Source organism: Muntiacus reevesi, chromosome 1 (genome assembly GCF_963930625.1).
Source record: "Muntiacus reevesi chromosome 1, mMunRee1.1, whole genome shotgun sequence".
NCBI classification, from domain to species: domain Eukaryota; kingdom Metazoa; phylum Chordata; class Mammalia; order Artiodactyla; family Cervidae; genus Muntiacus; species Muntiacus reevesi.
Window position 1 is genome coordinate 5438980 of NC_089249.1, and position 72089 is coordinate 5511068.

The window sequence follows — 72089 nt, forward strand, 5'->3', positions numbered from 1 at the left end:
CTAAAAATATTAATATTTTAAAAATAACATTTTTATCTCCCCTTTGAGCCTTCCGAAGATGTGGTTATATGGGTTCATATAAAGATAGTTTTCTTTTAATTCCAATATAGATATGCTTTTTTTCACAATAAGTTTAATTGTGGGTGCTAACATATAAAATTTTTGCATCAGGATACTTATACTCTTTTCACAATAAACAGTCCTGTGGATGTTTGCTGCTGCTTTTCAGTTTTTATATTATTTTCTTGGAGTAAACCTGTTGCTTAAAAAAAAAAAAAAAAAAAAAAGCTCCAGTATATGCACTAGTAATTTCTTGAGCTGTGGGTTGTAAATGTATCTTTTCTTTCATCTTATATACTAGAGAGATGGAGAGAGAGAGAGAACAAACAAGAGGGAGAGCAAATAATATATGAATCAAATAAGAAAACAAATAGTGAGAGGGCAGATTTAAACATGATTTTACAGTACTTATAGAAAATTCAAACATATTAAATATTGCCACATTAAATGAAAATCAAACCCAATCATACACTTTTAAAAAGATACTCATAATAACTATTTTCTGTTTATGAAACTCTTTATATAAGTACATGCATTGGTGAAGAAAAAAAAAAAAAAGGAAGGGCAAATAGATTCAAGGGATTAGATTTGGTAGATAGCATGCCTGAAGAACTATGGATGATGGTTCATCACATTGTTCAGCAGGTGTTGACCAAAACCATTCCCAAGAAAAAGAAATGTAAGATGGCAAAGTGGTTGTCTAGGAGGACTCACAAATAGTTGAGAAAAGAAGAGAAGTGAAAGGCAAAGGAGAAAGGGAGAGATATACCCAACTGAATACAGAGTGCCAAAGAAAAGCAGGGAGAGATAAGAAAGCCTTCTTAAGTGAGCTGTGCAAACAAATAGAGGAAAACAATAGAATGGGAAAGACTAGAGATCTCTTCGAGAAAATTGAAGATAGAAAGGAAGATTTCTTGCAAAGATGGGCATAATAAAGGACAGAAATGGTGTGGACCTAACAGAAGCAGAAGATATTAAGAAGAGGTGGCAAGCATACACAGAACTGTACAAAAAATATCTTAATGACCCAGATAATCACAATGATGTGATCACCCAACTAGAGCCAGACATACTGGAGTGGGAAGTCAAGTGGGTCTTAGGAAGAATTACATTGAACAAAGTTTGTGGAGATGATGGAATTTCAATTGAGCTATTTCAATCCTAAAAGATGATGTTGGGAAAGTATGGAATTCAGTATGCCAGAAAATTTAGAAAACTCAGCAGTGGACATAGAACTGGAAAAGGTCAGTTTTCCTTCCTATACCAAAGAAGGGCAATGCGAAAGAATGTTCAAACTACCGCACAATTGCACACATTTAAGATGCTAGCAAGGTAATGCTCAAATCCTTCAAGCTAGGCTTCAATAGTACATGAACTGTGAACTTCCACATGTTCAAGCTGGATTAGAGAAGGCAGAGGAACCAGAGATCAAATTGCCAATATCAGTTGGATCACAGAGAAAGCAAGGGAATTAAAAATATATATGCACTTCTTCTTCATTGACTATGCTGAAGCCTTTGACTGTGTGGATAACAACAAACTGTACAAACTTCTTTAAGAGATGAGAATACCAGACCACCTTACCTGTCTCCTGAGAAACCTGTGTTCAGGTCAAGAAGCAACGTTTAGAACGGATGTGTAACAAAAGACTGGTTCCAAATTGGGAAAGGAGTGCATCAATGATATACATTGTCACCTTGCTTACTTAACTTATACGCAGAGTGCCTGCATCCAAGTCACTTCAGTCATACCTGACTCTTTGTAACCCATTGAACTGTAGCCCACCAGGCGCCTCTGTCCATGGAATTCTCCAGGCAAGAATACTGGAGTGGGTTGTTATGCCTTTCCTCCAGGGAATCTTCCTGACCCAGGGACTGAACCCATGTCTCCTGCAGCTCCTGCATTGGAGGTGGATTCTTTATCACTGAGCCACCAGGGAAGCCTACACATGCAAGGCACATGATGTGACATACCAGGCTAGATGAAGCTCAAACTGGAGTCACTATTGCTGGGAGGAATAACCTAAGATATGTAGATGATACCACCCTAATGGCAGAACGTGAAGAAGAACTTAAGAGCTTTTTGATGAAGGTGAAAGAGGAGAGTGAAAAATTTGGCTAAAAACTCAATAATCAAAAAATTAAGATCATGACATCTGGTACCACCACTTTAAGGCAAATAGATGGGGAAAAATGGAAACAGTGACAGATTTTATTTTCTTGGGCTCCAAAATCACTGCAGATGGTGATTGCAACCATGAAATTAAAAGATACATGCTCCTTGGAAGAAAAGCTATGAGAAACCTAGACAGTGTATTAAAAAGAAGAGGCATCAATTGCTGACAAAGGTCCACATATGATTTTTCCCATAGTCATGTATGGATGTGAGAGTTTGACCATAAAGAAGGCCGAGCAGTGAAGAATTTATGCTTTCAAACTGTGTTGCTGGAGAAGACTCTTGAGATTCCCCTGGACATCAAGGAGATCAAACCAGTCAATCTTAAAGGAAATCAATCCTGAGTATTCATTGGAAGGACTGATGCTGAAGCTGAAGCTCCAATAATTTGGCCACCTGATGTCAAGAGCCAACTCATTGGAAAAGACCCTGATGCTGGCAAGACCGAAGGCAGGAGGAGAAGGGGGCAACAGAGGATGAGATGGTTGGATGGCATCACTGACTCAGCAGACATGAGTTTGAGGAAACTTCAGGAGATGGTGAAAGACAGGGAAGCCAGCTTGCTGCAATCTATGGGGTGGCAGTGAGTCTGACATGACTGAAAGACTGAACAATGACAACAAGCAGAATGAAGGATATAAACAACATGACCATGTCATTAGATGCAGAAAATGCTTTTGATAAATTGAAACCATTTCATGATTAAAATTACTCAACAAACTGGCTACAGAAGAAAGGTATGCTTATGTTAGCTAGATTGATGGAGAATGACAGAAATGGCACCTGCCAGTGATGGGTTAGCTGTGTGGTTAGGAGTAAAGCAGTGACGTCTGCCAGCACTTCCATACAGGAGAAATTTCCTGCAGATCCCTGTCCATCTGGTACATGCCCTAAAATTAGTCAGTAAATATTCTTGTCCTGTCACCCAAGTTCTTGTTAAGCTGTCTCTGCACTAGGACTTAGAGTGAGTTTGTGCAAGACGTTTCAAGAGTGGAGTCTCAGTTTTCCACAGCCCTCTGGCTCTCTCTAACATAAGCCCTGTTAGTTTTCAAAGTCAGAAGTTTCGAAGTTCCTTCAAAAGTGCAGGGAGCTTCAGACTCCTTGCTCTTTAGTGAGTACCGCAGTAGTTGTGGTATCCATCCTGCTTGTGGGTCCCCATGTAATGGGTATGTGATCTGATTGGACTGCATTTCTGTCTCTCTCACCAATGTTGATGTGGCCTTTCGAAAATTTTCTTTGTTGTACAAAATCTTTTCTCCTAGTCTTAGAATCATTCTCAGTGGCAACTGTTCTATATACAGCTGCACTGTTGATATGTCCAAGAGATGAAGGAAACTCAGGATCTTCCTGGTCTGTCACCTTAATCCGTAACCCCACCCATCTGATTCTTTTATAAGTATCTTTTTTATGTAAGAGATTGGCATTTTTCCTTAATAAATAATTCTTTTTTTCAGGGGTTGTGAGATTTTTTTCTTTTAGTATATTTGAAGGTAATGTTTTCAGTATAATTTGTTTGCTGCTTTATATACATGAATTATGTATACAATTTTTTGCCATTATGGCAGATTTTAAACATGCAATATAAAAAAAATTAGTGACATTGCTGCTATTGAAGAGAAAGCTTAGTTCAAAACAGCAGGTTGACTAGATAATTTCTTCAGACCTGGTTTGTATGTTTGTGTGATTTTGGTTGGAGTGGAGGAGAAGAAATGGTCTTTAGGTGGAAATGAAATGTAGATTGAAACCTAAATGAAAACTAGAAGTGAAATGGAAGGATGAGGGAAAGAACATTTATTTTTTATAGAAGCAACAGCAAATGCAAAATTGTGGAGATGACAAGAGAAAGTCCAAAGGATGGTCATGAATTCTTCTTCTCAGAAGAGCTGCAGAAAACTTAGTATGAAAGATTACTTAGTAGTTTTAAGAATTCTTTCAGAAAAATTGACATTTTGCCATGTTCCAATCTATAAACCATTGATTTCATGAAAAAATTAACTTATTTTTAAAATTTTCATTCAGATTTCCTTTTTCAATTATCTTAGACTTCCATGATTATTGCTGGTTTGGTTTCCTCGATTTTTCTTAAAAATTTTTGTTTCAATGATATACAAGAATTTATTACTTAATTTGTGTACATTTAGAGGTTTGAATATATTTCATTTTGGCAACTGAGCACTTTGATAATAGTAATATATTCTTCAATTCCTCAACTGCAATTGATATTGCAGACATGCAGATGGCTAACAAACACATGAAAAGATGCTCAACATCACTCATTATCAGAGAAATGCAAATCAAAACCACAATGAGGTACCATTACACGCCAGTCAGGATGGCTGCTATTCAAAAGTCTACAAGCAATAAATGCTGGAGAGGGTGTGGAGAAAAGGGAACCCTCTTACACTGTTGGTGGGAATGCAAACTAGTACAGCCACTATGGAGAACAGTGTGGAGATTTCTTTAAAAACTGGAATTAGAACTGCCATATGACCCAGCAATCCCACTTCTGGGCATGCACACCGAGGAAACCAGATCTGAAAGAGACACATGCACCCCAATGTTCATCGCAGCACTGTTTATAATAGCCAGGACATGGAAACAACCAAGATGCCCATCAGCAGATGAATGGATAAGGAAGCTGTGGTACATATACACCATGGAATATTACTAAGCCATTAAAAATAATTCATTTGAATCAGTTCTAATGAGATGGATGAAACTGGAGTCCATTATACAGAGTGAAGTATGCCAGAAAGATAAAGACCATTACAATATACTAACACATATATATGGAATTTAGAAAGATGGTAACGATAACCCTATATGCAAAACAGAAAAAGAGACACAAATATACAAGAACAGACTTTTGAACTCTGTGGGAGAAGGTGAGGGTGGGATGTTTCAAGAGAACAGCATTGAAACATGTATATTATCTAGGGTGAAACAGATCATCATCCCAGGTTGGATGCATGAGACAAGTGCTTGGGCCTGGTGCACTGGGAAGACCCTGAGGGAGCGGGTGGAGAGGAAGGTGAGGGGGGGGATCGGGATGGGGAACACATGTAATTTCATGGCTAATTCCAGTCAATGTATGACAAAAACCGCTACAATATTGTAAAGTAATTAGCCTCCAACTAGTAAAAATAAATGAAAATTAAAAAAATAAAATAAAGAGCTGTTTCTTTAGAAAAGACCCTGACGCTAGGAAAGAATGAAGGCAGGAAGAGATGGGGACCACAGAGGATGAGATGGTTGGATGGCATTACCAACTCAGTGGACATGAGTTTGAATAAGCTCTGGGAGATGGTGAAGGACAGGGAGGCCTAGTATGCTGCAGTCCATGGTGTTGCAAGGAGTCAGACAGGACTGATCTACTGAACCACAACAACAATTAATGAAATTAAAAGATGAAATCTGAAAAAGATTCACTTATGAAACAATTGATTATGACAGGGCTGGCACTGAATGCAAATCTTTTCCATAAATAATGCTGATTAACTTAGTTACTCACACACAAAAATATTGTTTCTTATCTCAAACCACAGACATAAGTTAACATCAGATGGGCAATTAGCCTTAATTTGGGAGAGAGTTGAGAGAAGTTATAGATTAGAACACTGTTACCTACTTTCATGTATTAGGTTATGCAAAAATTTCTGAAATAAAAAAAAGAAAACCAAGAGCCCTATCAATCAAAAACAGAAATAAAATCATGAACTGGTGTTCATAAAAATTAAGAACTTTTGTTTTTTAACTCACATAAAAAACAGCATAAAGATCAAGACATAATAGAGGATAAAAAAACTATAATGCATACTTTTGACAACGGACTGTTAGAAGATTCATAAAGCTTTCAAAAATAAATTTAAAAAAAAGAAATCTAATAAAAAGGCAAATTATTCTGGTAAGCACTTTACACAAAGGATGTCCAATATTCGAAAAGTATATGGTAAGGTGTTCAGTATCTCTAGTTATGACTAAAATAAGTAGGTTTGACAAAGTTACACACTGGCAAAAATGTGGAGCAATGATAACCTTTATCCATTGCTGATAGGAGAGTAAATTGGCACAATAAGTTCAATAAATAATCATTTGACAGTTGAACACACAGCTATCATCTAGCCTGTCAATTCCATTTCTAATTCTATATGCTAAACATATGAATGCATACTTCTGCCAAAAAGCAATATAAGAAAATTCTTAGCAGCTTTGTTTATAAGTCATATATGAGAAAAACCTAAATTTCTATTGAGAAAATGATTAATGATTAATGAATTGTGCCATTTCTATTATTGACTACAACTTATAAATTAAAAGAATAAATCATTGCTGACATGGCAGCTTGGACAACTGTACAGACATAATGTTGAGCAAACGAAGCCAGACTCAAAACAGTTTGTTCTGTGCATTTCTATTCATATGACAATCATGAATATACAAAACTAATTATGTTCAGCCTTGTAAGGCAGTATAGCAGATTCATTTGGGAGTATATTGATCTGGAGAGGCATGAAAGAGATTTCTATGATTTTGAAAATATGCTGTCTTTGCATCTGTGTAATGTTTAGATCAAACCAGTTAATCCTAAAGGAAATCAATCCTGAATATTCATCAGAAGGACTGATGATGCAGCTGAAGCTCCAATACTTTGACCACCTGATGTGAAGAGCCAACTTATTGGAAATGACCCTGATTCTGGGAAAGATTGAAGGCAGGAGAAGAAGGGGACAACAGAGGATGAGATAGTTGGAGGTCATCACTGACCCAATGAGTTAGAGCAAGCTCCGGGAGATGGTGAAGGACAGGGAGGCCTGGTGCGCTGCAGTCCATGGGGTTGCAAAGAGTTGGACGTGACTGAGTGACTGAACAACAACAAATGTTTATGTGGGTATCTATACTTACAAGAATTCATCAAACTGCACACAGTGAATTTTTTTCTTTACATTACACCTGAATGTTTAAAAAAATATTTTGGTTTTAGAGAGACATACTGAAATATTATAGATGAAGTAATATTCATATCTGTTTCAGATAATCAAGTAGGGGTTGAGAGGAATGGACCACTTTGTAGATGGGACAATATCAGTTATAAATTGATGCTTGAAACAGTGATGCATATGGTAGTGAGCATTATGAAATGTGTATTTATAAAAGCTTAAAATTAAGAGAAATAAAGTACATAGCACATGGCTTGGCACAGAATAAGCACCTCAAAATATATGTTTATTAAAGTTTTTTTTTTTTTTTTTTTTTTTTTAACACTTTTGGACATTTCAAAGAACTTAGGAGACTAGTTCTGACTGGGGCTGATGCCTTCAATCTTTCCCAACATCAAGTTCTTTTACAATGAGTCAGATCTTCACATCAGATGGCCAAAGTACTGGAGCTTCAGCATCAGTCCTTCTGGTGAATATTCAGCATTGATTTCCTTTAGGATTGGTTGATTGGTTCTCCTTGCTGTCCAAGGAACTCTCAAGAGTCTTCTCCAGCACTGCAGTTCAATACTATGAGTCATATTCTCCTTGTCCTGAATCCCTGATCTGACAAACATTAGTTGTTTCCAAGCAGTGATCAATGAACTTAGCAATAAAGAGTTGACTCATTGGAAAAGACTCTGATCTTGAGAAAGATAGAGGGCAGGAGGAGAACTGGGCAGCAGAAGATGAGATGGTTGGATGGTATCACCGACTCAATGGACATGAGTTTGAGCAAAGTCTGGGAGATAGTGAAAGACAGGAAAGCCTGGCGTGCTGCAGTTAATGGGGTCACAAAGAGTTGGACATGATTTAGTAACTGAACGATAACAACATTGTCAACCTGAGGGTGAGGGCATGGATGAGTCCAATAAAGGAAGTGTGAGAAAATTGGGCAAAAGTGCAAAAATGCTGTGGAAAAACATGAGTCACCAGAAAATCAGAGTTTTTGTAGCAGAATGAACTGGAGTAAATGCTGTAGAAAATTGAAACAATGAGTTGCCAAAAAGCTTTGCCTGTGTTAAAAAGAGCTTCCCAAGTTTCCTGACCTCATTTCAACCTGCTGCTCTTACTAACCCCTCAAATAGGAGTGTTGCTCTAAGAAGCCACATGGTTTAAATATGCAGATTGTCATTATCTATGTTAATTTATCTATATTTAACAGCTCAACTCTTTTTAAAAAGGAAAATTAGAGTTATGCTAGTAGGCCCAACATTTATATTTTCATTCAATAGCTCTTTTAACTTTTATTTCACAGATTGATTTTATTTATTCATCATCAGTCTTCTATTAAAAAGATTTATTATATTTTGTAGTTCAAGCTTGCTATGAGCATTTTTATTACGTATTACTTTTACTGATTTTAATACATGTAGGTTTTTCTTGAGGTGTTACTTGAAAATAACTTATTGAAAAGTGTTTCTCTGGTAAGGCTTCCCTAAATTAAAAACAAAATTTTTGGTCAAACACATAGAATTCGAATTCTGGATCTGCTACTAACCAGTTTGGTTAATCTGGTCTTTTAATATAAATATAACATGAGACACATGTGCAATTTAGAATTTTCTAGTAGCCATGTTATAAAATAAAAGTGAAATTTTTAATAAATCCAGGATGTACTCAGTTGTGTCTGACTCTTTGTGATTCTACAAACTATAAGCCACCAGGTTCCTGTGTCCGTGGGATTTTCTAAGCAAGAATACTGGAGTGGATTGCCATTTCCTCCTCCAGGGGATCTTCCCAACCCAGGGATCAAATGTGCATCTCCTGCATCTACTCATTTGCAAATGGATTCATTACCACTGAGCCACTTGGTAATCTTAAATCCAGTGCATCAAAATATTATTTCAACTTGATGGCAGTATAAAATTATTTTTGAGATATGTCACAGTCAAGTTCCTTGAAATGTGATTGATGTCTTATTTGACCTGCTTGTTTCTCAAGGTGTAAATTGTAGAAGTTAATAAATGCAATTTCAACTAACATAGGGTCAAGAGGCCTGAATGGGGTCTCTTAGGCCCTAGGACAGCAGCAGAGCCTAAAGGAAAAAGGAATTCCTCTTTTTCCTTGGTGAGAGTTCAGCCTTTGTGAGATTGTCACAACTCAGCCAATGCAAAGTCATATACTCTTTGTTTACTACGGCCCTCCCAACTTCCTTTCCCCACTTTAAAGGAGTCCTCATTCTTGTGTGAGGACTTCTATATGGCTCACCATAGAAACAGACTACAAATAACAATTCTTTTTGATCTTGAATAAACACTTCTTTCCCCCCCTGCGGGAGAAGTAACTGGCAATCTTTCTAAGTAAGCAAAACGAAGAGATTCAGCATAGGAGGCAGTGAGCCCAATCATATCTTTTTTAATAGTCACTGATTCTTTTACTGATGGCTTAACAAATCTGAAAGTACACGTAAGTCCCTCTTCTAATCATTTTCTTACCAGCCAATGCATACTGTTAAAGATTAATGTATAGAGACAAATACTTATGTGTTGGATTGGCCCAAAAGTTCATTCAGAGTTTTCTGTGAGATGTTATGGAAAAACTTGAAAGAACTTTTTTGGCCAATCTAATATATAAATAATCTTTTTCCTCAAAAATTCACACGGAAAAATTGTTAGCACTTTAATTTCACAAGTTTCCTGTTTAAATTCATCTGTTAGTCTGGAATTTTTAGAGTATTCAATATTGTAGGAGACTATTTTTATTACACAGTTTCTACCTTAAGATATTATAATTTGTAATAATTTCTTTTGTTAACTTATAAATAATATTTCTTTTGTTACTCCTTGTGATGGTTATGTTTTTTTAAATGCCCTGGTCATGTATCCCTTCTAAACTATAAAAATGTAAAGGCAATACATTTTTAGCTTTTCTATTCTAATACTTGCAATGGTATCAAAAAACTATCTTGAAATCTAGAAAAAGGGAAAAACAATCATACAACCACCCTGTTCAAAATGCATGATGAACTTGCTGGTTTTCCTTCTTTCATTTCATTGTTAGGCCTTTGGTAGTCTTGTCAGTGTGTAACGTCATTCTTCTGTTTCCCAGAAATGTATAATACTATCTTTTTAAGAGAGCTGCCTGAAACAGTTTCCATACCAGGAAAGAAATGACTCAAAAGCTTAAAGATACATACTTAGGGACAAATGATCTTTTTATGAAAAATTTATTTCTTTACATTAGCAAATTCCATTAGATCTTTGAGAATAATGCAATTCTTTTGATTGCATCACCAAAGGCTTGTTTAACTTGCTTGTTTCTCAAGGTGTAAATGAAGAGGTTCAGCATAGGAGCAATTGAAGTAGTGAGCATTGTAACACTCTTATTAATACCTGAGTCCTTATTAATAGCTGAGTCCTTTGCTGAAGGCTTAACATAGATGAAAATACTGCTTCCATAGGTGACGGAGACCACAATCAAGTGGGAAGAACATGTGAAAAACGCCTTTTTCCTTTGCTGGTCAGAAGAGAATCGTAAAATGGTCTTGATGATGTGTATATATGATAGAACAACACACAGGAGGGTCATGATAAAGGTCAACACTGCACAGACTATGATCATTTGCTTTTTAAGCCACGTTTCTGAGCATGAGATTTTTAGAAGGGGGACTGCATCACAGAAAAAATGGTCAATAACTTTGGAGTCACAGAATTCCAGATGCAGGCCCAGGCTAAGTGGAGGGATTATGATCAACAAGCCAGCCATCCAGCAACAAAGGATGAGTCTTCTACAGACCATGTTGTTCATGATAGTCACATAATGCAGGGGATTGCAGATGGCCATGTGTCAATTATAGGACATGGTAGCCAGGAGAAAAAATTCAGTTACACCAAAAAGATCAGCAAAAAATATTTGACCGATACAGTTATTATATGCTATTGTCTTGTCACCTGGAATTATCTGGGAATACAAGCAGATATAAATGAGATTTCTAAGAAGGAGAAATTTTGCAGGAAAAAGTACATGGCAGTTTTCAGATGAGAGTCTATGAAGATGAGGGAGATGATTGTCAGGTTCCCAGTTACACTCAACATGTAGGTGAGAAATAAAAAGATGAAAATCACAATGCTCAGCTGTGGATCATCAGTAGTCCCAGCAGGATAAAAGTTGTGTGGTTTCTCATCACTGAATCCTGACTTCTACTCAATCTGCATTTACAATTCAGAAATATTTGATATGCATAGAGTGGTTATTAATGAAGGCAAAACTATGCAAACAAACTCACAGGCATTAAAAATTCTTGTTCGCAAATATTTTCAGTACGCTGGTATCCTAGGTTCCACAATTGTGTATTATTGATCATTTCAGGGGATATTAAAAAATCAGAATTGCTTTATCTATATCATACTATGAAATATTATTGGTGCTTCTTCCTCATTACATTTTATGTTTCGTTTCCGCTCTATATTTTGTCTATGTCTTGGATTTGATTTTCCCTTTATATTTGGATTTAGCTGCTAAAGTTTTGTGAGAGTAAGAGTTTTTTCTTGTTCACAGACTGACTCATAAAGCTGAATTTTAAACTTTCATTTTTACCTTCATGTGTTTTCTTAAAATTTTGTTATTGAAACAGTTGATCACAACTAGTTTGTCTTACTAAATGCATTCCACATCCAGTACTAAATATGTTGAGCTCTAGAATTGCAATTTTAAAAGTCTATGTTTCGTTTAAACAATTTCTTTCTTACTCACCTGTGCCCCTGACTCTACCTCGTAATTTTCTCATAGTTTATCTCCTAGCTTATCTCATAATTATCTCATAGTTTAAAATTATACTGATTTCCTACTGTGGTACAGAAGACAAGGAATATTTTGATGACAAATACGTGATGTAGAATAACTATGTGTTGGGTATAAACATATAGGGATGAAAAAAGTATTACAATTTTTTTGGTTTTCAATCTGTTAAGGTTAAGACACATTCCAAAGTGCTATTATTAATATTACTAACTACAAAAAATTCAGGTTAAATTCTTAAGCATATTCTTTAAGCATGGCTTGCTTTCACTGTGACTCAGTTATGTCATTTACAAAGTGGAAATAATATTATTATCCTTTACATATATATATATATATGTAATGCTGAAAAATAAAATGTTAACATTTAGAGTACTTATAAAAGGTGCCTGGCAGAAAATGAGTAATAAACAAATTTTAACTATTTCAGTGACCTTGTCAACAAGGGTTTACCTTTTAGAGGCCATACATTCAATCATCAATACATTGTAATCATATATTCTCACAATAAATCTAATGAAGCAATTTACGCCAAAGTTCATCTTCTTTTGGCTGCTAGAGTTCAGGAAACTTCACAAGAATTGTCTAGTTTTAACCACACAGTAGTTATAGAATTCTCTCATAACTCACATTAATCCCAACATGTTTTCCTGTCATCTTTTGACTTTCTAATATCTAGACACTTTTTTTTCCCCCTGAACTCTATGGTAATAGTTCTTAGCATTTCTTTACTATTTTCCTGATTTTTTTTTAATTGAATACATTTGACATGTAATATTGTGTAAGTTTAAAGTGTATAGGGTGTTACTCTGATGCATTTATAATTGCAACATGATTGCTTATGTAGTGGATACTTATCACCTTATGTAATTATAATATAATATTGCTATCAATATGTGCATTAGATCTCTTTGATTTACTTACTACTCATTGCAAGTGAGTAGTAAAAAGCTTTACTTCTTAACATATATACTCATTTTGAGTGTTTTCTTGAACTTATCTCCAAAATGATTGATCTTCAGTATATACCCAAATGCACTGCAAATATAAAACTTCCAAAATGAAACTCTTGACTTTTCACACTCTCCTCTTATTTTTTAATAACCAAATTGGTACTTTATACTTCTTGGACCTTTGTTATATACTTGATGCTGAAATAGATACATCACATAGACTATTGGTCTGGAATAGTCTTCCCTCCAGGCTCATTGTTTCCCAACGCCATCTCTGTTCCCAGTTTTGAATTTTGCTGGATAAGCACATACTCAGCCACTTGTTTCATTTTTTAGTTTCCAGGTGTGTTAATTTGTCATGGTATACAAATTAAGTTATTTTTAAATGATCTATTATTTATTTGTAGCTCAAAATAATCTTATCAACAAATATATACCATCCACGATTAAAGTGCTCTGAAAATGATGTTTAACTGATACCCACATTAGAATTTCCACTGATAAATTTTGTACAATCAGGAAAGACTAATTTACTTGAGACAAATATTACCCAAGCCTCAAAAAATGTAAATGAAATGCATAATTTATAATACTTACATTCTGACAGTTAATCACAGCCTCTCTTTACTAGTTACTTAATTACAACTATTCTTATAGCTACAACTTGGAAAGTGAATATAAAGCAAATAGTATTAGAAGTATGAGAAGTTCTGGTTACTATTGACTGAATGGAAACAGAGGATGAGATGTTTGAATGGTTTCCCCAATTCAATGGACTTAAACTTTGGCAAACTCTGGGAGATGGTGAGGAACAAGGTAGGCTGGCATGCTGCAGTCCGTGGGGTCAATAAGAGTCAGACATGACTTGGTGACTGAACACCAACAACAGCACTGATTGAATCTGGTCACTTCTACAGTAACAGCAACTTGGGAAGGCATAATTTCCTTAATTTTTTTTTGTCTTCAAATACATCAACTTCCTCACAATAGATGTAGTGCTAAGACAAATCTAGGAAACAGCTTTAAAAAAAAGAAAATAAAAACTTTCAATAAGTGAGAAGAAAAGCAGGCTCAAAGGAACTCCTAGTAGTTTTGGACAAGCTGATGTTCTGAACTATTATGCTCAGAGAAAGGATTTTCCAGTTTCACCCATAATATTTATTTCATTTGCTGAATCTGCCACAAAAATTAATAAATAAGAGAGTCCTTGGTGACTCAGGATCGAAAACTACTAATGAAGCATCTGTGTAATCATCTTGTATCATGTGACTTTGGGTAAATGAAACAAGCAAACTAGTATAGCAACAGAGGGAAAACAACCTTTAGAGAGAGGAAAAACAACAGAATCACTTTACAGACTGGGAGGACAACTGACTTTAATTAAAAACAAAACAGAGTCCAGTTTCTTTTAACTAATCCTTGTGGAAGGTAAAGAAGATAGATCTCTCTCTCTACTTTTCTATTTGTTATAAAATGAATATATTATATATTGACATTTGATGAGACATATGACAATGAAAAATTAAAGTGAAAAAGAATAAAGGAAGAGGTAATAGAGGAAATGAAAGGTAACAATTTGGAGCATGTCCTTCCATACTTTTCTATACTCCTACAGATATATCCATGTGTATCACATCTAATAATTACAAATGCATGAACATTATTAAAAATGCTTCCACACTGTGGTACTCAGATTGTCACAGTTATTTTACACTTGGGCTTCCCAGGTGGCTCAGTGGTAAAGAATGAACCTGCAATGCCATAGTCGTAGGTTCAGTCCCTGGGTTGGAAAAATCCCCTGGAGAAGGAAATGACAGCCTACTCCAGTACTATTGCCTGGGAAATCCCATGAACTGAGGAACCTGCTGAGCTACAACCCATGGGGTTGCAAAGAGTTGGTGATGACAGAATGACTAAACAACAACAACACTACACTTAGATGTTTGTGAGCCTATTTATGTCTCAATAATTATTTGCATGCATCATTTTAAACCTATTTAATTTCAGTCCACTGTATTACTGTAACAATAGCATTTAAATTCAAATCTATCATTGTTGTAAATAAATGTTGCTTCCAGTTTTACCATTGTAAAATATCACTCTATAGATAATTATGATGTTTCTAATTACCTTTAATCATTTTAGCTTCTTTTATATTTTCTACAATTATAAAAATATTACAAGAAGTTTTTTTAAAAATTTCTGTATATTGTCTGGAAAACTGAATCAAAGTAAAATTTCTCTGAGATACTGAGATACATACTTAGAACTATAATTTACTAATAACTAATAATTAGTATGTTCCTTCAAGTCATGTGTATAAGAGTATATTTATGCATACACTCAAGATTGCTTTTCCTTTAAATAACTATTATCTTTATTCATTTGTGGACTAATGTAGGTCAAGGCTGGGTTGCAGATTGAAATAAAATTTACATACAATAGGTGGAACCTTTAAAATATTTTAACTAATGAATTTTCAAAATATGTACTTCCCTAATCATTAATTTTACTGTAAAGACAATAAACATTTCCATATCCCCACAAATTTCCATCATATCCTTTGCTAGTAAACTTTTTCTTTCTAGGCAGTCAGTGATCTTTCTGTCATTTTAAATCAGATTTGATTTGCCTTTTTCTTGTGTTTCACTTGAATGGAATAATCATGGCATTCTTCCCTTGTAAGTTTTTAATATTCAATTTTACTATTGCATATATAAGTAGTTCACTTACATTACTGAGAAATATCCATGATTTAGACATATTGCCACTTTGTTAATAGCTTTTTTTTACCTGTTTTGTAATTCCTTTTTTCCTTTCTTTTTTATTTGCCCTCTTCTTCTGTCATTTGATGACTTTCTGTAGTGGAATGTTTCTTTTTTCCTTCTTTTTGTTTTGTTTTCACTGTGTACAGTATATTTACTTTAATGTTGAAAATGTATATTCTTATAAATGTACCCAAAATAAACAAGATCTGACACCAAAACAAGATAGAACTTACAATAGTGGAAAATCACAGGTTACTCTTTCTCATGAGTATAGATGTAGAAATGAAACAAAATATTGAATCCAGAACTATATAAAAAGAATAATACATCATGACCAAGCAGAGTTTGGGCCAGAAGTGCAAGTTTAGCTTAATATTAGTCAGTCAATGTAACAAACCACATTAACAAAATAAAGGAGAGAAAAATCATCTCAATACATGCAGAAAAAGTATGTATCAAGATTCAGCACACATACATGGTATCCTCAGAAACTATAATTAAAAGGGAAATTTTCCAATCTGATGAGAAGCATGCAAGAAAAACCTACAATTAACATCATATTTTAACAGTGAAAAAAATGGATGCTCTCCTCTATTGTTAGGAACAGGACAGGATATTCACTCACATAACTTCAGTTCAGTACTAGTTGAAGTTTCCAGCTATTTCAATAAAGCAAGAAGAAGAAGAAATACATAAAAATATTTGAAGTAAGGAGACAGAAATGCTTTTTTTCATACATGATTATGTACACAGGAAATTCTAGGGCATTTATAAAAAAATAAAAAGGACTACCGAATTAATATGTGAATTTAATAAGATTTCAGATGCAAAATCAATGTACAAAAATAAACTGTATGACAAAACCAATACAATGTTGTAAAGTAAAATAAGTAAATAAATTAATTAATTAAAAAAAATAATAATAAAAAAGGAAAATGTATGAGAAAAAAATTGCATTTCTATACACTCAAGTCAAACTTGAAAATGAAATTTTAAATACCATTTATAATAGCATAAAAATCAGAAAATATTTAGAAATATATTTGAGGAAATATGTGTAAAGCTTCTTCACTAAAAAATTGCTGAGGTACATTTTATTTATTTATTTATTTTGAGATACATTTTAAAAGACTCAAACAAGTATAGGAATATGTCACATCTATGGGTTGGCAGATTCAGTGTTGTTTATCAGTTCTTCCCAAATTGATTTCTAAATTCAAATGCAATTTCAATCACTATCCCAGCTGGACTTTTTTTTTAAGAAAAACTGACAAGCTATATGTAAAATTTTTATGGGAAAGAGGAGCAGCTGATATCAAGTCTCAAACCAATCTTGAAAATGCTGCAGAATTTACAGTACATAGATTCAAGACACTTTAAAGCCACAGTGACAACAGTGAGGTACTGGTGAAAAGATCAACATACAGATAAATAACATAAAATGGATCAGCCAAATTCACAGATACATGGCCTACTGATTTTGACAAAGGCACTGGAGTAATTCAACATGTAGGCAAAGATTTCTTGGGACACACAATCCAGCACAAACCATAAAAGGGAAAATTGATAAACTGGATTTCATCAAAATTAAAACTGCTCTTCAAAAGACATCGTTAAGAAAACAAAAATGCAAATCAGAGACCGGAAGAAAACAGTCACAAAACACATATTTGAAAAAGGATTTCTATGAGAAAGCACTGAGGTAGAAACTGTTAGGCAGTCAGTGTAGAAGTCAGAGTCTTTGCTCTTTTTCTAATTTCAATTTTAATTCTCACACACAAGTGTTTTGGCTCCACTAGCCTAAATCTGTATTTGTCCCAGTTTCCAGGCATTCAGAAGAATGCCTTCCTGGTCTGGAGGATCCTAAAACATTCAGATCTAGGACAAGACAATCGTTGACACCTGTCCAGTTTATCAAGGAGAAACATTCTGGGCAGACAATTCGCTCCTAAACATCCATCTGCTATGCTGTATTTAGTCGCTCAGTAGGGTCCGATCTGCGGCTTCAAGGACTGCAGGCCCCCAGGTTCCTCTGTCCGTGGGGATTCTCCAGGCAAGAACACTGGAGTGGGTTGCCATCTAGCCCCTAAATAATGGTCTGGGGGTCTTGAGAAAGGGTCAAGGGATGGCGTCGATATGTCTAGAAAAACTGAGAAACTGGGAGATCCAAGAAAGCCATAAAAATGACAAACTTGACATTGCAACATTTAAACTGATTGATGAAAAATTACACATATCTGGGCCCGAGTCAACCAATAACAAACAGATCAAGTCTAATAATGATATAAAAGCTGCTATGTTATTCCCATCTTTGGGGGCTCTTTACCCCTTCTCAGTGTCTATGCTGAGGGCTTTGGGTCTCTATCCTTTTAAACATAAACTTTGCCTGCGTGAGTGTTTGCGAGTTTGTGAAATTCATTCTCTGCCTCCTGAACAGAATCCCGTTTCCCGTTTCAGCCCCACCAGATGTTCACCAGCCCAGAAGCTCTCTGAAACCCATCTTTTTGGGGTTTTATGGGGACTTTATTATGTAGTGATTATTGTTTAAATCATTGGTCTCTGTACATTCAACTAAATCTCCAGCGAGTACCCTCTCTCTTCACTGAGGTGAGGGATTTCAGTTCAGTTCAGTTCAGTCGCTCAGTCATGTCCGACTCTTTGCGACCCCATGGACTGCAGCACACCAGCCCTCCCTGTCCATCACCAACTCCCGGAGCCTGCTCAAACTCATGTCCATCGAGTTGATAATGCCATCCAACCATCTCATCCTTTGTCGTCCCCTTCTCCTCCTGCCTTCAGTGTTTCCCAGCATCAGGTTCTTTTCCAATTTGGGGACTGTAAATTCCAATCCTCTAATCAATTGATTGATTTCCCTGGCAACCAGGCTTCATCCTAAGGTGATTTAAGGGCTTCCCTTATCTTCTCATTAACATAAGGTAAGATACCTTTATTGCTCTCATCCCTTAAGAAATTCCAAGTATTGTAGGAGCATCCTGTCAGGAACTAGATGATGACATATAGGATTTTGGGGGGTTTTTTTGTTTTTTTTTTAATAAGTCACAAAATCACACAGCCCAATGATCTTCAATGTTCATGATAAGGTAATAGTACCAGTGTTATTATTACTGTGTTGATTTCTGAGCCCATTTTGTTTTTTGGAAAATATACAATGGATATTCTGAAGATTCTTTCATAAAATTTCAAGGGCGAAGCATAGACACGTTGTAAAAATGTAAAATCTGAAAGGAATAGCCCTTTCAATAACAGTAGGTATGGATGAATGATGGGTTGATTATCATGCACAGGAATATTAACTAGCATCAAGGTTTAGATCTAGGTATTCACTGAAATCATATTGATAAAAGCTTGTCTCTTATCTGAAAAATGTATATGTGTGTATATTTTCTGAAAAGATTTTATTGTGGTAAGAACATTTTGTGAGATCTACCCTTTTAACAAATTTTTAGTGTAGAATACATTATTGTTGATTATAGGTACAATGTTGTAAAGCAGGTCTCTAGAGTTTATGGATTTTACTTAACTAAAATTTTATGCCTTTTCATTAATAATTCTCCATTCCCCTGACCCTTTCAGCCCTGTTCCCTGGTAATCACTATTCCAGTTTTTAATTTTATTGACTATTTTAGAAATTTCATGTAAATGAAGTCATGAAGTTTTTGTCTTTCTGTATTTGGTTTATTTCACTTAGGATACTCTCTTCGAGGTCCATCCATATTTTCACATGTTGCTGAATTTTCTTCTTTTTGAAGGCCAAGTAGTATTCCATTGTGTGTATATACCACATTTAACTTATCCATTAATCAGTAGGAAGACATTTAGGTTGTTTCTACATATTAGTTGTTGTGAATATTGCTACAATGAACATGAGTGTGCGCACATCTCTTTGAGATCCTTTTCAGTACTTTTGGATATATGCCAGGAAGTGGGTGGGTTGAATCACAGGGTAGTGCTATGTTTTATTTTTTAAGGAAACTGAGTGACTATTAAATAAACAAACAAGAAAAAAACTGAAGGAAAAAAAGAGTGATCCAATAAATAATGAGAATATATATAAAATATAGGGAGATAAAAGTTGTGAAAGACTAAATGTGAACACAGAGAGGCCTGTAGGTTCAAGAGCACAGAGCATAAATTGTAGTGAAGAGGAAGTGGTTTCAGATGATGACCTGTGTAAGCTTCTTTTTCTAGGAAATGTAGTAAATAGTTTCTGTTCTTCCAATGTATAACCATTCACATCATTAAAAAATGCAATACCTTTATGTACAGCTTTTCATATTTCTTTTGAAAACATTTGTAAGTTTCCAAGATTTCATACATCAGGCTCTTTTTATACTCTTTATTTCTTTTACTTAATTTTTATGTGTGCTTGCCTATTTCAGAGACATTGTGTGTTGGCATTTCAATATATGTGTCTGCATCTGACAAGCTTTTGCAATACCAAAATACTTAATTTCCTCAAAATAGTTGTTATCCGTTCTACAATTTTCCCTTTCATTTCTTTCTTTCTTTCTTTTTTTTTTTTTAGAAAAGCTTATAACATTTAAGAGGCTTCCCAGGAGGTGCAGTGGTAAAGACTCTGCCTGTCAATGCGGAAGACGCAAGAGACACCAGTTCGATCCCTGGATTGGGAAGATACCCTGGAGTAGGAAATGGCAACCCACTACAGTATTCTTGCCTGGAAAATCCTGTGGACAGAGGAGCCTGATGGGCTAGAGTCCATGGGGTCACAAAGAGTTAGACATGACTGAGCATGTATGTATTACTATTGTTTAAAAGTTTTGCTATTAAAAATTCAACATGCATTTTTTTGTAATTTTTGTTTTAATGTTTAGTATTTAGTTTTGCTATAGATTAATTGATAATAGGTGCCTGAGTTTCTTTCTGGGCTCTCTACTCTCCCCTTGATCAATGTGTCAGTTTTTGTGCCTGTACGAAACTGTTCTGTTTAGCTTTTAGTATTTAGTATTAGTATTTAGCAAAATGCTATTTATTATTTTCATAATTGTAAAGGTTTATTATCCTCCTTCATAAAAGTGCTTATTTTCTGCAAGTGAATTTTTGCTTTACTTAACATAGTGTTGCTTGTGTTCACTCCCAAAGGTACATGGGAATAAAATTTTGCTAGTTGTTCTCTATTGTACCTAGCCTAAAGAAATTACATAATACATATTTGTTATGTGAATCAATAAATAAATCATTTAAAAGTTTTTCATTTGAAAGTAATTTGAAAAACTAATGGCAACCATTACTTATCCTTTCTCTGGAAAATGTAAAATTTATCAACTTACTGTTCTCTCTTGGTAGGTCTAATTTGGTGATATGCTTCTGTTTTACCTGTTGTGTTTCATTTTTGATACTTTTAATTTGGAGATGAAGCTAGGATTTAAATTTTAAAAAATTGTTAACCCGCTCATAAATGATGTTTCTGCAGAAGTTGTCACTAGACCAGGATGAATGAGAGTGTTTTGAGTAAATTACCCTGATGGCAAAACTTTGTATGTTCAGTATGTGTTTATTTGGCTTTACATTCTCTTATTTTTTTTCTTTAATATAGCAAGTCTTTTGATTGAGTTATTGAAGGCTTGTTTGACTTGCTTGTTCCTCAGTGTGTAAATGAAAGGGTTCAGCACTGGAGCGATGGAAGTAGTGAGCATGGCCACACCCTTGTTAATGGCCACTGAGTCCTTCGCTGAAGGTTTGATGTAGATGAAGATGCAGCTACCATAGGTGATTGAAACCACAATCATGTGGGAAGAGCAAGTAGAAAAGGCCTTTTTCTTCTGTTGGGCAGAAGGGAATCCTAAAATTGTCTTGATGATATAAGTATAGGACAGAGCCACACACATCAGTGTCATAAGGAAGGTCAGCACAGCACAGATGATAACAGTCTCTTCCATGTACCAAGTATTTGAACACGAGATTTTCAGGAGGGGAGATGCATCACAGACAAAATGGTCAATGGTATTAGAATCACAAAATTCCAATTCTAGGCCTAGGCTAAGTGGGGGGATTATAATGAATAGACCTGCTACCCAACAACAAAAGACAAGTCTTCTGCAGACCATGCTACTCATGATGGTCACATAATGCAGGGGTTTGCAGATGGCCACATAGCGGTCATAGGACATAGCAGCCAGGAGAAAAAATTCAGTTACACCAAAGAGGTCAGTGAAAAATACTTGGCTGACACAGGCATTGTAGGTAATGACCTTGTCACCTGTCATGATGCTATACAGATATCTGGGAATACAAGCTGATGTGAATGAGATCTCCAAGAAGGAGAAATTTTGTAGGAAATAGTACATGGCTGTCTTAAGGTGGGAGTCCAGTAAGATGAGGAAGATGGTGGTCAGATTCCCAGTTATGCTTAGCATGTAGGTGAGAAAGAGAAAGATAAGAAGCAAAACCTGCAGTTGAGGGTCATCTGTCAGTCCCAGCAGAATGAATGTGGTTACTGTACTGTTTCTCATTGCTGATTGCTGAGTTCTGTTAAATCTGCATGTTAATGTTGAAATGTTTCATTTTAGATTATTTTAACAGTATGGACGGTATCATATTCAAGTTTTTGCTTATTTATCACTATTTAAAAATATTTACAATTGAAATATTCACTCTGTGAAGGACTACTTTTGACTGTGGTGGGTCTGTCGTTTTGTAGGAGCAAAGATGTCTTGTGATATTCAGGAGTTCTCTGTTTGCATGTGTTCCCCATTCCAATCCCCCCTCCCACCTCCCTCCTAGCCTCCAACTAATAAAAGTAAATGAAAAAAAAAAAAGAGTTTTCTGTTTGATGTTATTACTTGATGTTTTTTTCTTTATTAAAGTATTAAAATATGTAAGATCATTTGAGTTCACTGTGCACACATTCTGTAATCACTTGAAATCTCTGTTTGAGCTCTATGATTAAAGAATTTGCTTTTCTATTTTTGTTCATTGCATACACTTCCCCTCAACTCCTCTAAACTCTATCATATGTGCATGTAAACACAAACACACACACACAACTTTTTCAGCTCCCCACCTGATACTGCTTCCATCAATGTTTATCTTTCACTAAGTAATCACTTATGACCCACTGATGCAAAACATAGAATGTCTTAATGCACAATATAGTTGTACTTATGCATAATATATGTTTATATTTTTGTGAAATGCTCTGGTAAATAAACTTCAAAGATAATACAGATGATGTATTTTTCTGACTCTTTTATCTGTCTGTTAATATTCTCTTCACTTCTTTCACATCTCACCATACTAATATCCCCTTTTTATTTTCATAAATTCTTATGTTTTGCTATGTCTTTCAGATGGTCATTTGTAAATCAATATCTTTGTTTTGTAATACTTGATTCTCAGATGAAATTTGACATATCTATTTGAACATTCATATGAACTATGTCACAAATAAAACACATGCTCTTTATCTCTCTCCCTTCTCCTCTTGATATGTTCCTTTCAATAACGATAATAGATTGCACTTATTGAGCACATTCCATGTGACAGATTTTTTTTGGTAAATACTTCTCATACATCATATGCTTTCTGTCTTCAACTCACTTAAATAACTTCTACTGATTTTCAGTTTCACCTTGAAGCCCTCTGGAAAGTTTCCTGAAGGTGTGATCACTATGCTACCTCTCATCCCAGCCTCCACATTCCCATAGAAAACAATGCTTGCTACCATTTTAACACTTAAGAAAGAACACTTATTTATGTATTAAGTTTCCTCTGGACCCCTCAATTCATGTGTATGTGGACTCACTTTGTTGTGTGAACTAATGTATTGCTTTACTGATGTGGACAGGGTCAGCTCTGACTGTCTCAGTAGAAAATGCAGCTAAGGCCTCGGGGTTACAGTACCTGACATGAGGAAGAAGAAATGAATGAGGTTCATGGTTTGTCTTACAGAACAGCCTAAAATGATTGGAAATATATCAGCAACTAAATTAGAGTAAGTTGATATGTAAGAAATATTTCTGCTGCTCATCGCCTACCTTCCTCCAACTCTTTTCCTAAATCTCAGGCAACACATGCATCATGTCACTGAATGAACTTAGCCCTATCACTACCATTGGATATCATCCGATGCTCTAAAAAGTCTGTTTATTTCCTTTTAAAGTTACACAAAGTTTAATAAAACAAGATTTAAAAGAAGACTCAGCGATATGTGGCTAACTGGTTTTTGTTTATCCTACTTTTTCAAGAGAAATGTTTGAAATGAGGCCAAGAATCTCCAATGAGGATGCAATTTCAGTCACGTAATTCTGTGGGGAAATTGAGGAGTATACTTACACAATTAAATGAATATACCTCTTATTTTTTGATGTGAATTTAATATATTTCTGGATGGTCATCAAATTTTAATCCTGTTAGATGCCAGTATATTTTAGTGAATAAAAATCTCTGATATATCCAAAGGAACTGTATTCTAAAAACATGAAAAAAAGTATATTTTATCAAATACAGAAATTTATCACTCACATTTTCAATTTTTAAAAGACAGGTAAAATATATTTTCCAAAGCATAGCAAAACCTAAATCACACAAGCCTGAATAAAATTGAAATGACCAATCTCACTTACTATTATGACTGTCAGTCTTGGTTTCTGTTGTTTGTTGAAACATATGCAATCTTAAAATTCCTAAATTGAAAATGATAGCTAGAACAGAGATTTTTCATATGAACTTTTGGTTACTTTTGCTTATGAGTCCACTGTCATGTTCAAACAAATCTAAGATGCTTCTTAGAGCTATCTTTCTGAAGCTCCATCTTCAAACAATTACATGGATTTCCTTGTTGTATTCTTATAACTTCTCTCAAAAATAAAGAAATATAATATTATATGAAGGCAATGGAATGTCAGAAATCTTCTCCAGTTTGAGGAAAATTTCTATGCTGACTTCTCAGGGCTATGAATATGTTGACTATATCTAGATGACGTTTTGCTTTATTTGATAAAAATACAACCAAGTAAATAAACGAAGATTCCCTAGTGACCCAAGAACAAAGTCACTAATGAATCTTTTGAGTAATAAAATTTATGGTTAAAAAAAGCATGGTAACTATAACTTCTTTGGATATAGTTTCCTTGGAGACAGGAGGATGATGTAGATAAAGGCCAGTAGGAAAACAGAAGGGGATTCCCCAGTGGATCAGTGTCAAAGAATTTGCCTGCAATGCAGGAGCCACAGGAGACACGGGTTTGATCCCTGGGTCAGGAAGATCCCCTGGAGAAGGGCATGGCAACTCACTCCAGCATTCTTGTCTGGAGAATCCTATGGAGAGAAGAGCCTGGCAGGCTACAGTCCATAGGTCACAAAGAGTCGAACACGACTCAAGTGATTTAGCATGCATGCATACAGAACAACAGAGGAGTCTGGTTGTAAAACAAAAGTCTAACTTTCTTACTGTCACATGGAATAAACTAATACACATGGTATGGGAAGACCATAAAAAAATCACATCTCTTATTTACTAGTCTATATCGTGAATCACTTATTACCTTTAGGAAATTTTAATTAGATAAGAAATTTTAAAATATGTAAAATCATATAACCCATATAGGTTTGTTTCTTCAAATGTATCCACATATTTATAAGACTACTAAAAATAAATGTTAACAACAGATTATGTATAGTTGGATACATAAGTAAATGTTCTTAATCTTCTAAACATAGTTTAAATTAATATACATATAATTATATAATATTTATTCTTATTAATTCATGTTCAACATCTTAATATTTTAATGTTCCTTCAGATATTAAAATCAAAGTGCTATAAATTCATGTTCTTCAAAATTTTCCATGCTCCTATGGTCAACTAATTTATGACAAAGGAGGCAGAAATATGCAATGTGACAGGACAGTGTCTGATAAATGGAGCTGGGAAAACTGGACATTGTGTGTGTGAGCTTAGTTGTGTCTGACTCTGTGACCCCATGAACTATAGCCTGCCAGGTTCTGCTGTCCATGGGGTTTTCCTTGCAAGACTACTGGAGTAGGTTGCCATTTCCTCCTCAGGGGATCTTACCCATCCAGGGATTGAACCCATGTCTCCTGTATTGGCCAGTGGATTCTTTAGCACTGAGCCACCTGGGAAGCCTGGGAAAACTGGACAGCCACATGCAATAAATAAATAAAATAGTATAAAACTGGATTAGTGCTACCTTACACATTGCACCAAAATTAACTCAAATGGATAAAAGACTTGAATGCAAAACCTGAAACTATAAAGTTCTCAGTAGAAAACACTGGCAGTAAGTTCCTTGACTTTGGGCTTAGCGATATTTTCTTGAATTTGACACCAAAACCAAAGGCAACAAAAGCAAAAATAGACAAGCGGGACCTCATCAAACTAAAAATCATCTGCACATCAGTTCAATTTAGTTCAGCCACTCAGTCATGTCCAGTTCTTTGTGACCCCTGGGACTGTAGCACGCCAGGCTTCCTTGTCCATCACCAACACCTGGAACTTTCTCAAACTCATGTCCATAGATTTGCTGATACCATCTGATCATCTCATCCTCTGTCATCTCCTTCTCCTCTTGCCTTCAATCTTTCCCAATATCAGGGTCTTTTCCAATGAGTTAGTTCTTCGCATCAGGGGGCCAAAATATTGGAGCTTCATCATCAGTTCTTCCAATGAATATTCAGGACTGATTTTCTTTAGGACTGATTGGTTTGATATCCTTTCCATCCAAGGGACTCTCAAGAATCTTCTCCAATGCCACAGAAAAAAAGCATCAGTTCTTTAGCACATAGTCATCATGTTATATGGTAGATCCTCAGATATCCTTATACCTAAATGTTTGTGCTTTTTAAAATAACCGAACTCTTCTTATTCCCTCCACCCCCTAATTTTTGGTGACCACTTTTCTACTATGTCTGAGTTTTATTTTATTTTTTAGATTCCATATATAAGCGATACCATGCAGTATTTAACTTTGTCTGACTTCTCTCCCTTAATGCCCCCACATTCAATCCATGTTGTCTTAAAGAAACAGAATTTCTTTCTTTTCAGTGGCTGAACATGCACTGCACATATGCATGTGCATTTTTTCTGCACCCTTTAGGAGGAAAACTACTTTCTTTCAGTTTCTAAAGGCTGCATTGATTCTTTGACTCCTGTTTCTTTCCTTGTATCATTCCAGCCTATTGTTTCAATTGTCACAACTCCAACTACTAATCTGATTCTTTTTCCTTCTGATTAAATGGTGCCTATCCAGATAATCCAAGAAAAACTTATTTTAAGATCCATAACTTTATCATGTCTATCAAATTCCTTCTGCCTTTTCAAGTAACCTTCAAAGAAAACGTGTCCATAGGTTCATGGATTTATCTCTGGGCTTTCTATTCTGTTCCATTGATCTATATTTCTGTCTTTGTGCCAGTACCATACTGTCTTGATGACTGTGGCTTTGTAGTAGAGTCTGAAGTCAGGCAGGTTGATTCCTCCAGTTCCATTCTTCTTTTTCAAGATTACTTTGGCTATTCGAGGTTTTTTGTATTTCCATATAAACTGTGAAATTATTTGTTCTAAGTCTGTGAAAAATACCATTGGTAGCTTGATAGGGATTGCATTGAATCTATAGATTGCTTTGGGAGAATAGCCATTTTGACAGTATTGATTCTTCCAATCCATGAACATGGTATGTTTCTCCATCTGTTTGTGTCCTCTTTGATTTCTTTCATCAGTGTTTTATAGTTTTCTATGTATAGGTCTTTTGTTTCTTTAGGTAGATATACTCCTAAGTATTTTATTCTTTTTGTTGCAATTATCTTTGACAAAGGAGGCAAGGATATACAATGGAAAAAAGACAAACTCTTTAACAAGTGGTGCTGGGAAAACTGGTCAAACACTTGTAAAAGAATGAAACTAGAACACTTTCTAACACCATACACAAAAATAAACTCCAAATGGATTAAAGATCTAAATGTAAGACCAGAAACTATAAAACTCCTAGAGGAAAACATAAGCAAAACAGTCTCTGACATAAATCACAGCAGGATCCTCTATGACCCACTTCCCAGAATATTGGAAATAAAAGCAAAACTAAACAAATGGGACCTAATGAAACTTAAAAGCTTTTGCACTACAAAGGAAACTATAAGTAAGGTGAAAAGACAGCCCTCAGATTGGGAGAAAATAATAGCAAATGAAGAAACAGACAAAGGATTAATCTCAAAAATATACAAGCAACTCCTGCAGCTCAATTCCAGAAAAATAAATGACCCAATCAAAAAATGGGCTAAAGAACTAAACAGATATTTCTCCAAAGAAGACATACAGATGGCTAACAAACACATGAAAAGATGCTCAACATCACTCATTATTAGAGAAATGCAAATCAAAACCACAATGAGGTACCATTACACGCCAGTCAGGATGGCTGCTATCCAAAAGTCTACAAGCAATAAATGCTGGAGAGGGTGTGGAGAAAAGGGAACCCTCTTACACTGTTGGTGGGAATGCAAACTAGTACAGCCACTATGGAGAACAGTGTGGCGATTTCTTAAAAAACTGGAAATAGAACTGCCATATGACTCAGCAATACCACTTCTGGGCATAAAGACCGAGGAAACCAGATCTGAAAGAGACACGTGCACCTCAATGTTCATCGCAGCACTGTTTATGATAGCCAGGACAGGGAAGCAACCTAGATGCCCATCAGCAGATGAATGGATAAGGAAGCTGTGGTACATATACACCATGGAATATTACTCAGCCGTTAAAAAGAATTCATTTGAATCAGTTCTAATGAGATGGATGAAACTGGAGCCCATTATACAGAGTGAAGTAAGCCATAAAGATAAAGACCATTACAGTATACTAACACATATATATGGAATTTAGAAAGATGGTAACGATAACCCTATATGCAAAACAGAAAAAGAGACACACAGAAGTACAGAACAGACTTTTGAACTCTGTGGGAGAAGGTGAGGGTGGGATGTTTCGAAAGAACAGCATGTATTTTATCTATGGTGAAACAGATCACCAGCCCAGGTGGGATGCATGAGTCAAGTGCTCAGGCCTGGTGCACTGGGAAGACCCATAGGAATCGGGTGGATAGGGAGGTGGGAGGGGGGACCGGGATGGGGAATACGTGTAACTCTATGTCTGATTCATATCAATGTATGACAAAACCCACTGAAGTGTTGTGAAGTAATTAGCCTCCAACTAATTAAAATAATAATAATAATAAATAAAGTAACCTTCAAAGGTTTCAAGGATTAGAATATCTTTAGATGGCTCATTATTCAGCATATTGTGCATGAGCAAAATTGTCCAAGAAAGACATGGTCAAAGTCTATAGTTATTAGTGAGTAGAGTTTATTCTAGCCCAGGTCCTGGTTGACCAAGTAAGAACAATTTACAGAGTTTTGAATTGTTAATATTCTGTCTTTATTTTGTCTGATGGAATTTTCATTTTTCAAAAGACTCAATGGAACTTCTTAATTAGGCAATATATTTTTTAGAGTTATTAAAAGAAGGTAATTTATTACATATACATGTTACACTAGTAGTTTCAAACAAACAAGAATTTTGTGAAATCAAGTAGGGATTTATTCATCAGGTTACTTTAGGGTGATTTTTCACATTGAAGTAAAGTTGATTTACAATACTGTTTTAGTTTCAGGTATATAGATAATGATTCAGTTATATATATACATAAATTATTTCCATTAAAGGTTATTTCAGTTCAGTACAGTTCAGCTGCTCAGTCGGGTACGACTCTTTGTGACCCCGTGAACCACAGCATGCTGGGCCTCCCTGTCCATCACCAGTTCCCAGAGTCCACCCAAACCTATGTCCATTGAGACATTGATGCCATCTAACCATCTCATCCTCTGTTGTCCCCTTCTCCTCCTGCCCTAAATCTTTCCCAGCATCAGGGTCTTTTAAAATGAGTCAGCTCTTCCCATCAGGTGGTCAAAGTATTGTAGTTTCAACTTCAACAAAAGTCATACCAATGAATATTCAGGACTGATCTGTTTTAGGATGGACGAGTTGGATCTCCATGCAGTCCAAGGGACTTTCAAGAGTCTTCTCCAACACCACAGTTCAAAAGCATCAATTCCTCGGTGCTCAGCTTTCTCTATAGTCCAACTCTCATATCCATACATGACCACTTTAAAAAACTATAGCCTTGACTAGACGGACCTTTATTGACAAGGTAATGTCTCTGTTTTTTAATATGCTGTCTAGATTGTTCATAACTTTCCTTCCAAGGAATAAGCGTCTTTTAATTTCATGGCTGCAATCACCATCTGCAGTGATTTTGGAGCCCAGAAAAGTAAAGCCAGCCACTGTTTCCACTGTTTCCCCATCTATTTGCCATGAAATGATGGGACCAGATGCCATGATCTTAGTTTTCTGAATGTTGAACTTTAAGCCAAATTTCTCACTCTTCTCTTTCACTTTCATCAAGAGGCTATTTAGTTCTTCTTCACTTTCTGCCATAAGGGTGGCGTCATCTGCATATCTGAGGTTATTGATATTTCTCCCGGCAATCTTGATTCCAGCTTGTGCTTCATCTAGTTCAACATTTCTCATGATGTACTCTGCATACAAGTTAAATAAGCAGGGTGACAATATAAATCCTTGTAGCTTATGTATTTTATATATAGTAGTTTGTATCCATCAGGCCATTTTAATGGATTGCTTAGTAGAGGGAGAATAGGCGATGTCAGAAACCAAGTACCAAAATTAACCTTAGAAAGACTACCTTATTTTTTTTAATTTTTTTACATCTTCATGAATTTTTAATTTTATAACTGGAAGTTTGTACCTTTCACCACCTTCACCCATTTTGCCCACCTCCACCCCTCACCACTGGCAATCAACAGTCTGTTCTCTGTATCTATTAGCTTGGTTGTTTTATTTTTTAGAATTTAAGTATATGTGAGATCATATATTTCTCTTCCTATGTCTCATTTATTGTACTTAGCATAATGCCCTCAAGGTCCATCCATGTTGTTACAAATGGCAAGATTTCATTTCTTTTTTATGGCAGAATAGTATTATGTCACATTTTCTTTACCTATTCCTCCTTTAATGGACACTTAGATTGTTTCCCTGTCTTGGCTATTGTAAATGATTCTGCAATGAATGTGAGGGTGCATGTATCTTTTCAAGTTCATGTTTTTGTTTTATCTGGATAAATTCCCAGAAGTAGAATTGGTGAATCAAATGGCAGTTCTATTTTTTTTTTTTTTTGCTTTTTTTTTCATATAACATTTTTTTAAATTTCCACCTGAAATACTTTGTGCTTCCAATTGATTGCCTTTTTAAAAAATTTATTTTTTTAATCAAAAGATAATTGCTTTACAGAATTTTGTTGTTTTCTGTCAAACCTCAACATGAACCAGCCATAGGTATACAAATATCCCATTCTTTTTGAACCTCCCTCCCACATCCCTCCCCATCACACCACCCTAGATTGATGCAGAGCCCTTGTTTGAGTTTCTTGAGCCATACAGCAAATTCCTGTTGACTATCTATTTTACAAATGGTAATGTAAGTTTCCATGTTACTCTTTCCATACATCTCAACCTCTCGTCTCCTCATCCCATGTCCATAAGTCTATTGTCTATGTCTGTTTCTCCTTTTTTTTTTTTTTTTTTTGTAAAATTGCTCAGTTGTTTCTGACTCTTTGTGACCCCATTGACTGTAGCCTACCAACCTCCTCCATCCATGGGATTTTCCAGGCAAGAATACTGGAGTGGATTGCTATTTCCTTCTCCAGGAGATCTTCCCAACCCAGGGATTGAACCCAGGTCTCCTGCATTATAGGCAGACGCTTTACCATCTGAGCCACAAGGGAAGTCTTGCTGTCCTCTAAATAAGTTCTTCAGTACCATTTTTCTATATTCCATATATGTGCATTAGAATATAACATTTATCTTCCTCTTTCTGACTCATTTCACTCTGTATAATAGGTTCTAGGTTCATTCATCTCATCAGAACTGACTCAAATGCATTCTTTTATATAACTGAGTAATACTCCATTGTATATATGTACCACAACTTCTTTATCTATTCATCTGTTGATGGACATATAGATTGCTTCCATGTTCTTAGCTATTGTAAGTAGTGCTGCAATGAACAATGGGATGCAAGTATCTTTTTCAACCCTGGTTTCCTCAGAGTATATCCCTCGGAGTGGAATTGCTGGGTCATGTGGTGGTTTTATTTCTAGTTCTTTAAGGAATCTCCATATTGTTTTCCAAAGTGGATGTATCAATGTACATTCCCACCAACTGTGCAAGAGCATTCCCTTTTCTCCACACCCTCTCCAGCATTTATTGTTTGTAGACTTTTTGATGATGGCCATTCTGACCGGTGTGAGGTGACATCTCATTGTGGTTTTGATTTGCAGGAGATCAGTCCTGAGTATTCATTGGAAGGACTGATGCTGAAGCTGAAACTCCAGTACTTTGGCCACCTCATGAGAAGAGCTGACTCATTAGAAAAGACTCTGATGCTAGGAGGGAGTGGGGGCAGGAGGAGAAGGGGATGACAGAGGATGAGATGGCTGGATGGCATCACCAACTTGATGGGCATGGGTTTGGGTAGACTCTGGGATTTGGTGATGGACAGGCAGGCCTAGCATGCTGCGATTCGTGGGGTTGCAAAGAGTCGGACACGACTGAGCAACTGAACTGTGACTAATGATAAGTGATGTTGAGCACCTTTTCATGTGTTTGTTAGACATCTGCATGTCTGTTTAGGTCTTTTCCCACTTTTTGATTGGATTGTTTGTTTTTCTGGCATTGAGTTGTATGAGCTGCTTGTATATCTTGGAAATTAATCCTTTGTCAGTTGTTTCATTTGCTGTTATTTTCTCCTCTAAAGTTTTCCTTTCACTTTGCTTGTAGTTTCCTTTGCTGTGCGAAAGATTTTAAGTTTAATCAGGTCCCACTTGTTTACTTTTCTTTATTTCCATTACTCTAGGAGGTGGGTCACAGTGGATCTTGCTTTGATTTATGTCATCGAGTGTTCTGCCTATGTTTTCCACTAAAAGTTTTATAGTTTCTGCTCTTACATTTAGGTCTTTAATCAATTTTTAATTTATCTTTGTGTATGGTGTTAGGTTGGAGAAGGCAGTGGCAGCCCACTCCAGTGTTCTTGCCTGGAGAATCCCATGGACAGAGGAGCCTGGTAGGCTGCAGTCCCTGTGGTCGCGAAGAGTCGGACATGACTGAGCGACCTCACGCTCACTTTTCACTTTCCTGCATTGGAGAAGAAAATGGAAACTCACTCCAGCGTTCTTGCCTGGAGAATCCCAGGGACGGGGGATCCTGGTTGGCTGCCATATGTGGAGCCGCACAGAGTCGGACACGACTGAAGTGACTTAGCAGAAGCAGCAGCAAAATGTACTTACATATAGTTTATATAGAACATTTCTGTTTATATACTTAATGAAATTGTGATGTTTTCTTTTTCAATGGCTTGGATTGGTTTAATTTAGGCTGAAATTATTTAGGGTATTTTAAGAGTTCCTGAGGATTTTTTTTTTTTTTTAATGATTTCATTCTCTTTTATTTTACAGCCAGAAATTCATTCACTTTCCCAAGAAATTTTAGAGGCCTTGCTGTACTCAAATTTGTAATTCCTTTTTTCATATTTTATCAAGAACTTTTAAAATCTTTTTCAATTTTTGTATATTTTGTTGTAAAATCATATGCAGCATGCATTTATATCTATTTGAATCTCTTAACTGTTTATATTTATATCTTGTTTCTAACTCTTAATCTTCAATATGTTGCTTTCTGTTTTTCCTCCCCATATCTGGGTGTGTAAGATTCTTTTCCTGAGTAACATAAGGAATCAGTCTGTGAAATATTTACCATAAATTTTACTGATAATTGTTTTTGCTTTTTATCTTAAACTTTCATTGTTCTATTTGGTTTCATCTTGTATTATAGCTCTTCTAATTAAGTTGCATATCAGTCCCTTTATTCTTAATCTACTTAAAAATATTTTAATATCAAGAAAGTGTAAACACATGAATTACTCTCAACTACAACTTTATACATGCAAATGTGCAATATATATACAAATTGTATAATTATATATTCTTTAAATATGGATTATTGGCATGCCATTGTTTGCCAGGTATGCTGTAATTTCAGTCTCAAAATTTTAACCTATTGTTAATTAGCATTTGACATATTTTAAAAGATATTTTAAGTTTAAAGAATCTGAATTTTACATCTGATCTGTGGGCTTTAAAAACTCTACTTGTTTGCTGTTATAATGAGAGTTTAAATTACATTAGAGAATTTGTTTTTCTCCTTTTATTTATTTTTTATCTGATGGGTAAAAATGCTCAAACTTTTCCAAATTTGTGGTTGAATACATTATGTTTTAATTCTCCATTGCATTGAATGTGCATTAATAGGGTTATATTCATGTTATTACACCATTTCTAATTTTTTTCGTCATGTGACTGTTGAGATTGCATATTACATATCTTTGTGGTGTTTAAATTTATTCTGCTTGGGTATATTTTTAAATATGTTTGTTCACTCATGTTCACCCTATGCAGCACTTAGTGTAGGATCATAGACATATGCTATTCTATTTTCAATATCTTTTTGTTATAAGATAATCTAAACAATGAAAATAATAATTATTAAACTATTGATAATTTTCCAGGTATGGGTGAAATAGAAAAAATGAGCAGAGAAACTCCTTTATTAAGAGCCATGTCTTTCTTGGATGAAGGTTTGATATAGATGAAGATGCAGCTGCTGTAAGTGATGGAAACTACAACTATGTGGGAAGAACAGGTTGAAAAGGCTTTTTTCCTTTGCTGAGAAGAAGAGAGTCTTAGAGTTGTCATGATGATATACGTGTAGGACAGAACCACACACACAAGAGTCATGAGGAAAGTCAAGACAGCACACACCAGAATCATTCTCTCTATGAACCATGTGTCTGAGCATGAGATCTTTAGGAGTGGAGTGGCATCACAGAAAAAATGATCAATGACATTAGAGTCACAGAATTCCAGATTGAGGCCCAGGCTAAGTGGGGGAATGATGATTAACAAGCCAGCCATCCAGCAGCTGATGATAAGCCTGTGGCAGACTCTGTTACTCATGATGGTCACATAATGCAGGGGTTTGCAAATGGCCACATAGCGGTCAAAGGACATAGCGGCTAGAAGAAAAAATTCCGTTATCCCAAAAAGGTAAGTAAAAAATACTTGAACAGCGCAAGCAGTGTAGGTAATGACCTTGTCACCAGTTGATATGTTGTACAGAAATCTGGGAATACAGGCAGTCGTGAATGAGATTTCCAAGAAAGAGAAATTTTGGAGAAATAAGTACATGGCTGTCCTGAGATGGCCATTCGTGAGGGTGAGGGAGATAATGGTCAGGTTCCCAGCTACACTCAACATGTAGGTGAAAAAAAGAAAGATGAAAGCTAGAACTTTCATTCGTGGGTCATCAGTCAGTCCCAGCAGGACGAATGTTGTTATTGTGTGGTTTTGTTGTTACTGTGAGGTTTCTCATCAAGGATTTCTGCTTTTGCCCAGTCATCAGGAAGAATTCAGAGACACTTGAAAAGAGTGTAATGAAGTCTAAATAAGTGCTCAACACTGGCTGTAAATGAAAGGCAAATTGATTTGACTGTCTTGAAGTGAATATCTTGTCCATGAGTAGTATTTTATTATGTATATAAATGGTTACTGTATTTTCATTCTTACTTCATCTTTCAATCAGAAAAGTTTATCTTTGTTCCTAATACTTTTGGCTTAGTCTGTCTATTCATGAGTTGTGGAAACTAGTGGTCAAATGCTTTATAATACTTGGATAATTTTCCTAGGCTATTCCTCAGCTTTCGTCTATTATAAAGACACCAACTTCAACTGTTTTCAGCCTTCATTCAGTGCCTCCAGGGTTTGGATTTCTCTATGTTAACAAACTATTAGGAAATTACCCTACATAATGGAGTTATTTTATGTAATTTTACATTTTACTGTCTTTATTTAAAAAGTAGTCTTCATACTCATCTGAGATCAGGCTCAAATCTAACAAAAAACTTTATAATGTCCCCAAGTAAGCTTCACATTTTACAAACACTACTATACAGAAAGAAACAGTTTTGATTTCATTCTTTGCTTGAGGACAGAAAGCTTTCTCCCAAATTAGGGGCTTCCCTGGGTCCAATGTTAGGTAAATTGGGGATGGTGTGAAAACACTCAACAGTTCAAACTTTCTTCCCCTTCTCTTAGTCCTGGACACTTAGGGCATCACTGTCCTGGGGACTCAGCTCTTCACATTCCAGGCAGTTTTCAGTGTTCTGGAAGTAACGTGTTCTTTTTCAAAATTAAACTTCACCGATGAAGCTCAGTTTCTCTCAGGTGTTACAAATCAAGTAGAGAAGGTAATCGACCATATGTTCATTTCTGTTTACTTTAATATTCTCAAGAATAAGTATTTGTATTGAAGGAGGGATGCCAAATGAGATCATAAATCATCACACTGTGTTTTACATAGGAGTGGTGATCTTCTTGTGTGTATATATATATTTTATGTTATGATTGAGGATAAACTAGGAATTTATTGTCTTAATATCTCTCATACTATACCAACTAATGCATAAAAATCAAACTGTCCCATGATTTTTATCTTTTCAAAGTTAATTATTTAAAAATGATCTATATCTTAGAATATTTAGTTTCATTATGAAATGTCAAAATTTACATTAATAGCTTAGTTGATAAAGATGGATATAAAGCATTTTTTACATAGGAATTTATGGATATATTTTACAAAGGCACTGAAAAATTAAAAAAAAAAAACTATATACTTTTTTGCCAGGCAATCATTACTTCAAGTGAATGCTTAGCAACATTAGTTCTTAAGGTTAAAATATGTGTCTTTCTGTTGTCTACTACTCATAATTTCACTCTATATTAATGTGCAGCTTGAAATGCATAATTATTTCTGCTATTCATCATCAAATATTATAAAATTTTCTGCATAAGTGATGAATATCCCAAATCTAAAAAGTATTTTCTTTCATTGCTTATAGCTAAAAATAAAAGGCAATTCTAAGATTGAGAATTACCAAGGATTCTCTCAGATTTTGAAAGTCTTGACCTTCTTTCTAGAGAGAGAGATTTATACATTAACAAGATTGGTGCTTTTTTTTTTTTATTTAGCAGACTTACAACTTAATGAATTAATAGAAGGGTCCTTAGAGATCCAGGTTCAATGAAATCATTATGGAATCTTTTGTGTCATAGTGCTGGCAAAAAGCCTAAAACATGCAACTCTGAGTATCCTCAGAAGAAAGAAGTAGAAACAGCTTAGAGACTGGAGCACAAGGAGCAAGAGTGAGATGATGCACTACTCTAAATATTTATTATGTCATTCAAATTACTCTGAAGATCAAAGAGCCCTAATTTTCTTTTGGTAGCGGTGCTCGGTTGTGTCCAACTCTGTGACCCCATGGACGTGTAGCCTGCCAGGCTCCTCAGTCTTTGTAATTTTCCCTGCAAGAATATTTTGGTGGGTTGCCATTTGCTATTCCAGGGGATCTTTCCAACCCAGGGATTGAACTCTCGTCTTCTATGTCTTTGGCATTGGCAGGCAGATTCTTTACCACTGTGTCACTTGGGAAACTCAATTTTCTATTGAATTTACCTTTTGTATGAATAATAAAATTATTTTGAAAAGTTAATCAGATAAAATGTACATAGTATCATAATCTGGAGATAACTAATGTAAACACTTTGGAAAAGATCTTCTCAGATTATAAATCAGCAACTTTATCTCAATATATTATATGTAATATTTAAAAATATATGAACAACAATCATCACCTGCATAATTTGCTGAAACAATTGTAAATATAAATGTAAATCAGTTTTAGAGATCTATTTAACACTTCAGCTTTAATTAAATTTAATATATAATATTTTGTTACTATAATATCAAACAAAAATTTATAAGCACATTGTATAAATTTATAACTTTGAATTTTCACATTATCAAAATGAATATATGTATATAAACAGGGTGAGACTCAGTGAAAGTTGTTCAGTCATGTCCAACTGTTTGTGATCCCATGGATTATAAAGTCCATGTAATTCTCCAGGCCAGAATACTGGAATGGGTAGCCTTTCCCTTCTCCAGGGGATCTTCCCAACCCAGGGATTGAACCCAGGTCTCCAGCATTTCAGGCAGGTTCTTTACCAGCTGAGCCACAAGGGAAGCCCATATAACTATATATTTGATACAACAAATTTATATATTAATTTTTAAAAATTCCTGTTTTGTAGTTTTTGGAGAGTATTATTTTAGTAAAAATATTTTTGTACTCTAGCTAAATATTCCAGAAGAGAAATTTCTTCTTCAGAAATACACACAAACCAAAGGGTTAGCTCTGAGAAATGAAATACAATACCTGAAATGAGAAATTTACTGAATGACAGTAATAGAATTGTAGAGAATGAAGAATTTAAAAAAAAAAAAACAAAAAACAGTTGTAACAATAAAAGTTAAGTGAACTGAAGCAGAGAGGAAAAGTGAATATTGTGACCATAAAGGCTGCAAGCATGTCAAGTGTTAGGCCAAAAGGGTTTTTCTTTCATTGAGAGGAATAAAGAAGAATAGAAAGAACAGGATGTTGGGGAGTGGGATAAAAGGTGGGGAAAATGGAAAGAAAGGATGATTTGGGAAGAGGCCGAGGACTGATTTCCCAAGGCAGTGACATTATGTTGAGATATGAAGGATGAACAGGATTTATCTAAAGGACAGTGCAAAGACTGAAGAAAATATTTCAAGAATAAACAAGGATCTATAAATAAAATACTACAGAGATAAATGTATTATATATGCTCAGACACAGAAGACTAGGGAGAGATACATGAAAGGTAATGAAGAACTTAATATCTAAGAGTATTAATTTTCCTTGAGAACTCATATGAAGGTTCATCTTTTTTATTCTTTCTCACTGTACATTACTGACCTCTGATCAATAAATAACTTGAGTTTTTCATCAATTTTTTCAGTTGAGTTTTATTGAAATTTGGTCTTTGTGCAAGACCTACCTTTATAACTGGTGTTTCAGTATATATTTCAGTACTTAATCTGCCTTTTCCTAAAAGTTATTTTTTTTTAAATTTCCATTTTTATTATAAATTTCCATTCAAGAAGCTACCTTCAGTTCTAGAATGTTAGTCTTCCTCTTTGATAACAAAGTACATTTATTTTTTACATGGACTACATTGTTTTCATTTTTAGCAAACATTTAAATTTTTTTTATTGAAGTACTGTTGGTTTGCAAAGTTGTGTTAGTTTCAAGTGTAAAGCAAAGTGATGCAATTATACATACATATATATATTGTTTTTCACATTCTTTTCCATTATAGCTTGTTACAGAATATTGGATATAGTTCCCTATACTTATATTAAGATCTTGTTGTTTATTTTATTATTATTCTATGCAAAAACCCGAAGAACCAATTTGGCTAACCCAATATACATAGTAGTTTGTATATGCAAATCACTTTTTATTGAGGTATTATTGAGATAAAACCTTGCACTAGTTTCAGGTGTACAACATGATGATTTGACATTTGTATATAACGTGAAATGATCACCACAGTAAGTATAATTAATATCTGTCACCATATATAATAATAGAATTCTTTTTGTAATCAGAATTCTCAAAATTTTAGAAAGTCTTTTTATACTAATATTGAATAATGGTCTTGATAGTTATGTGGATGACAACATTTCTTTCTTGTTCTCTATCATTATCATCATCTCTCATATACTTGTATAGATGAACTGTTTGTTGAATAGGTGAAACTGGTCTGAAGGTATAATTCTGCTTGTTTTTCTGGACAATCTCTTTAATGAGAGATGGTACCTTGCACATGTATTTTGCAACAGGGGGGTAATTAACTAGTTATGCTCTGTTAAGGCTGTAGGGTCAAAAATGCTTTTAGGCACTTAGTGTGACTACTGTTATGACCACAAAGATACAGAATCATTTAGAAACTTAAGACCCATTAATCTAGTGTTTCCAGAACTATTTATGGTGAAGTACCAGCATTTTCCTTCAATGTGATGCATACAAATATTTTTGTAAAAACAGTAAAAATATAAAATGGCATAACATACTGGTTCAAAGTTTTTATCGTTAGATTCACTAATAATTTTGTCACTTTGCTTTTAAAGTATATAAAGTTTACTTTCTATTTTTGTATTTATTGTGCATCAGAATAGTTTGTTGATCAGCTCTCATCCTACACTAAGCATGACACCAAACTGTCCTGATAACCTGAATCTGCAGTTTCAATATTTTCCTATTTCTTTGAGAAAAATGCAATTATTTTGATTGAATAATTGAATGCTTGCTTCACTTGCTTGTTCCTCAGGGTGTATATAAAGGGGTTTAGCATTGTGGCAATGAAAGCAATGAACACTGGCACACCTTTATTAATGTGCACTTCTTCTTCTGCTGAAGGTTTAATGTGAGTGAAAGTGCGGCTGCCATAGGTGATGGATACAACAATCATGTGGGAAGAATAAGTGAAAAAGGCCTTTTTCCTTTGCTGGGCAGAGGGAAATTTTAGGACTGTATTTATGATGTATATGTAGGAAAGAACTACACACACAGGGGTCATGATGAAGGTCATCACAGCACAGGCTATAACTATCTGCTCTATGAAACATGTGTCTGAACAAGAGATCTTGAAGATAAGAGACACATCACAGTGAAAATGATCAATGACATTAGAATCACAGAACTCCAGATTTGAGCCTAGACTAATTGGGGAGGGTTGTAATAAACAGCCCTCCAGCCCAGCAACTGAGGAAAAACCTTCTGCAGACTTTGCTGCTCATGATGGTGACATAATGAAATGGTTTGTAGATGGCCACATAGTGGTCATAGGACATGAAGGCCAGGAGAAAAAATTTAGTTGCTCCATAAATGTTGACAAAAAGTAGTTGACTAGCACAAGCATTGTAAGCAATGGTCTTGTTTCCAGTAGACATGCTATAAAGGAATCTGGGAGTACGGATGGTAGTGAATGAGATCTCTAAGAAAGAGAAATTTTGGAGGAAAAAGCACATGGCAGATTTAAGCTGTGAATTCACTAAGGTGAGGGAGATGATTGTCAGATTGCCAGTTACACTCAACATACTTACAGTTTGAGTGTAACTCAAGCAGAAATATAAATACCAGAACTTGGAATTGTGGGTCATCGGTCAATCCCATCAGGATGAATGTTGTTAGTCTTGTATGGTTTCTCATCACAAGCTCCTGACTTCAGTCCAGTCTGTTTATAAAATTGAGATTAATGTTGAAAAACTGGTATCAAAATCGTGTCATCAATGGGTATTAGCCAAGCAACTTTTCGTAAAGCGGTTTGCAGAGATTTTCACCCTTAACTTAACAATGAATTGTGGACAGATATCTATCTTCACCTCGAACTGATATGTATTCCATGGTTGGTTAAGGGAATGTTTTCTCAAAATTGCTTTTACTATATGAGAGAGCTTATTTTTATAACTCTTTCCACATTCTCAAGTTATTTTTTTCAGTTTATCTTACATTGCGATATACTTGTTTAATTCTGTCTCAGCCATAGAAGCAGAAGAGATCATTGATGTAGGTGATTTCACTGGTAGTCTGATAGCCCTTTTTTGCCCAACAATTCTTCAATTCACTTTTAACTCACTATTTTGCTTCTTCTCAGTCACCAAGATTTTGCTCTACAATGTCAGAGCTCAAGACACATCTACCATGTATGTTTGTCTCTCTGTATTTTTTCACATGTGCATGGGATACCAAGAAAGTTTGTTTTGGATGTTCAAAAAATAATGTTGCATTGAGATAACTTACTTTTATCAATGCATAAGCAGGCCAACATGATTTTCATGTATTTATTTCATTACTTGTCTTAACTTTGTAAAAAGATCTTTTCAGAAAATATGAAATCATCTTAGCTTTCAGAGGCAAGCGTCAGTCTATCATTCTGATAAGTTGAGGATAAATGACCAAGGTGAACATACTTATTCTTCTGGTAATCATAGCTTCAGATAGGCATTTCACTCCCAAATTCCTCAAGGTGACAGTAGCTGAGCAGGAATGTGTCCAATTAAAAGAAGTAAAAATAGGTAGGTACACTGCCAATCACTGTTTTTTTAGGAAACAACACTCACACATTCACAGGCAAAGATTCCCATGTTTTCTATATCTAAAATACATTTAGAGATTTCCTCAAGATTTTTGTCCCACTGAAATCTAACAATGTTTACTTGTACTCTAAGTAAAAAGGCTGGCATGTACAAGATCTCACTCTGTTTTTTAGAGAGTTTGATGATATGATTCCTTTGAAATACTATCATCCTTTTAATGTACCATAACTAAGTGAAAAAACACTTAGGTCCTTGGTGACTGGTTCAAAAGTCATTAACGAATTTAGCATGTAATTAACTTTTGGGGAAAGAAATACTCCTGAAGGAACAATGGGAACAGTTTTCTTAGAGACAGAAATAAACACGAACTTCATCATAGACCCTTTTAATTATAGGGGACACTTTTCCCTATTTATTAGTTTTTATGACTTTAATTTTAAAAATAAATATTCAGAAAGAAAATACCTGTATGATCATACATAGTAAACAGTTAGCTATTGTTGATATCTGTATGTATACACCTAGATATATTATTTTATACATTACTATGCCCCAACCAGTAACACTGAAGAAACTGAAGTTGAATGGCTCTATGAAGACCTACAAGACCTTTTAGAACTAACACCCAAAAAAAGTGTCCTTTTCATTCTAGGGGGCTGGAATGCAAAAGTAGGAAGTCAAGAAACACCTGGAGTAGCAGGCAAATTTGGCCTTGGAGTACAGAATGAAGCAGGACAAAGGCTAATAGAGTTTTGTCAAGAGAACGCACTAGTCATAGCAAACACCCTCTTCCAACAACACAAGAGAACACTGTACACATGGATATCACCAGATGGTCAACACCAAAATCAGATTGATTATATTCTTTGTAGCCAAAGATGGAGAAGCTCTATACAGTCAGCAAAAAACAAGACCTGGAACTGACTGTGGCTCAGACCATGAACTCCTTATTGCCAAATTCAGACTTAAAATGAAGAGAGTAGGGATAACCACTAGACCATTCAGGTATGAACTAAATCAAATCCCTTATGAATATACAGTAGAAGTGAGAAATAGATTTAAGGGACTAGATCTGATAGACAGAGAGCCTGATGGAGGTTCATGACATTGTACAGGAGACAGGGATCAAGACCATCCCCATGGAAAAGAAATGCAAAAAGGCAAAATGGTTGTCTGAGGAGGCCTTACAAATAGCTGTGAAATGAAGAGAAGCTAAAAGCAAAGGAAAAAAGGAAAGATATTCTCATTTTAATGCAAAGTTCCAAATAATAGCCAGGAGAGATAAGAAAGCCTTCCTCAGTGATCAAAGCAAAGAAATAGAGGAAACCAACAGAATGGGAAAGAGTAGAGATCTGTTCAAGAAAATTAGAGATACCAAGGGAATATTTCAGGCAAAAATGGGTTCGACAAAGGACAGAAATGGTATGGACCTAACAGAAGCAGAAGATATTAAGAAGAGGTGGCAAGAATACACAGAAGAACTGTACAAAAAAGATCTTCATGAGCCAGATAATCACAATGGTGTGATCACTCACCTAGAGCCAGACATCCTGGAATGTGAAGTAAAGTGGGCCTTAGAAAGCATCACTACGAACAAAGCTAGTAGAGGTGATGGAATTCCAGTTGAGCTATTTCAAATCTTGAAAGATGATGCTATGAAAGTGCTGCTCTCAATATGCCAGCAAATTTGGAAAACTCAGCAGTGGCCACAGGGCTGGGAAAGGTCAGTTTTCATTCCAATTCCTAAGAAAAGCAATCCCAAAGAATGCTCAAACTACAGCACAATTGCACTCATCTCACATGCTAGTAAAGTAATGCTAAAAATTCTCCAAGCCAGGCTTCAGCAATTCATGAACTGAGAACTTCCAGATGTTCAAGCTGGTTTTAGAAAAGGCAGAGGAACCAGAATCAAATTGCCAATATCCGCTGGATCATCAAAAAAAACAAGAGAGTTCCAGAAAAACATCTATTTCTGCTTTATTGACTACGCCAAAGTCTTCGACTGTGTGGATCACAATAAACTGTAGAAAATTCTGAAGGAGATGGAAATACCAGACCACCTGACCTGGCTCTTGAGAAACCTGTATGCAGATCAGGAAGCAACAGTTAGAACTGGACATGGAACAACAGACTGGTTCCACATAGGAAAAGGAGTACATCAAGGCTGTATATTTTCACCCTGCTTATTTAACTTTTTTGCAGAGTGCATCATGAGAAACGCTGGGCTGGAAGAAGCACAAGCTGGAATCAAGATTGCTGGGAGAGATATCAATAACCTTAGATATGCAGATTACACCACCCTTATGGCAGAAAGTGAAGAGGAGCTAAAAAGCCTCTTGATGAAAGTGAAAGAGAAGAGTGAAAAAGTTGGCTTAAAGCTCAACATTCAGAAAACTAAGATCCTGGCATCTGATGGGGAGACAGTGGAAATAGTGTCAGACTTTATTTGGGGGGGGGGGGCTCCAAAATCACTACAGATGGTGATTGCAGCCACGAAATTAGAAGACCCTTGCTCCTTGGAAGGAAAGTTATGACCAACCTACATAGCATATTAAAAAGCAGAGACATTGCTTTGCCAACAAAGGTCCATCTGGCCAAGGCTATGGTTTTTCCAGTGGTCATGTATGGATGTGAAAGTTGGACTGTGAAGAAAGCTGAGCACCAAAAAATTGATGCTTTTGAACTATGGTGTTGGAGAAGACTCTTGAGAGTCCCTTGGACTGCAAGAAGATCCAACCAGTCCATCCTGAAGGAGATAAGTCCTGGGTGTTCATTGGAAGGACTGATGCTGAAGCTGAAACTCCAGTACTTTGGCCACCTCATGCGAAGAGTTGAAAAGACTCTTTTTGGAAAAGACCCTGATGCTGGGAGGGATTGGGGGCAAGAGGAGAAGGGGACGACAGAGGATGAGATGGCTGGATGGCATCACCGACTTGATGGGCATGAGTCTGAGTAAACTCCGGGAGTTGGTGATGGACAGGGAGGCCTGGCATGCTGTGATTCATGGGGTTGCAAAGAGTCAGACACGACTGAGTGACTGAACTGAACTGAACTGATGCATATTTATTAAAGACATTTAAAGTAGGAAAGTATTTGTAAAATTTAATCGTAAACTGTGATTTTTCAGATTTATAAACACCAGTAACTAAGTATCACTTCAATAATTCATACAAGTTTTAGCAGAAAAATTCCTGGTGTATAGTGTTCATTTTCTGAATACTTCATTAATATTTAAAACCACCTTTGGCTTTGAAAACTTGTTTACTCTTCATTAAAATTACTACAAGGTATTCATTGTATGGACTCTTTCACTGTTTCATTATTTGCTATTAATTTATTCTTTATTTTTAACAATTATCCAATTTCCACAAAATAATCCTTTAGCAAATGTAATGAAAATGTACCACAAATTATTTCCAAATGGCATTCGCTATGCTTGCATCATTATTAGGATTTTGTCTCATATTGCAAAGTGCTACCCCAAAAGCGAACACCAGAACTTTGCCAGTCTCAATCAAGCCCACTCACAGGGACTTTCCCCAGACCCTGGACACTGTCTAGGCCCAACCCCCTATACCTCATTCAATTCAAACTGTACCTGTTTGAGCTCATCCTGGCCTCCTCAGAAGTCCCTAGTGAGTAAAGCTTTCAAATTATCTTTATGAGTGGAGTATTAACTGTTGACATTTGACACAAAATTAGGAGTGAATTCATTTTATAATTAAATATCAGACACCACGAGAACAATTCTGGTAGACTGTTATATTGGTAGTCCCCAATGTACATACTGATGGAAGTTTAAGTATTTAATATTTCTTTTTGAAAATATATGCATTTAAAACTTGAATTTTCTTACAAATATGGAATTTTCTTGTAGTTCAGTACATTTTCTAAACTCCCACCTGCTTTTCTACTACTAACCCACAAGCTATGTGTAAGTGGTTACATAATTTCAAACATTTCATGGCTTTCTAGTAATCTTTTATTGAAATGTTAATTTTTAGTTCAATTCCATTTTGGCTATATAATGTAATCTAAGTTACTTCAATACTTGGATATTTGTTAAGACAAAGGTACAACATATATTCTGAGTGTTCCTTGTGCAATTTGAAAAAAAAATGTATATTATACTCTTACTTGTAGGGAGTTCTCTAAATGTCGATCATAATAGGTTTTAATGTTTTTCAAACTTCTTATGTCTGTACTAAACTCAGTACAGATGTATGCTTCATCAGCTATAAATCTTGTTCAAACTTTATAATTCTGGATCTTTCTATTTTTCTCTTTTATCCTATCAATTTTAATTTCATGTGTTTCAATGTTGCTGACTGTCAAAAAATTATTTATATAATCTTTTTGAGTTGAACATTGTATATTACAAAAAGTATCTCTTTATTGATTATAATATGTCTTTGAAGTCTACCTTATCTCGTATTTATACACCTTAATCAGCTTTCTTTTGTTGGTATTTGCATGGGTCTATCTCTCCATCTATATTTTTCTTTCTATCTCTTCCTACAGATTGTCTCCTGTAAGTAGCATATGGTTGAATCTTATCTTTCAATCCAGCCTCACAATCTTTGGATTTAAATGGCATATATTTCTTTAATATTTTGAAAGTCTTAAATTTTTGAAATCATTTTAGATTTACAAGAAAAGTTACAAGAATATGTAACCTTCACTCGGATTTCTTGATTTTTTAAACATGTTCAGTTCTCTCACTCTCTTTCTCCTCCTTTCTCAGAGCCCTTACTTTGTGACCGCAAATTTTCATGTTATAATGAACTCTTCAGAAATAGTTCATTAAACATGTGTCTAGGAAAAGAATATTTTAAAACGCATCAGTACGACAAAAATCTGCCAATTTTTGTCCACATTTATTCTTGCTTTTTCAGGAAGAATTTTTGCTGATCTTTTCACACCGCCATTCTGGAAGGCTTACCTTCTATGAAATCGGTGTTTAGTGACTAAGTTATGTCCAAATCTTTGAGACCCCATGGGCTGTAGCCTGCCAGCTTCCTCTGTCCATGGAATTTCCCAGGCAAGAATACTGGAGTGGGTTGCCATTCCCTTCTCCAGGGGATCTTCCTGACCCAGAGATTGAACCCATATCTCCTGCATCGGCAGGCAGATTCTTTAGCACTGAGCCACCTGGCAAAACCTGATGAAATTACTGTAGCTCATATTAGTCAGGTAGTGTAAATTCTCCACATATGTTAATCATGTTTAAAATTACTTTGATTCTACTAGGTCCTTACAGTTTCTGTATGACTTTTAATATCAATTCATCAATTTCGACAAAAATCCTGCTTGGAATTTGAATGAGGATGCTTTGAATCTATGGGTTAAAAAAATAGCCTTTCAATCCAAGGAAGTGGTCTGTATCTCTGTTTCTTAGGTTTGACTTATCTCAGGGATGTTTTGTATTTTTAGTGTAGATTTTGTTGCTGTTCAGTCACTAAGTTGTGTCTGACTCTGCGACCCTATGAACTGCAGCATACCAGGGTTCCTTGTCCTTCACTATCTCCCGGAGTTTTCTCAAATTCATGCCCACTGAGTTGGTGAACATGAATCTAACCATGTCATTCTCTGCCACCCTCTTCTCCTTTGCCTTCACTCTTTCCCAGAATAAGGATCTTTTCCAATGAATCGGCACTTTGCATCAGGTGGCTAAAGTCTTGGAGCTCAGTTCCAGCATCAGTCCCTCCAATGAATATTCAGATTTGATTCCTTTAAGATTAACTGGTTTGATCTCCTTGCTGTCCAAGGGACTCTTCTCCAGCACCACAATTTGAAAGCATCAATTCTTTGGTGCTCAGCCTTCTTTATGATCCAACTCCCACATCCATACATGACTACTGGAAACAGCTAGCTTTGACTGTATGGACCTTTGTTGGCAAAGTGATGTCTTTGCTTAGATGCCTTTTGTTAAATTCATTCCAAAGGCATTTTAGGTTATTTTGAATTTTCAGAATTTTGTTTTCAGATTATTTGTTGCTAGTATGTAGAAATACAGTTAATTTTTGTTCACTAACTTTTCATTCTGAGCCCTTGCTATGTTTTCTTAGTTCTAGCAGTATTTTTGGTATTCTTGCCTACATAAACAAGCATGTTATTTGTCAATAAAATAGTTCCACCTATTAAAAAAATCTCCATGTGTTTAATTTTTATTTTTATGAAATTTTGTTATGGCTCTCTTTTTCTTATTCCTGATCTTAGGTTGAAAGCATTGCCCTTTTTAATTTTTTTTGTTTTTCCTATTAATTGTAATATTAGCTGTATGCTTTTAATTCTACACTTTTTTATTTAAACATTTGTACTGAAATATATGCATATTAAAAGTTTACATATTATACCTGAATTTCAAGATTGATTTTCACAAGTTTACCAGGAGTAAACAACCAAAATAACCAGGATAAAAATCTAAAATATTTCTGACAGCCCAGGATTTTTGAAAATGTTACCCTATCTGTATTGCTTTGTCATACCTCATTTTACCACACTTGTATATATTATTCTTTCATTGTTTATTCTCTCTGCTGATCTATTTGCTTATTCTTACACCAATGCCACATTATTGGCATGTCTTCATTAATCTTGATGATTTCTCAAATATTTTCCTATTTTATTAGTTTCCACCTTAGTCTCTTCACATACCCTCCACTCTGTTTGAGTTTGCAGTGCTCTTCTTTTTAATGGGATTTTTATATTTAATTTTTTTCTAGTTTTATTGAGATACAGTTGATATGCCACACTGGATGGCAAGTTTATGACATTCAGCATAAAGACTTACATACGTTGTGAAATGATTACTACAAAAGTTTAGTGAACATCCATCTCATAAAGATACAAAATATGTTTTTTTTCCTTTTTGATGAAAACTCTTAGGATCACTCTCTTAACAATTTTCAAATATACCTTACAGCGGTGTTAGCATCATGTTCTTCATTTGCTTCTGCCCTCCTTCTTCTGATAACCACAAATATGATCTCTTTCTCTATGAGGTTGACTTCTTTGTTTTGCTTTTGCTTCTTAATTCCACAAAAAAATGAGATTATACAGTATTTGTCTATTTCTGACTTATTTCACTTAACATAATACCCTCAAGGTCTAGTCATGCTGTTGCAAGTGATATGATTTCCCACTGTTTATGGATGAATATAATTCCATTGTATAATGTACAATATTTAAACATTCAAAGAGTTTATCTTTTCATATTTATATCTTTATTGAACTAATATTAACAAAATAAACTGCAACTTCATTTCTTTCACTTGGCAACAAATATTTAATGATCTTTCATTCAATTGTAGAATCAAATGTATTTGAAAAAAAGTTTCTTTATACTCAAATATATGTATATATATGCATATATATTTACTGAAACTCTCATATTTCATGTGATTTTATGATGAATGTTTAATTTTTTTGTTTGTTTTGTTCTACCCATTCTTCTTTCTGATTGCACCACTTAGTTTCTGCTTCAGACACTCTGCATTAAAATTTATCTTGTTTTAATGTTCTACTTGCTTAATGATTGTACACAAATAAAGTAATATGTGATTCTACAATACATAATCTATAATTACTTATAGATTGCTTTTTCCAAAATACATAAATACACATGTATGTGTTCATATTAAAAATTTCCCATTGCTTATTGCTATGATTGTCTACTGATTTTTAACTAATTTTAATTTTGTCATCTAGAAACCAAATTCCCTTATTAATTGCACTATTTCTCTATTAGAGTTTCTTGAGTTTTCTGAATATGTAAGAATTTCCTCAAGATTTTAAAAAATATCAAATTTCATCAATTTTAGGACATCACTTTAAGACATAAAATTTTCCTGTGTATTAACTGTTGAAAACAAAATGTTGCTGATTAAACTGAACCATGATTGATATCATTCATTCTATGACATATAATAACTTCATTTCATAAAAGCAAAATTTGAATAAGACTTTGAAATCAAACAAATGCAATCGTTTATTTATTCTCCCTCATATTTTTCCTAATTATTTTGTTTTCTTATGTTATTGTTTGTCCAAGATCTCCCAGTTACATATCGAGTATTTGTTTTTTACTCATTACATTCATTGGAGTGGGATTTAGCTATGCTGTTGGGCTTTTCAAAGAACTGATTTTAATCCCTCTAGCTTACTTAACTAACTTCATTTTCTACCCATAGTAAGTTACATTTCCCATTTACTTTTGTTAATTCTTCATTTTTTTTCATTTTATTCAGATGAGTACAAATTCCCCTCTTTGGGGCTAGTTTACATTTTTTTTTAAATAATGAATAATTTAAGTTAACAAAATTCCTATTGACCACAGTTTTGTCAGTGTTCCAAATCTGTGTTGTTATGTCTGCATTTCATTGTTATCCTGATAGTAATCAGTTGATTTGGTATAAAATCTATAATTTCCAAGGAATTACATTTGTGTGGATTTTTCAACTTGTTGTATTTAATCATTTAGATTATTATGATAGAATCTGGAATATGAAAGCTACACTTGGTGTTAGATGTTGGCACAGGTATCAAATATACTGGGGAATGTCTTTCCCTTGACTCACAGCTGTGTAAGCTGCACATATTACTTCTCAGGAAAAAATGAAATCTTTCCATGAAGATAAGTATGGTTTACTAATTCAAACTTTCATTAAATGCACATCTGTTGTGTCCCAAGTGCTCTTACTACAGTAATCCTGAGACTTCAGCCTTAAGCCTCTGTCATCTATAGTGCAATCTCTGTTCCCATATGCCTGCCTATACTCTCCTGATTATCCACATGCTTTCATAGATTATTACTATACTCAGTTAAATCACTATTTCTGATACATTCTATTGACAACTTTTAATAAATAAAAGAATATTAAATTTTATCTAATATATATGTGTGTTCATTGTAATAATATGCATTTTGCTAATAGTAAATTATAACCTTCAAAAATGTCTCTTTCCTATCCTTTTGAGATGATCTTTTATTTTCTTACTTAGATGAGAGCAAAGCAATTCTTTTCATTGAGTCCTTAAAGGCTTTCTTAACTTGGTTTTTCTCAAGGTATAACTAAATGGGTTCAACGTAGGTGAAACAGAAAAAATGAGGAGTGAAACCACTTTTTTGAGTCACTTCTTCCTCTGCTGTAGGATTCATATAGATGAAAATACATGTACCATAGGTGATGGTAACCACTTTCATGTGAGAAGAACAGGTCAAAAAGGCCTTTTTCCTTTGCTGAGCAGAAAGGAATCTCAAAATTGTCTTGATGATGCAAGAATATGACAGAACTACACAAAAGTCGTATTTAGGATCAGCACAGCACAAATTATAACCGTCTGTCCCATCAACCATGTGTCTGAGCATGAGATTTTCACTAAAGGAAATGCATCACAGCCAAAATGATCAATGTTGTTAGAGTCACAAAATTTGAGATTTAAACTCAGGCTATGGGACTTCCCTGGTGGCTCAGATAGTAAAGCAGCTGCCTACAATGCGGGAGACCTGGGTTCGATCCCTGGGTCGGGAAGATCCCCTGCAGAAGAAAATGGCAACCCACTCCAGTATTCTTGCCTGGAAAATCCCATGGATGGAGGATCCTGTTAGGCTACAGTCCATGGGGTCGCTAAGAGTCAGACATGACTGAGCGACTTCACGTCTAAGTGGTGGGATTAATACACACAAACCAGCCATCCAACAAAAGATGATGAGAATCCTGCAGACTGCTGCTCATGATGGTCACATAGTGCAAGGGTTTGCAGATGGCCACGTAACAGTCATAGGACATGGTGGCCAGCAGAAAAAGTTCTGTTGCTCCACAGAGGTCAGTAAAAGATATTTGAGTGACACAAGCATTACAGGTAATGACCCTGTCATCTGTAGCTGTGCTATACAGGTAGCTGGGGATACAAGAAGATGTTAAGGAGATCTTCAAGAAGAAGAAATTTTTTAAGAAAAAGTGCATTGATGTTTTCGGGTGGGAATCCACAAAGGTGAATGTGATGATGGTCAGGTTTCCAGTTAAGCTCAGTGTGTAGGTGAGGAATAGAAAGATAAAAATTAAACCCTGCAGCTCAGGGTCGTCTGTCAGTCTCAGCAGAATGAATGTTGTTACTGTACCATTTCTCATCACTGACTTCTGACTTCTCTCCAGTCTGTGTGTGACATTTAGAGAAATTTTCTTTTTGTTATATACTATTTTAACTGATTTAAAATTTTTATTTAATCTTTCATTTTATTATATGTAATGTGTTATATGTGTTAATAATGTTTATACACACACACACACACACACAAATATATATATATACACCAACATGTCTTATGTCTATCTTGTGTTTAAGATTTTCCACTGTGACTAAGTAAATGCTAACAAGTTTTATGGGTTGCAATGATATATTTTGGCTTTCAAGATTTTTCCTTATTTAGAAATGAAGTTAAAAAATTGCATTCTTGAATTCATATCTTTTCTTGACACCTTGAACGTGTAACTCAATGGCTGATTCGTGTCAATGTATGACAAAACCCACTGAAATGTTGTGAAGTAATTGGCCTCCAACTAATAAAATAAAATTAAAAAAAAAAAAAAAACAGTGCTATGATAACTGCGGTTTACTCTATTAGACTCTAGAGCAAAATTTGAGGTCTTTGCTCCAAAAGAAAATTTTGTGTGCTAGTTTCTTCTTAGATTCAGTTCTGTTCACTTCAGTTGCTCAGTCACGTCCGACTCTTTGCTAACCCATGGACTGCAGCATGCCAGGCTTCCCTGTCCGTTACCAACTCCAGGAGCCTGCTCAAACTCATTTTTTAGGTTAAGTGTGCTTAATTATTACAAGCAAGCTAAGTCCTGCTGCTTGCCCACCATTTCCTGCTACATAGTCCACATGTTTTTTCCCTGCATTACCTTTACTGAACATGTATGTAACCTCTACTGCTGATACATATGATAATCTAATTCCCCTTCCCTTCTACATCTTCCAGTCAAACCTCCAAATATTTTCTTACTATCTCCATTACTGAAACAAAAATAAATTACAGTAAGAGCTGAGGAACTCTCTCAACCGCTAGAGGAGATAATGTTAAATCAGCAGGACAGAGAGAAATGCTATTACAGTCAGTGTCAAATGTCACTTTCCTTTTTAATTTGCAGAAAATACAAGTGATAAAAACAAATGGTCCTTGCTGACCTACAATCAAGAGTCATTACTTAATCTTCTGAGTAATGAAGTTTGGCAAAAGACACATAACACAAGCTTCAGTGGGGACTGTGTCTTTGGAGACAGGAGGATGTTACAGCAGCATTTGACACAGGTCAGGAGGACAGCGGTATCATTTCAATTACATAAATCATTAAAAAAAATGAACTGCAGAGCAGGAAATGCAGGAGACATGGGTTTGATCCCTGGGTTAGGAAGGTCCTCTGGAGAAAGTAATGGCAACCCAGCACAGTATTCTTGCCTGGGAAATCCCATGGACAGAGAAGCCTGATGGGTTGCAGTCCATGGGGTCGCAAAGAGTCGAACAAGATTGAGCAACTGAGCACCACGCACGTATGCACAGCGACATGAATGCATTTAATGCTACTGAATTTTACACTCAAAAATGGTCAAAATGATAAGTTTTGTTATGTGTATTTCATGAAAATAATAACGCATTTATGTATTTAAACATAGCTTGTTTACCTCAGAGTATCTTTTTTTTCAAAGTAACATCGCCTCAATGGCAATTGTGGCCAGTTTTAACACAGTACCTGGCCAGCCGCGGTGCTGTGCTGTCGGGCAGAGAGGATTTGCAAACCACGGAGCGAGGTTCTGCCACCCGAGGCCGCTGGTGTGCGGAGACCCCGGGGGAAGCCACCGTCACCATGTCTGACCAGGAAGCAAAACCTTCAACCGAGGACTTGGGGGTAAGAAGGAAGGAGACTGTATTAAACTCAAAGTCATTGGACAGGACAGCAGTGAGATTCACTTTAAAGTGAAAATGACGACACATCTCAAGAGACTCAAAGATTCATACTGTCAACGACAGGGAGTTCCCAGGAATTCACGCAGGTTTCTCTTTGAAGGTCAGAGAATTGCTGATAATCACACTCCGAAAGAACTGGGAGTGGAGGAAGAAGATGTGATTGAAGTTTATCAGGAACAAACAGGGGGTGATTCAATGGTTTAGGTATTCTTTTTTTTTTTTCTTTCCCCTTAATCCTTTTTTATTTTTAAAAATAGTTCTTTTGTAATGTGGTGTTCAAAACAGAATTGAAAACTGGCACCCCATCTCTTTAGAGCATCTGGTAAATTGAATCCTAGTGCCCATTATTCATTATTGTTTCTTTTCATTGTGCTGATTTGGTGATCAAACCTCAGCCCCCTTCATATCACTCTCTCCTTTTTAAAAATTACGTGTGTGCATAGAGAGCCCACCTTTTCCAGGACTGTGCATTTGCAGGCTTGTGATAAGTAAGATCAACTAATGCAAGTGTTCCTAATGACTTTCCAATTGGCCCTGAAGTTCTAGCATGTGATTGCTTCACTCCTGGACTATGACTTTCAGTGCGAGATGGAAGTTTTTTGGAAAACAGAACTGTTGGAAAATGACCTTTCCTTAACTTGAAGCTACTTTTAAAATCTGAGGGTCTAGACCAAAAGAAGAGGAATATCCAGTTGGAGTCAAAATGACGGAGAATCATGACTAATTCCAAAGATGGCTTCACTGAACAGAAAGCATTTTAAGATGAAAGAAAAATCTTGCCAGAAGATCCCAGAAAAGATCTAATTTTCATTAGCAGTTAAAGTTATTCATGTAAAAGTGTATACAACAGAGCATTACTCTTTTTGACTTTATTTGTACTTTTTTGCCTGGGATATGGGTTTTAAATGGACAGTGTCTGTACCAGCTTCATTAAAATAAACAAAATATTTGTAAAAAAATGTACCCCTGTTTATTTTATTTTTAATTGTACCGAAAGAAAAAAGAAAATGTTTAAAACATAAGATTTTGTTGCATCATACTGGAAATTATTGTTCCTATATGGTACAGATTCTTTTTCTGGATGGTGCAGTGATAATCATGACTTTGAAGCACTGAAAGTTACTGAAGTGCCTTCAGAAGTAAGGATTTAATTAAGGTCACAATACCTTCTTAAATACTCATTGTTGTTTTTTTTTTAAAAACTTGATATTCCTGTATGGTGCATTTATATGATCCACTTACCCAATATGTTGAATAAATGGGCACACCAAAAATTGTTAATTGATACTGATAATTTCAGTTTTTCCCTTAACAATTTTCAAAATGTTCTCTGTAGTTAAGGTTGTTTATATTTTATTTCTCTATATCCTCTTTTCAACTGTAAAATTAAAATGCTAAATTAGTTCCTTAATTAGAGGGCTTAACTTTTTCTTTAAGCTCCTTAATGAATCACATAATTCAGAATATATATGCACATATGTAATCCAATTTTGTATTATTCCAAGTAGAATGTCATCTAGCTACTTTAGAAGAGCAAATAAAACCCAGCTCTAATGCAAAAAAAAAAAAAAAACCTGAACCAAGTGTAAAATTATTTTTATTTTCCAAAGTTGCCAATTGTTCTATCAAAAGGATGCTCATACAAATGTATTTTAATGTGTGAGAATAATTTATAAAAGTGAAATTTCTCAACAAAAATATTTCACTTTTAGAAAATTTATATAATATTATAGAAATCATGAAATCAGTTTATGTCAAATATTTGCCACTATAATTAGATTTGGTAAATTAATTCTTATACCTATTCATGTCTTGTTCTTTTATTTTATATATATATATATACATATATAATATAAAGATTTTAAGTCTTTAAGTGTTGATACTAAGTTTTTCCTTATAATTCATACTTTTATACAGTCAAATCTATCAAGTAAATTTTGCTCTTTAATTTTTAACTACATTATTGAGATATAATTGACATACAATAAACTTTACTATTTAAAGTGTACAATTTGATATTCTGACATATGTGTACTCCCAAGTGTCATCCCATCATGCTAATCCTTCATTTTCCAGTTTCCTTGTGCTCCTGTTTACTCACTCTATCCTGCCCATCCCTGCTGCTACTCTCAAAGACCTATCAGTCTCTATCATTATAGATTAGTTTGCATTTTCTAAAATATTATATAAATGGAGTCATATAGTATGTATGCATTTTTTCATTTCTCTAAAACATATTTTTTCACCTTTACTGAGGTATGAATGAGAATATACATGTATGTATATGGTATAAAATCTGATAGTTTCTTATAAATATACATTGAGAAATAGCCACCACAATGAAGCTCATTAGCATTCATTACCTGAAACAGTTACTGCTATTTTGTTTTGTCTTGTTTTCACGGCTTATTTTTACACTTAAAATTTTAATTTCACACTTAAAATTTTTAATCATTTAGAATGCAACTTGTTCGTGTGAATAAAAAATAAAATTTTTCATTTGAGCTTTTCTTGTGACTGAAGCAATTATTATGTAAACAATGATTTTCTTAACAAACTGAAAATATCCCACTTTTATATAACAAGTAAAGTAAAACTTTATATATAAATAAAGGCTATTTTTTAGTGTATACTTTCATGCTCTCAAATGTTCTACTGAATGTTTTATCTTTTTTAATGCAAGTACCATATTAATTTGGTCTAACTGATCTATAATATGTTTTGATACTATTTAAAGTAAGTTTCTATTCACTAATAATCATTTTTCATTTATGTGTTCCACATTCATGAAATTTAACTATTTCATACTGAGATAATTTGTGCAACTAAAAATTTTTAAAAAGTTGATTCCAATTGGAGTTGTGTTAAATTTGTCTATTGAGTGGGCAAATTAGTATTTTATTTTGTAACACATTGAATCCCCAACAGAATCTATTCTTTAGCAGTCAAATTGATTGCTTTGATGGAGGAGCTTATTGCTGCTATAAATATTGTCAAAACTAACTTTTTGATTGCATTCATCCTTTCTTCATCCAAATAACTAAATGTTATTAATGTCTGTAAGTTTTCTATTAGATTTCATCAACTCTAATTAAATATATGTCATTATTTTATGTACTATAATGAAAAAGTAGTGAATAAAATATGTAAAATGTTAAAATGGCAATTACTGTAAGGTACATTCACTTTTCAAACAGGTAAAAACTTGAAAAAACAAGGTTTTCATAATTTCTAACTACAGGGGTTTCATAACTTCATTCTAATAATTCCAACTATTTTATTATTTATCTTATGGCATTTTCAAGATGACAATGAAATGCTGATTATCAGGGATGAAGGTGAGCATCCCTCACTTGTTTCTTTTTTCTCATTTGTTCTTGATTTTACTTAAGATGAGTACACAGAACAATAAAAGTATGTAATTTTTATTTCTTTAGAAATTATTTTATTTTTGTAGTTCATCATATTCTCATTTTACTTTAAGTGTATTAGGAGAGATTATTGATTTGTATCCAGTGATCATTTGATCAATTAATCAAAACTGAAATATAATGTTATTTCTTTATTTTGTTGTTATAGCAAAATTGGACTATATATTATATATGTGTGTAAGTATTGATATACATTTCTATTTCTGTATAAATTTCTTTATATCTCTATTATCTATTATCTATCACTACTCTTGTATTATGGAAATAAACATTGATCATAGTATAATTTGGACTATTTTTTGGTTCTGTTTGAAATAGCCTACCTATATTCATCAGTGAATTTTATAGTTTATCTTATAACTTCATAGTCATATTTTTGTCAAATATTAAGACATTTTCATAAAATTCAATATGGAGAGATATTGTTTGTATAATTGAAATCATAACAAGTTTATCTACTGATTTACCATGGTTAGTTTTAAAGTAATCTTGTCCTTTTATCTCTTTAAACATGCATTTTATTGGCCTTCTTAAGTGTTTTATGGAGATTGATATATTTGTCTTCCACATCTAGAATTAATTTTTAAAATTCTGGTTTGCTAAAACTTTGTTCATTAGCACTACATCTTCACATTTTTTTTGTTGTTGTGTTGCTATGTTACATCTATAGCATCTATGTGATGTTATTCTAATTTGCAATTAGAATAGCTAACTATTGTAATCTAAATTTTATAATGAGCAGTAGAATGGTATTTTTGTTCCATTTGTTTTTATAATAATGAATAATTTATGTTTGAAGAATTATTTGATTTCTTCTGAGGGTAGCTTTTATATGATTTCTATGAATTCTTATGAAGTGTCTCTATCTCACTGCATACTTTCATTTGAATTCACTATTGCAGTTTTTATACATAGTATTAGTAGCTTTATAGATACATATGTGTGTGTGTGTATATATACATTTATATATATATATATAAATATATATATAATTTGGGCTGTAAAATCTTTCTCAGATAGAAATAGAAACATAATAATGGTCTCCATGTCTTTATTTGTAGCTCATAACTCAAGAAGAGATAGAAAAATTTCTTAGAGAAAATTGCTGTGTTTTTACATAGGAGGCCAATGTTTTCCTCTTAAGTCACAATTTTGAAGTCTTGATTTTATGCTACTCTGTCGCTTTAAGTATTTTCACCATTTGGATCCTGACTCCATCTCCAGTCACCAAATGGGCTTTTAAACTCCAACCTCTAATTCATAATCCAATAGCTTGCCCTTTCCACCCTCCATCTTTTCCTTTCCTGGTCATAAATGGGATTACTTATCTCCTTTCTGATTCCTTTGTGCTTTTGATACATTATGATTGCTCACATTTTAACCTTCCCTTTTAGCAATATTAAAAAAATAGTTGAGAGATTTTATCCAACACATTTTTGTTTTTAAAGTGTCTTCCTAGAGCATTGGAATTGTTACAACTATATTTCTCAGTCGTTCATTGTACTTTTACATCATGCCCTTATTCATTCTATTCAGTATCTTATCACATAATTTCAGTTCTCACTGGAATTTTTGTAGACTTTTATCCATATCTGAATACAGCAATCAGTGTATTATGCCACCAGTTTTATGGAATACTAATGAATTGTTTTTATTATACCATAAAATTTAATTATACGGGATTATATTACCTGGTCTTCCCAGGTAGCACTAGTGGTAAAGAACCAGCCTGGCAATGTAGGAGACAAAAGAGACGCAAGTTTGATTCCTGGGTCTGAAGATCCCCTGGAGAAGAAAATGGCAACCCATACCAACTTTCTTGCCGGGAGAATCCCATGGACAGAGAAGCCTAGTGGTTACAGCCCACAAGGTAGAAAGGAGTCTGACACAACTGAAGCGACTTAACACAACAGCATATTTATCTACAAATAGATTTATGAGAAATACATTTTCATTTTCTTTACCAAGGCAAATCTTCAAGAAGTTGAGAGAAAATGAAGGAAATAATTAAGTTGATCAAGGTGTAACGTAAGTAAATCTAAGAGGAACAGAGAAATGAAACTGAAATATAGATTATTAAAAGGTAAAGAAAATTATAAGCTTCAATATAAAGGTTAGGCAGCCACTCATATTCTATGTTAACTTTATTTAATGACTGCTATTTTATTTTACTTCTTTAATAATGATGCAACTCATTTGATCAAGTCATTGAAGGATTTCTTCACTTGCTTATTTCTCCGTGCATAAATAAATGGATTTAACATAGGTGAAATGGAAAACATAAGTAGTGAAACCACTCTATTAATAGGCACTTCTTCCTCGGCTCTAGGATTCATATAGATGAACATGCATGTGCCATGCATAACGGAAACCACAATCATGTGAGAAGAACAGGTGGAAAAAGCCTTTTTTCTTTGCTGGACTTCAGAAGGGAATCCTAAGATTGTCTTCACAATATAAGTATAGGATAAAGCTACATATTTAAGAGTCAAAATGAGGGTAAGCACCACACAGATTAAAACAATTTGTTCCATGAACCGTGCGTCTGAACAGGATACCTACAGGAAGGGAGAAGCATTGCAGAGAAAATGATCAATGACATTGGAGTCACAGAATTTCAGATTTAGCCTCAGACTAAGTGGTGATGTTATGACCAATAGTTCAGCCAATCAAGAGCGAAAAGCAAGTCTCTGGCAGATTTTGCTACTCATGATGGTCACATAATGCAGAGGTTTGCAGATGACCACATAGCAGTCATAAGACATGGTAGCCAGGAGAAAAAATATATGTTATTGCAAAGAGGTCAGTAAAAAAACTTGGCTGGCACAGGCATTGTAGTTAATGACATTGTCCCCCATTGTGATGTCTTACAAATATCTGGGAATATATGCAGGTGTGAATGAGATCTCTAGGAAGTAGAAATTTTGTTAAAAAAAATTACACTGGCGTTCTCAGGTGACAATCCACAAATATAAATGTGATGATGGTCAGATTCCCAGTGATATTCAGCATGTATGTGAGAAATAGAAAGATAAAAATCAAAACCTTCAGCGCAGGGTCATCTGTCAATTCCAGCAGAATAAAGATTGCCATGGTAGTTTTTCATCACTGATGAGTTTTGTCCAAACAGCATGCACAGTTATTCAAAGATTATTATGTAGAACTTACTGTCTGTATAAATACTAATTTAATCATCTCTATCTTCATTGCATTTTCATATTATATTTTAAATCATAATATGCATATGATTGGCTTACCTGGTGGCTCAGTGGTAAAAATATCCACCTACCAATGCAGGAGATACAAGAGACAGGGGTTCAATCCCTGAGTAGGGAAGATCCCCTATAGAAGGAAATGGCAGCACCCTCCAGGATTCTTGCCTGGGAAATCCCATGAACTGAGGAACCTGGTAGGCTACAATCCACGGGATTGCAAAAGAGTCAGACAGAACTTTGCTACTGAAAAATGATAACAACATGCATGTGATTGAATACATTGCTAAAATAGTGTAATTTCACAAGTAGGAAAATGTCATTTGACTCCCCGAAATCTTCCATATTCAGAGCTAAGTGAAAGAATAAACACATCATTAAATTATGCATTTGGTTAATGATCCCATTCTTGTCAAAATGCTAAAACATGAGTCTCAGCCTCTTAAGCTGTGTCCAGCTCTTTGCGGCCCTATGGACTGTAGCCCACCAGACTTCTCTGCCCATGGAGTTCTGCAGACAAGCATACTGGAGTGGATTGCCAGGCCCTCCTCCAGGGGATCTTCCTGACCCAGGGATCGAACTTGCACCTCCTGAGTCTTCTGCATTGCAGGGGTATTCTTTACCCACTGAACCACCTGGGAAGCCCCCAAAATACTAACACATGATATGCAATTTGGGCTCCCTCTAGAATCTTGACCAGAATGTGGAATCTCTGTTCCAGCTTTATGATAAGAGTTTTCTCTTTTTGTTTGTTCATTTGTTTTTCCTGTTGTGGATAAGTGTGTTTTCTCCCGTGAACAATTGTATCATTGTGCAAACTGTTGTGCAGCATACTGCACTTTAGAGGAGTCGGGTGGAGAGGGAGGTGGGAGGGGGATCGGGATGGGGAATACGTATAACTCAATGGCTGATTCGTGTTAATGTATGACAAAACCCACTGAAATGTTGTGAAGTAATTGGCCTCCAACTAATAAAATAAAATTAAAAAAAAAAAAGAAAAAAAATAAACACAATTTTATTACATTTTTAAAAGAAGTACTTTGATAAAGAAACTTTAAAATTACACATGTGATTTTTCTGTATTATATGTTTGTTTTGATTGCTTGGACATATTTAAATCCTCTTCACTTCTGATTACATGCCTCTCCCTTTTTTCTTCACAATTGCTGCAATTTTATATAACATTTTTCAGTTAGTAAACACATTTCTGCTTCTACTAGTGGATTTTTTCTGACTTAATATATTGACTTGAACACCAAGCATATCTACATCTGTATTGAACCTACTACCAAACCACTCGTGTCGATTTCAGTGTGACTAAATCAGAGGCTATGATCATCCACATGGTCTGTCACTTTCATCACCCTTCCTGTGTACTCACAGATTCCATTTGTTAACCAGACAATCTGTGCATGGTATTACTGTAAGTACTTATATACTCTGTCCTATATGCAGCAACTAAACAGAGTAGACCTAATAAAATTGTTTTTCAGTTGAAGTAAAACCTCCTCTGAAAAGTTTTGTGCAATTCTGCCAGATGCCTTACCCTATATACCTACTTTCGTGTTCCCACGAACAACAAAGCTTGCTGTTAGTACTTAACTAGAGAATATGTTTGCTGGGATCATAACTTCCTCACCCTGATAGAAACAACTAATGTTGTTTCACATGTATTGTAAATGCCTCAGACTATTTTCTTAGTAAATTTATGTGTTCTAGATTTTGAAAGCACAACAACAAAACAACAGAAGTGTTTCTTCATATTTGGGCTAAAATTCTGATACTCAATATTTTTATTCAATTTTTTGTATAACAGTTTATAGTTAGACATTTTCTGGTTATTTTGCTTTTCCTTTTTAAAGAAGATCTATTTAAAAAATTAATTTAGATGTACTGTGATATTTGCAATTGTGGCAAAAGCTATAAGGTCGTTCTCCTCTAACCCTGGTTTTTCAAATAAGTGATTGTATTTTCATTGATTCTGTGTGTCTATGCTCAGTTATCTAGAAATGCAATGTTGATTCCAGAAATCAAGGGTTTTATTGATGCTGAGTTTATACTAAAAGCTACTGCATAGTTATTTTTCCAGGCATCCAGAAGTTAATTACTGAAGTGGGATAACTGATCATTTTCAATTTAGAATAAGTATCTCAAAGATTGCAATACTACATCAGTGAGTGAAAAAAATTTCCCTTTGAAATCATAGTTTATGCTTCTGTGAAGAGTTTCTCTCTCTCTCCCTTTTTTTTTTGTCTCTCTTTTTTTTTTCCCATTTATTTTTTATTAGTTGGAAGCTAATTACTTTACAATATTGTAGTGGTTTTTGTCATACATTGACATGAATCAGCCATGGATTTACATGTGTTCCCCATCCCGATCCCCCCTCCTGCCTCCCTCCCCATCCCATCCCTCTGGGTCTTCCCAGTGCACCAGCCCCGAGCACTTGTCTCATGCATCCAACCTGGGCTGGTGATCTGCTTCACCCTTGATAGTATACTTGTTTCAATGCTGTTCTCTCAGAACATCCCACCCTCACCTTCTCCCATGAGCCCAAAATTCTGTTCTGTACATCTGTGTCTGTTTTTCTGTTCTACATATAGGATTATTGTTACCATCTTTTTAAATTCCATATATATGTGTTAGTACACTGTATTGGCTTTTATCTTTCTGGCTTTCTTTACTCTGTATAAGGAAGTATGGTACATAGACACTATGGAATATTACTCATCCATTAAAAAGAGCTTCTCTTCATTGTTTTTAAATTGTATTTTATTCATACTGAGGTAGGAGAAGAGCTCTATCTGACAGTTTGTGCAATTCATAAGGTTAAATCTATGTGTTGGCGGCCACCAGTATGGGGATGAAGTGCTGACCTAGGCTCATAGTTTTGAAAACTAGGACCCTCCCAGAGAATTTGGGTTGTATACAACATATATGTCAGATTGAATTCAGAAGTAGTAGGGAATGATTATTGTTATCTACCTACTTTTTTTCACCCTTTTTTTTTTTTTTTTTTTAATCTCTCAGGCTACATATGTTTCACGATGTAACCTTACTCAATATGGTATGGACACTACTCAATGTTCAAATACTGTATTTTTTCTTACAGAATGCTGAATAGTATTACAAGACATACTTCATAGACAGAGAATTAATTTACCATCCCAGAGGGAAATGATGGCAGGGGTAGGGATTGATTGGGATTTTGGGGTTGACATGTACACACTGATTATTTAAAATGTATAATCAACAAAGGCTGACTATAAAAAAATAAAAAATTAAAAAAGATAATTCCATAAACTAATTGACTTTGACATGCAACAAATATTTTGGTTCATTTATCTTTCAATAAATTTTTTAAAGGAGGGATTTCCAATAAGTGATGTTACTGCAACTAATCTCTTAGAGTGATGAAGGAAGAAGTACACAGAGATGCACCACACACACTCATGTATATTTTCCTATTTGAGGTTGATGGTATAGCTGATGTCATTTCTGCATATATACTATATTTGGATCTTCTTTTATATATCCACCTATTTCTATTAAGACATTTAATACATATTTTTGAAGACTTTGTAAAATACAGAAATTATAGCTTATAGATCTTAGGTTAATGCAAGTACATGAATTTCCTTTTCCTCTGAGAAAATTACAACTGAAATTAAACAAAGAGAAATATTGCTAATGTTGCAAAACATCACACTTATTTTTATGTCAGTCAATCATAACTTCCTTAAGTTGATTAAAATAGTAATTCCTAAATGCATTTAATTGAAAATGGAAGGTTCGATGAAGATTTTCATAGAAACTTCTGTTTGGCTCATGCATTGTTTATCACTTTCACAGGGTGTTTGAACATATAGAAAGCTCTCTGAAATTGCTATCTCTAAAAAATTGGTTTGACTTTCTTAGGAGAAGCCTAAGAAATAGTTTTATATATAGATTAACTTTTAAAAGGTGGGGGAAAATTATCTTAATAGCAGTGCAATGCCATAGACTCTCTCCTCTTGTGCAAGAGCTGGTATTTCAGTATCTTTGGACAGAGGCAAAGGTTTGAATAATATCAACCTTGCCTTTGTTTTCTTCTTTTTTAGTTTGTTCTCCTTACAAATAAATGCATTTAAAAAAGGTCCTTGGTGACTTGTGCTGCAAAGTCACTAATGAATCTTTGGAATAATTCTATTTGGCAAAAGCAAAATAGCAAAAAGTGTTTTGGCTCCAGTGTCCTTGGAGACAAGAGGATGACAAGTATCAGGTCATTCTGTTCATTTTCTTGTTTCTCTTAAGAGCTTTATCGAAGGAAAATCATAATACAATAAACTGCACAATTTTTAAGTTTTGACATATGTACACTCCAATGAAAACATTTGCATAATAAAAAAGTGAACATGTCCATCATCCCCAAGTATCTTGATACATCTTTATTATCTCTTGTGCCCTACTCTTCCTGCACTCCCCTACTCCTCAGGTAACTATTGATAAATTGTCACTGTGGACTAGTTTGTTTCCTTTAGGAGCTTAAGTAAACATGGTAATGCAATATTGTAATTTATATTTCATTTGCAATTACATTTTATTTACAATTATCAATAAATTGCATTTACATAGCAACTTACATTTCAATAGACACTGTGAGAGTAGTCACTTCCCAATGGTTGTAATAAGAAAGAGGTTAAGAACTCTTTTCAACATCCCTAGTATCTCAATGTCACTTAATTTTCTATTGGACTACAAATGAGTTTAAACAAATTTTCATATATTTATAAATTTGATTTACCCATAGGCAATTATGTATTCCTATTCTTTATTTAATTACTTACACATTCTGTTTGTATATGTAAGAGCTCTCTTATAATTTAGCTATTAATCTAACATATGCTTTTTTTAAAACAGTGTATGGCATAATCTTACTTATAAAATATTTTATTTTTACTTTTAAAAATATATTTATGGCTACTGTTCTTTATTGCCATATTCTTTTCCAAAAGTATTGCATTAATAATTGTGATCAACTATGAATACATAATTTCATTTCAACATTGACAGTTACTGTAATAAAAAGCTATAATTTTGCTGTTGCAGTAGATACAAAAAGCTATTTTACAACTTTTTCTCTTGCAGTTCCTTGATTACTCTGAAAGATAAACAATTTTTTCTATGCATCTGTTTGCTGTATTACCTCTAGGTTACAAAAGAGATTTTTTTCCCCAGTTTGATTGAGATAAATTGACATAGAACATTGTGTATTATAATGTTTTAAATTGAGTATTTTCAAAACTACAAGATCTCTTTCCTTTATTTTAATGTTTTTTTCTTTTTTCATTGTGATGTCTTAACCACAGCGTTAAATATTTTTTATGAAAAATTCATATGCGCATTGAACATGTGTGTATATGTCATTCATCAATCAATCTACCAATCTACTAACAGATGAATAGGTAATATCTAAGTCATTGAATCCATTGTGTATGTTGTGAAAAATAAGTCTAACATATTTACTTGCAGAAGAATAAGTTTTAGTCACAACATTCATTAATTAATTCTTTTCATACTGAATTCAAATTGCATTTTTGTAATTGAATACATTAGTTTTTTTACACAAATCCATTTCTATATTTTTGTTCTATGCATTAATTATTTCTAGGCCAGTACACATTTTAAATTTATTTCAATGGCTCTTACTTATACATTCATGAGGAGTTTGTGAGTTTTAGTCTTCTAGGTGAGTCTACAAATAATTTTATGTGAGTAATAACATAATTGTTGAAATTTTAATGAGAATTACATTAAATTCTATATGTTAGTTTTAGGTGAATTATTACACTTTTGGTGTGTTGCTTTGCAGCCAAGAATAACATAACTTTAAAAATTATGTGTTTCCATGATTGTATATATTTAGATTGTGTCTCTTTCCTCATTTAGAAAACTGCTTTATTTCTTAATGGCATCCTTTCTTTATTGTTTTGATTGAAATTGGTTTCTTATTATGCTTTTTAAATATTTATTCTTATACAAAATATACCACTGATTTTTTTTTTCATTTATTTTTATTAGTTGGAGGCTAATTACTTTACAATATTTTAGTGATTTTTGCCATACATTGAGATGAATCAGCCATGGATTTACATGTGTTCCCCATCCTGATTCCCCATCCCATCCCTCTGGGTCTTCCCAGTGCACCAGCCCTGAGCACTTGTCTCATGCATCCAACCTGGACTGGTGATCTGTTTCACCCTTGATAGTCTACTTGTTTCAATGCTATTATCTCGGAACATTCCACCCTTGCCTTCTCCCACAGAGTCCCAAAGTCTGTTCTGTACATCTGTGTCTCTTTTTCTGTTTTGCATATAGGGTTATTGTTACCATCTTTCTAAATTCCATATATATGTGTTAGTATACTGTATTGGTTTTTAGCTTTCTGGCTTACTTCACTCTGTATAATGGGCTCCAGTTTCATCCATCTCATTAGAACTGATTCAAATGAATTATTTTCAATGGCTGAGTAATATTCCATTGTGTATATGTACCACAGCTTCCTTATCCATTCATCTCTGTTTATAATTACCAGGACATGGAAGCAACCTAGATACCACTGATTTTTAAAAACTATCCTTATCCATCTTAAATTCTCTTCTAAATTTTATTATTTCTCTATAAGCTTCTTGAATTTATACCTCCTTCAATAACATTAGTGGAAGAGTGTGTACTTCTTTTTAAGTTTTTTTTTTTTTAATTGGAGAATAGCTGCTTGTTGGTCCTTTAATGGACTGGAACCTGGTGGTCCGGAGTCGACGATGAGAGAGGGAAAGAAGGAAAGAGATTAACATTCCCTGGTTTATGCAGCCAGCTTCCGTGCTCCAGGGAATCAGTCAGAAATAGACAGAGAGAGAGAAAAGAAAGAAAGACATGTGTAACAAAGTTCTGATGGAGCAAATGTGTTTTAATCAACATGGTGTGTGCATACATACTGTCTTATAAGGTAGTTATTCTCAGCAAAGATAAAGATTAAAATTCCAGATTTACAAAACATAAGACGATCCCTATCAAAGAGAGAGTTGCAAACAATCACCTTTTACCGTGTGGTTCATAAAAAGGAAAAAGGCACTTATCACTGTAATGAGAAATGCCTGGATTCCTCAGCCCCAGGAAAGACGTGCCTCTCCTCTTAATTCCTGAATATTCAGGAATTAGTAAGGGCCAGAGGGTTCCTGACAGATCCAAAACAGCACACGGGAAGCCTCTTGTTAAATGCTTCCTGACAGCTGCTTTGCAATGTTGAGTTAGTTTCTGCTGAAGCTGTAAGTATACATACATTCCTTCCCACTTGAGCCCCCCTCCCATTCCCCCATCCCACCCATCTAGGTGATCCCAGAGCACTGAGGTGAGCACGCTGTGTTGTACAACGGTTTTCCACTAGCTATCTATTAATATTTTATACATGGTAGTGTATACGACAGTGCTACTCTCTCAATTCATCCTATCCTTTCTTTCCCTCATTGTGTCCACAAGTCCATTATCTATATGGATATAGTCCATTATATAATATATATAAATATATAATATAGCCCATTATCTATAAGTTGCAAATATGTTCATCAGTACCATTTTTCTAGATTCCCTATATATGTGTAATATATGAATTTTTTTTTCTCTTACTATGTACCTCTTTATATGAATTTAAAACATTAATCCACAGACATGGTTTGTTTTACTGCTATACAGAAAAAAATGCTACCAATTAAATATATAATGATATAAATGATGTTATCCTAAATTATAAATATTATATATTCAGGTTATTGATGCATAAAATATTCATATTTAAATTGTTAGAAGCTATATTTTAATATCTTCTGCTTAGCATTTATAACAAATTCTATTATAGTTTTTCTGTTTTGTTATGATGTTTCAGAACCATGAAACAATGTTGAATAACAAGGATGAAATTGTTGCCATCTCTTGCGTTGTTGGAAGAGAGTGTTATGACTGGGCTTCTTCCCCACTTTGGCTCAGCCTCTTCATTCTTTCTGTAGTCATTTCTCTGCTCTTCCCCAGTAGTATATTGGACACCTACCTACCTGGGGGGTTCATCTTTCAGTGTTATATCTTTTTGCCTTTTCATACTCTTCATGAGGTTCTCAAGGTAAGAATACTGAAATGGTTTGCCATTCCCATCTCCAGTGGGCCACATGTTGTCAGGCCCTAGCTATCAGGGACATGACCTTCAGCCACTCAGTGTAGCCGGATGACATGCCCGGTGCCCTGGGTGTCCCACTGCTGGTCCTCACTGTGTGATGAAATTAGGCATCCATATTTGGTTCCTGATTTATATTCACAGTCTGAAAGAAAAAAAAGAAAATAGCACAGTTGTGCCCGACATTTTGCAATCCCATGGGCTGTAAACTGTCCCGCTCCTCTATCCATGGGATACTCCAGGCAAGAGTACTGGAGTGAGTTGCCAGTTCCTTTTTCAGGGTTTCTTCCCAACCCAGGGATCGAACCTGGGTCTCCTGAATTGCAGGCAGTTCCTTTAACAATGGAGCCACTAGGGGAGATCAAGTCTACTCATAGTCTATTGGCAATTTATTCTTTAAAATAAATTTTATTTTTTTATGAATAGTTTTATTATTTTATCATGTACTCATTTAATTGTGAATTTTTCATTATTAAATTTTATGAAAGTTTTTCCACCATCTACTTATCTACTCTTCTGATGTGTATCATTAAAAATTGATATGATAAAGTATGTGGATACATTTTACTGAGGTATAGCTTTTCTTTTTAGATTAAACTCTAGTTGGTCTTGTTCTTTTTTCTTTTAATACGTTCCTAACATGTACTTACAAATATTTATAGAGAAAATCTTTATTTATACCTTAAATGAAGTTATACCTTTTTATGAATTGGAATGGATTCATTTAGGTTGAAATTATTTAGAAAATTTAATTTAATTAGTGAGAATTTTTTTAAATTATTCTCTTTACACTTTACAGTCTGAAATTTTCACTTATCCAATAAATTATATGAGTTTTGCTATATTTAAATACATAATTTCTTTTTTCATATTTTAGCAAGAAGTTTTTATCTTTCAGTTTTTCTGTAAAATGTAATGTAGAATTGAATGAAGTATGTGTTTATATATATTTGAATCTCCTGTGTATTGATATTTATATCTTGTTTCTAATTCTTAACCTCAAATATATTAATTTCTGTCTTTTTTCTCTGTATTTGGGTATGTAAGATTATTTTCCCTTAAGTTTTACAGAGAATCAATCTCTGAATTATTTGCCTTAAATTTAACACTTAATTGCTTTTGCTTTTTATCTTCAACCTTCATTGTTCACCTACCTTGTTTCATTGTGTAGTTTTTCTAATTGCTTAAAGTGAGTATGCCACTTTATTTTTAATCTACTTTGAAAAATGTTATTATCAAAGATTAATAAGGACATAAATTACTGTCAAGTACAAATTTATACATACAAATGTCTTAGACATACAAACTTTAAAACTGTGTGCTTTCTATAGATATTTATCATGTATTGCTTGCTGTGTTCAGTTGCTCAGTTCTAGCTGACTGTTTGTGACCCCGTGGATTAGCCCACCAGATTCCTCTGTCCATGGAACTTTCCAGGCAAAAGTACTGGAGCTGGTTGCCACTTCCTACACCAGGGGATCTTCCTGACCCAGAGATCTAAACCACATCTCCTGGGTCTCCTTCAGTGGCAGGCAGATTCTTTACCACTGAGTCAACTGGGAAGCCCTATTGTTCGCTAGGTATGCCCTAACTTGTCTCAAATTTTTAATTGTTATTGAAGTTGGCTACTTAAGTTTAAACTGTTTATTTTTGACATTTACATTTAAAATGCTATGTCTGATTTATAGACTTTAAAATGCCACTTCAATGCTTTACAATCAAGGTTCAAATTTTCAATACATTAGAGAATCTGTTTCTATTTTTTTTTTTTTTAACTGATCTCAATTTGTGGTTGGATAGATTGAATTATAATTCTGCATTCCATTGACTGTATATCAGTTTGGTAATCTTAGTTTCATGTTATTGTGTCATTTCTAGCTTTTTTGACCATGCGACTATTGAGATCTTACATTCCATCTCTGTGTTGTGCTTAAATGTATTTTGTTTGAATACATTTTGAATTGTCTATTCATATTGACAAAAATCCATAGAGTCAAAGCTATGGTTTTTTCCAGTAGTCATGCACAGATGTAAGAGTTGGTCCATAAAGGAGACTGAGCACCACAGAATTGATGCTTTCAGACTGTGGTGCTAGAGAAGACTCTTGAGAGTCCTTTGCACAGCAAGGAGAGCAAGCCAGTCATTCCTAAAGGAAACCAACCCTGAATATTCACTGGAAGGACCTATGCTGATGGTAAAACTCCAATACTTTGGTTACCTGTTGCAAAGGCCTGACTCTCTGCAAAAGACCCTGTTGCTGGGAAAGATTGAGGGCAGGGGAAGGGGGTGGCAAAGGATGAGATGGTTGGATGGCATCACTGACTAAATGGAAAGGAGTTTGAGCAAACTCTGGGAGATAATGAAGGACAGGGAAGCCTAGCATGATGCAGTCCATTGGTCACAAAGAGTTGGACATGAGTCAGCAACTGAACAACTGAAGCTTTTGCTTTTTATTACTGCATTACACCTTACTTACAACTTTTAACCCAAATATTGTTATAAACATATCCATATGGATGGAATTATTAAACAAACTTGCAACAGAGGAATCAAATTGAAATAGTACCCAATCAGTAAAGTTAAAGAAGTTGCAAAATGTTAGAAAACAAACAAACAAAAAACTTGAAATGAGATTACAGTTGGTCAGTTACTAAGCCATGTCTGACTCTTTGTGACCCTATAGACTGCAGCAATCCAGGCTACCCTGTCCTTCACTAATTCCTAGAGCTTTCTCAAAGTCATGTCCATTGAGTCAGTGATACTATACCTCCATCTCATTCTCTGTCATCCGTTTTGTTTTTCTTCCTGCTCTCAATCTTTCCCAGTCAGCAGGATCTTTTCCAATGAATCAGAGTTTTGCATCAGCTGGCCAAAGTATTGGAGGTTCAGCATCAGCATCAGTCCTTCTAACGTATATTCAGGGTTAATTTCCTTTAGGATTGATTGGTGTGACCTCCTTGGTGTCCAAGGGACTCTCAAGAGTCTTCTCTAGCACCACAATTCAAAAGCATCAATTCTTTGGCACTCAGCCTTTTTCAGGGTCCAACTCTCACATCCACATGACTACCAGAAAAATCTGTAGGTATTACTATATGAAACTTTGTCAGCAAAGTGATGTCTCTGTTTTCTAATACACTATGTTTGTCATAGCTTCCCTTCAAATGAGAAAGTGTATTTTCATTTCATGGCTGTAATCACTGTCTGAGTGATTTGGGAGCCCAGCAAAATAAAATTCACTGTCACTATTTCTAGTTTTTCACTATCTATTTGCCATAATGTGATAGAACTGGATGCCATGATCTTAGTTTTTCAAATGTTAAGTTTTAAGCCATTTTTTTCACTCTCCTCACCTCAAGAAGTTCTTTAGTTCCTCTTTGCTTTCTGTCATTAGAGTGGTATCATTTGCATAT

The 72089-nt window shown here is 34.7% G+C and overlaps 2 protein-coding genes, 1 non-coding gene and 5 pseudogenes across 3 annotated transcripts; 1 reads left to right on the forward strand and 7 right to left on the reverse strand.

The window, feature by feature from the left end:
* Positions 1-10403: 10403 nt before the first annotated feature.
* On the reverse strand, positions 10404-11334 carry LOC136158835 (olfactory receptor 6C2-like; annotated as a pseudogene).
* Positions 11335-21212: 9878 nt separating this feature from the next.
* LOC136158843 (olfactory receptor 6C2-like) lies at positions 21213-22160 on the reverse strand. The gene has a single exon (XM_065920675.1). The coding sequence runs from the start codon at positions 22158-22160 to the stop codon at positions 21213-21215; it is 948 nt and encodes a 315-aa protein (XP_065776747.1).
* Positions 22161-31448: 9288 nt separating this feature from the next.
* Positions 31449-31520, reverse strand: TRNAY-AUA (transfer RNA tyrosine (anticodon AUA)). Its single transcript has one exon. It is a non-coding gene; the product is annotated as a tRNA-Tyr (tRNA).
* A 2814-nt stretch (positions 31521-34334) lies between these two features.
* On the reverse strand, positions 34335-35192 carry LOC136161312 (olfactory receptor 6C2-like; the record flags this gene model as incomplete). Its single annotated transcript, XM_065926098.1, has 1 exon — positions 34335-35192. A coding segment is annotated over one exon (858 nt), but the record flags the coding sequence as incomplete, so codon positions are not given.
* A 4839-nt stretch (positions 35193-40031) lies between these two features.
* On the reverse strand, positions 40032-40984 carry LOC136158852 (olfactory receptor 6C2-like; annotated as a pseudogene).
* A 9882-nt stretch (positions 40985-50866) lies between these two features.
* On the reverse strand, positions 50867-52004 carry LOC136158857 (olfactory receptor 6C2-like; annotated as a pseudogene).
* Positions 52005-53738: 1734 nt separating this feature from the next.
* LOC136158868 (small ubiquitin-related modifier 1-like) lies at positions 53739-54196 on the forward strand (annotated as a pseudogene).
* Positions 54197-59462: 5266 nt separating this feature from the next.
* LOC136161373 (olfactory receptor 6C2-like) lies at positions 59463-60363 on the reverse strand (annotated as a pseudogene).
* Positions 60364-72089: the final 11726 nt, after the last annotated feature.

Excerpts from the sequence above, each read along its gene's own strand:
- LOC136158843 (XM_065920675.1), bottom strand. The coding sequence starts at position 22,160 with ATGAGAAACAGTACAGTAACCACATTCATTCTGCTGGGACTGACAGAT.